General features: G+C 33.0%; 6 protein-coding genes across 9 annotated transcripts; 4 read left to right on the top strand and 2 right to left on the bottom strand.

The window, feature by feature from the left end:
* Positions 1-13: 13 nt before the first annotated feature.
* LOC105126673 (UPF0183 protein At3g51130) lies at positions 14-3,832 on the bottom strand. 3 transcript variants are annotated; one of them, XM_011027606.1, is made up of 15 exons: positions 3,536-3,832; positions 3,380-3,462; positions 3,217-3,291; positions 3,057-3,124; positions 2,875-2,980; positions 2,717-2,777; positions 2,457-2,623; positions 2,167-2,229; positions 1,899-1,946; positions 1,431-1,544; positions 1,232-1,331; positions 1,079-1,131; positions 715-819; positions 538-600; positions 14-184 (listed from the first exon to the last, which is right to left on the bottom strand). In XM_011027606.1, exons 1-14 carry the CDS (start codon positions 3,654-3,656, stop codon positions 553-555), a joined length of 1,212 nt encoding a protein of 403 aa, XP_011025908.1. In that variant the 5' UTR covers positions 3,657-3,832; the 3' UTR covers positions 14-184; positions 538-552. The 3 variants fall into 3 exon arrangements, with proteins under 3 accessions (XP_011025908.1, XP_011025909.1, XP_011025910.1); XM_011027607.1 differs by having other exon boundaries at positions 1,079-1,128; XM_011027608.1 differs by having other exon boundaries at positions 1,079-1,128; positions 1,241-1,331.
* A 7,465-nt stretch (positions 3,833-11,297) lies between these two features.
* Positions 11,298-20,745, top strand: LOC105126672 (zinc finger CCCH domain-containing protein 44). The gene is made up of 10 exons (XM_011027605.1): positions 11,298-11,971; positions 12,219-12,298; positions 13,359-13,546; positions 13,912-14,875; positions 15,005-15,132; positions 16,506-16,565; positions 16,649-16,699; positions 16,853-16,923; positions 17,589-17,743; positions 17,843-20,745. Exons 1-10 carry the CDS (start codon positions 11,550-11,552, stop codon positions 20,545-20,547), a joined length of 4,824 nt encoding a protein of 1,607 aa, XP_011025907.1. The 5' UTR covers positions 11,298-11,549; the 3' UTR covers positions 20,548-20,745.
* Positions 20,746-21,506: 761 nt separating this feature from the next.
* LOC105126671 (transmembrane and coiled-coil domain-containing protein 4-like) lies at positions 21,507-27,009 on the top strand. The gene is made up of 15 exons (XM_011027604.1): positions 21,507-21,916; positions 22,006-22,087; positions 22,592-23,095; positions 23,749-23,914; positions 24,026-24,178; positions 24,284-24,381; positions 24,489-24,580; positions 25,051-25,121; positions 25,231-25,366; positions 25,576-25,635; positions 25,806-25,888; positions 25,969-26,045; positions 26,160-26,230; positions 26,339-26,396; positions 26,488-27,009. Exons 1-15 carry the CDS (start codon positions 21,654-21,656, stop codon positions 26,617-26,619), a joined length of 2,046 nt encoding a protein of 681 aa, XP_011025906.1. The 5' UTR covers positions 21,507-21,653; the 3' UTR covers positions 26,620-27,009.
* Positions 27,010-28,099: 1,090 nt separating this feature from the next.
* LOC105126670 (uncharacterized) lies at positions 28,100-32,472 on the top strand. Its single transcript, XM_011027603.1, has 5 exons — positions 28,100-28,515; positions 29,989-30,152; positions 30,532-30,601; positions 31,758-31,854; positions 31,925-32,472. The coding sequence occupies exons 1-5, from the start codon at positions 28,266-28,268 to the stop codon at positions 32,043-32,045; spliced, it is 702 nt and encodes a 233-aa protein (XP_011025905.1). The 5' UTR covers positions 28,100-28,265; the 3' UTR covers positions 32,046-32,472.
* Positions 32,473-33,662: 1,190 nt separating this feature from the next.
* On the top strand, positions 33,663-36,656 carry LOC105126669 (protein FMP32, mitochondrial). Of its 2 annotated transcripts, none has more exons than XM_011027602.1 (8): positions 33,663-33,867; positions 33,971-34,217; positions 34,657-34,788; positions 34,980-35,039; positions 35,823-35,899; positions 35,981-36,037; positions 36,125-36,191; positions 36,280-36,656. In XM_011027602.1, exons 2-8 carry the CDS (start codon positions 34,017-34,019, stop codon positions 36,397-36,399), a joined length of 714 nt encoding a protein of 237 aa, XP_011025904.1. In that variant the 5' UTR covers positions 33,663-33,867; positions 33,971-34,016; the 3' UTR covers positions 36,400-36,656. The 2 variants fall into 2 exon arrangements, with proteins under 2 accessions (XP_011025904.1, XP_011025902.1); XM_011027600.1 differs by having other exon boundaries at positions 33,958-34,217.
* Positions 36,657-41,138: 4,482 nt separating this feature from the next.
* On the bottom strand, positions 41,139-43,214 carry LOC105126668 (cytochrome P450 84A1-like). The gene is made up of 2 exons (XM_011027599.1): positions 42,188-43,214; positions 41,139-41,928 (listed from the first exon to the last, which is right to left on the bottom strand). Exons 1-2 carry the CDS (start codon positions 43,109-43,111, stop codon positions 41,308-41,310), a joined length of 1,545 nt encoding a protein of 514 aa, XP_011025901.1. The 5' UTR covers positions 43,112-43,214; the 3' UTR covers positions 41,139-41,307.
* Positions 43,215-64,386: the final 21,172 nt, after the last annotated feature.

The following is a 64,386-nucleotide window of genomic DNA, read 5'->3' as shown; positions in this document are numbered from 1 at the left end:
AAACCCAAGTTACCCCCCCCCCCCCCCAGTAGCAGTACTAATCTACTATAATGTACAGATTATATGTACAATTTTCAAATTTAAATTCCCGGGATGATGCTTCCACCAAAAAGAGTATATGCAGCTTTCTGTTCAGTAGACTGTACGGTATCCAGTTGCACCAGGCAACGCCACAGCATCCAGCCTAGGTCAAACAAAAATAGAGCCGAAATAAGGAAAACAAAGATGATGTTATCAAAAGCAATAAAGAGCCTTTGTACAAAATATTGAAGCTGAGATTTCAAGAATTACATTGAGCATTGCTATGCAGCAAGAACTCATAAATAAGCAGTGACAATGGAGTAATTAAGACTAATTCAACAAAAAAACTTGCAAAAAACAATGTCCAAATAATGATTGAGGACAGGATTTTGCACGAGTCAGCCCAGTTGGCTCTCATGCAAAAGCTAATCTTACAGCGAAATGACAACAGACAAATTTCCAGCATAAAAGCACACATTATATTGCCAAAGAAAAGGATTTGTAGGCAAACCATACCAGAGAAGATAAACATCATGACTGGAAGAGAGTTACAGTTGCAAAATAATCATTCTTCATCACCTGGTAACATCAGCATAGTCAGAATTGCACCAATACCAAAATCCAATTTCAAAAGGGGATAAAAAACCTTTGGCAAGTGCACAAAATTGATCAGGAATTTATCTAAAAGCTCACCTCAAAGGCAATGTTCTGATAACCATATACAAAAGTGGATCCAAAAGGATTATTTGTAGAACCCTGTGTTTGAATAGCTGCACGACCACAGTCCCCAAGGATCTCCTAGAATATTGACTTGCTCATTAGTGACAACCATGATTTACTCATGAAGGTCAAATAAAAAAAATCATATCTGATGCTAAGACTGAAATTTACACTAAGGGCATGTACAAGTAATGAATCTAACTACATGCAGATACGAACAGATACCACCATATCTATATGAAGCTGGTTTCATTTATGAACACAGTTAGAGTGCCATTAGATTTTCTAATGTAAATTAGAGAAGAAGAAAAAAAGAAGAATGGTTTTAAAAACTTACCTTCACCTGGTCCCATTTTGTGCTTGGGGTAATACTCTGTTTGGAGTTATCTACTTCATCAAAGCCCCACACACGAGCAACAAGGAGAAAGAGTTCATTAATTTTTACATTAACAACATCAACAAAAACTTTCAAAATCAGAAAAGAACTTACAGTCAGAACCTTGGATGACAAAATTGCACTTTATGTACGAATTAAAATCTGCATGACCAGGATAGTTTGTGTGCAAAACAAACTTCTTGATTCTATGAGTCTGCAAAAAATAAAAAGATTATCTCCACACTTCCAAGCACAAAAATGTTTAACAGAGTCGTGGGTAGATATCCTTTTGAACAGAGAAAGAGATAAATACCTTTCCATCAAATAAGATATCCAGACCACGAGCAAAGTAATTGTAGAAGTAATCTCCACAAACAGTTTTCCTTGGGCGAGGGTCAGAAGCAGAGTGAATGACCATTTGATCAACCTGTACAGCTACCAAAATTAGCATGTGCACCAAGAGTAGTGTGTTTCAGCGAATGACAGCTAAATAACAATGATTTGAAAAAAAAAGGATAAAGGTCCCGCAGTTACGGTGTCCTTTCAATTGAGAAAGGTATCCCGTGTGTGTACACTGCCATGATCCAGCCTTACATGAGTGGAATTTTCCCATCTCCATCCCAAAGTAGTTGCAATCATTGAGTCCAATTCAGAAGCAGTCACTCAATCAAATTCCTATTTTCTCTATTAAGTTATACGAGTCCTATTTCTCTACATTAAACTAGCATTGCTTATAAAAAAGCCTTAAAATTGCAATTCCATGATAGTAACTCTACACCACCTGCTTTTGGTGAATCCCACATGGATGGCCTAATTCTGTCCATACATCCTGCAAATAAAGTGAGAGACACACAGGATAAGTGATTTACAGCATTATAATCCCGCATAAGAGGGCACTCCCTGAGAAAATATTGTGAAAGCCATGCATGGTATCTGTCCTAATTTTTTCCTGCAAAGCCCCTGGGGCATATACTAGCACAAGGCAGCAACAAAATGATTTTGTGCAGAGTATCAAACCCAAGCTAAACAGCATAAAACCCAAAGTTTACCTGTGTTGATGCACCAAAAGGAATATGCTGTCCTCCAATAGAGAAATATAATTCTTCCCCAAGCTGCAGAGATAAACATTGAATTAGAAAAGATACAAGAGACCAAAAAAATTTAACCTCTTAAAGATTAAAAAAAATGATGCTAATTCTCAAATCTGCATGGCATAGTCCTCTAAGGTTGATTCTAATATGTTGAGAGTCGAGCACGTATGATACCCAGAAGTCATAATCAACTAACTGATTGAACAGCTTAATAAAAGAAATGGAGGGGTCAAAGAAAGAAGTCAAACCTTGACATGCACCTCTTCCATATACAGGTTACCAGGAAGTAATGGGGGGGCAGAAGCCTTGTGCATTAAAGATCCAACACCCACTTTTTTGTCTGCAGAACCATCATATATAGAGACTCGGCATGTAACTGGCGTTGTGCCATCTGGAAACTCTAGTGGCAGTTCCGCTGTCAAAAAAATGAAAATAAAAGAAACTAGTTAGGATGCTAAAAAGCTTGATAAAACAGTTACATTCGCCAATCTGAAATGCAATGCATTACCTTCTCTATCATGACAGCAATCTGTATACTGGGGGGGAATCGGAAAAGCAAATGACAAACCCTGAGCAATACAAACGCAAAACAAATCTGATCACGCAAGACAAACATGCATTGCAGGGAAAAAAAATGTTACAGTAATTGCATTCTCATGTACATACGGGGTAAAACAGAGTGTACACGCCTCTATCTTTGTCACAAATGCCAGGAAATGTCGGTCCAAAGAGTGCATAGATAGCAACAAAAGTAGCTAAATTTGACGGTCCCCTATATATCAGAGCAACAATAAAAACATAATCTAACGTAAATATAAACAGAAATCATCAATAAGCCATGAGAATACCCAATAAGAGAGGTCGCGTAGCGCATTTGAAGTCGTTTCACGTCAAAAATCTCAATCAGTCGTAACCTCTAGCACAATCAAAGTTAAAACACAAAACGCATTAAAAAACAATGCAATTAACGGGGGGAAAGTCAAAATTGAAGGAGAAAAAATGTATTACTTGAGACCACGGATCGAATCGAAGGTGAAACCCGTGATCAGGAAAGCTAACAACAATATCGAGTTTTAATGGCTCCTACACATAAAAAAATAAAAATCATAAACGCAAACTAGAAGAATATATATGTGTGAGTGTGTGTACAATTCTAAAAATCAATCAAGACCTCGTCGAAATGCTTCACATGGACGACGTCGTATATGTTGGGTTGTTGTTCAATTTGAGTAAACGCTTCACATATTGGCATCCCTAGCCATCAAAAAAAAATCAATTCATAATTTCTCAAAAACGCTGTCGTTTAGTTAGGGAGTTGATTACTTACCGAGAGAGAAAGGGCCGATGCCGTTACCAGGACGAAGATCGAGAACGATAGCACCCATAGCAGTGCCTTCACAGCGGCGTCGCGGTCTCTGTAGCTGCTGCTGGTGATGGTGGTGTAACATGTTGTTTGCGTGGTTGTTCGGTTTGGCTTGGTTTTTTGCTTTGGCCGGTGGTTCCAAAAGTCCGTTAATTTCGCGAGAGGCTCTATAGTCTGTTCGTTGAACGCTTTTATACCAAGTATTTGTCCACACGCATCGTTCTGCTCTCTATTATTTTCCGACAGTTGTCATTCAATGTATGAGATGACATCATTGTGCTGTAGTTATAAGAAGAGACCCAGGTCGACCCGGCCCAGGACATGATAAAACCCAGGTCATAGGTAACGAGACAGTGAACCCAACCTTTAAATTATTAAAAAAAAAAACCAAACAACTTTATTAAAAAAATATTATTTTAATAAGAAAAGTAGATTTTTTCACCAAATCATGAGTTGACTCATGGAGCCCTCTACCCTTGTTGTGCTATGCAAATTATACAACTTGTATCCAACTCGGTTTTTAAGTGAGACCGTGAAACTGAAAGGTCAACTTGCTCCTCTTCTCTGTATTCACTGTATGTTGGATTTAAATTTAATATTTAATGTTGACGTATAAAATAATAATATATTAATAGGACTATGAACAGGGTTTGCAACTGCATGTTGTATTTTAAACATTTCATGTGTTTTGTCTTGATGTAAGAGAAAAGAGGGGAAATTAATCTCAGGTATTATTTTTTTTATAAAAAAAAGAGTAAAGGATACGACAGAACTGAACGAAATTCAAGCTGTGGATGAGAAATAAGTGCAATTTGAAAGCAATTATCTTCGAGCATACTCTTGATTTCAGTGAAGAAAAGTTAGGCTGGTGGATCCCAGTCTTTAACGAAAATGAAAAAGATTCAACGAGTGAGCGTGTACTTAAAGAACTCTTGTTTAGCTTTTTAAGAATTTTAATCTGGAGGTTGATATTCAGTAGAATTTAGAACTTATTTCACTGAATGTATAAATCTCATATGAAATGTGTGTTCATGTGACGTCAGAGTAATTTAATCTCATTAATTCATATGAAAACCAATTCTTGTTAGATAAAAAGATAGAAAAAAAAAATTAGTGTACGGGTTTTTTAGTTAATATTTTTTTATATTTTTAGATATTTTAATATGTTGATATCAAAAATAATTTTTAAAATATCAAAAATTTTATTTTAATAAAAGAGTATTTTTTTTTTGTTATGTTTTGTTTTTAAAATATTTTTTATTTAAAAATTTATTAAATTAATATTTTTATAGTTTTTAAAATAGTTTTAATATGATAAGGTTGTAAATATACAAATATTTTAATACATATTTAATTAAAAAAATTAAATATATATATTATGTTAAACACATGGTGTTATTTGGCTGTGATTATCGTGATTGGACAGTAATTTGGAAAGGGTTTAACGAGATCACTGAAGGAGATACGAGAAGGATGAATTTGGATAATAATCCGTGAATTAATTGTGATTAGACAATAATTTGAGAAGGGGCGATGAATGAAGAGAAAGATAAGTTGGACACCGATTCATGATTCTGTGATAATTGCCTTGTTTGGTTTGTGTTTGAATCTTGAAGGTAGTAAAAATGATGACTCTTGAATGGAATAAAAGGACATGTATCTCTTTTTTTTTTTTCTTGTTTTGCTGCTTTTTATTATAAAAGTTAAGTTTGAACTCGAAAAGCATGTTTAAAATTAGCGTGGATGTTATTTTTAATATTTTTTTTATATAATATATTAAAATAATATTTTTTATTTTTATACCAGCAAATCAAAACAATACAAAATTAAAAATAAAATAAAAATTTTAAATTAAAAAATACCAAAAAACTTTAAAATCACAATTTAACCACAAAAAATCTATTAATGATAGAAATAACTCTAATATTAGTTAATTACAACTTATTGATAATTTCTTAAGTGTTTAACCCATGATATGATGTTTATATAATGTCTGTTTGTTCTTGTATTTTTAAAATATTTTTTTAAAAAATTAATTTTATTTTTATTTTTTTAGAATAATTTCTTGTATATTTTAAAATTGCTTTGATATATTAAAATTAAAAATATTTTAAAAAATATTTACCACGATCTTAAACATGCTTGCTCTCTTCCCCTTACATGGAGACATTAAAGGCATTGAAATAAAATCACTATATATTTTATATCACATTTAAATTCTAATAGTTTCAATAAAATAAAGTGTTGTGTTTCTGGTATCTTTAAATATGTATTTGATGATATAGTAAAAATTATTAAATAAATATTTTTATTTTTTACACTGAAATTACAACAAATTACCTAAAAATCAGTTTAATATTTTTCCCATGAAAAAAAATCAAAAACAAATTCAAAACAGGTTGGATCACATTTCCAGACACTCCTCATTTCTCTACATCAAGAAGCCAGGTGTGAACATTTTCTTACAGCCACCACCTTTATAACCTCAGTGGATCGACATGATAGTCAAGGAGATATTTTCCTTATACTGACTTTCTAAATTCGAATCTCGAAACTAACGTCCAGAATATTTATTCAATTTCTATGAATGCACTAAGTTAACGTGAAAAGGATATTCATAAGACACCGGAGAGAGAGAAAGCTTCCTCTTCGATCCCGGTTGAATTGAAGGAAATATTTTTCAAATACATTACTACATTACATGTATTGTCCTTTAGCTCGACCGTGTATGTATATACATGTATTGCTTGTTTGCTTATCTTACAAAAGAAATATTGTTCTTTCACTAGAGATCCATTCTGATTTAAAGCATTTTACTTGAAAAGTATTAAATTAATATTTTTATTTTATTTTTAATATAAACAAAAGTCTCAAGATTGGTATAATTAAAGACTGAATGTAATGCTGTGAAGTAAAATCTTAAAAAAGTAAATTTTATTTTTTTAATTCATTGTTTTTTAAAAAACTTTATATTCACAATCTAGAAGGTTTTTATTTTCATTTAATAAGATATGATTCCAACGAATAACTGTTAAAATACCCATAAAGATGGCATGTTAAATCACCTGTCAAAGTATTTTGTTTTATAATTATGGTATCAATAAAAAATATTATACATCATAATATTAAACATGCATTTATAACTTATTTGGTATTGTGAGAGCAGTGTTTTTATTTAAAAGTATATTGAAATAATATTTTTTTTTAAAAAAATTTAGTTTTTATATCCATATATTAAAAAATCCAAAAATATAAAAAAATTAAGAAAAAACTCTTTTAAAGTACAATAACATACGATCACGCTTTGCCGTCAAAGCCGAACAGGGATACTATTCGCTATCCTTAGATAGTCGGCATGCGAACAGAAACATATCAATTCAGGAGAGGAAAGACAGAGAGCATTATCCGTTGCTAGAATTCAAGGAGTAATTCACTTCTCTCTTTCTTTTTTTATATTAACGATAAAAAAAAAATGAATCAAATTTTATATAGGGCGATTTGACCTACACCTCACCACCACGGTTCTCACATGCCTTGTTACTCAAATCGTTGCAATAAACACCACAAGTAGAGAAGGTTTTGTTAAATATAAACTCTCAAAAAAGAGGGGGACCAAATTGTCAGCGAAAACGGACCGCATGTGCCCTATGCCTAGAGCAAGATAGACCAACGTTTTACAGGGACAGCTTGCAAGACATCTTGTAATGTAGTGAGATGGTGACTAAAAAACTGTGCCCTGCCGCTCTGAATACCTCGGCACGAAAAGGACACGGCTAGATCACATGCAATCACTCTCACCGTCCAAGCCGAGTGATCTAGGGCTGTTTTGCAGGTAAAAATGTTAGTTTGTTTAAAATTCATTTTTAATGTAATAATGTTAAAAATAATTTTTAAAAATAAAAAATCATTATTTTAATATATTTTTAAACAAAAAAACGTCATCTTTACTTACACTTACAAACATGTTTACTTGGCAGAAGAGACAAAATTCTCGTGCCTTAATTTTTCAAAATTCTTATAGTTGTTTTTTGTAGTTTCAAGTTTTTATATTTCAGTCTTGAAATTAATTTTCCTCGCATTCCTGTGTGCATATTGGTCCACTGTTCACTGAACTAGCATGCATTACTGGCAATATATATATACATATATATATATGTATATGTATGTATCTTGGTCCATCAATTATTTTCAAAATTTTTATATTTGATTCTTTCTTGTTTCGAGTTCGTACATTGTGGTCCTAAAATTTATTTTACTCACGTTTCCGTCCTGTGAGCTGGCAAAGAAGCGAGAGAGTCATCAAAACAAGGGAGCCGTAAGAAAATTACACAAACAAGCCACATTCTAGCCATAAAAGTTAATTTTGAAGTCAATGTGTTTATTTTAAAGAGAAAAGTTCGGTGCAAGCTGTGATGACTCTTAACTACACTGAAAAAGGGTATTGTGATATAGATTTTTTTTTTTTATTTGTAGACCAATCAAAAGATGTTCTATCGTTGGAGTTCAAATTGAGGTTATTAAAAGTTTATTAGGTCTTTTAAGACAAGATTATTCCTTGCAAAGTTTTTTGTTTTTTTTATATCATCTATGTGGACCTTATTTCACTTTATGTTTAAAAATGTAATTGTAGTTGTTTTTTAAAGTATTTTTAATTTTAAAAATATTAAAATAATATTTTTTATTTTTTAAAAATTATTTTTAATATCTAGGTATCAAAATAAAATAAAAATATTTATTTAAAATAAAAAATATTTTTCAAAGCACAAAAATATTAAAAGAATTAATCATACATCCATGTGCAAAGCTCATATACATTTCCAGGTCCGTCGTCACGGGAGATCCAAGAGAGTGAATTTCATTAATAATAGCCAACACGTGTTAGGACTCTTGTTGAAAAAGATATAAAAAAAGGGAAAAATTAAAACAAGTGCTTGCACATTCATTCAAAAATGCTTTTAGCCTTGTTGTAAAGAAAAAAATAATTTATTTTATTGATTTTTATCAAAGGAAAAAAAGAGTAAAAAAAAGTGATGTTTTCGTCCACACAAACAATAAATAAAAAAACCAAGAAATTCCACGATACAAGAAGTTTTAAAATAGAAGGTTATTCTTGGTTTTTATAAGATTTTTAAAAAATATTAGTGAAATAATATAATTATTTTTTTATATAAAATAACATAATTTATACCTGTGGAGATTAAAAAATATAAATTTTATAATTTATCATTATTTGAAAAAATAAATATTTAATAAAAAATATTAAATAAATAATAAAAACAAAGAAAAATATTAAAACTCTAATTATGACACTGTTATATTTTAAAATATCTTAAGGATTCATATCTAATAACATTAAAAAAATCAATAATAGTAATTTAAGTGGGTCATATTTGTCATCAAATATCTTATTAATGATTTTTTTTTATTATTAAAGTTATATGTTAAAATCTTTCTTGATAATACTAAAAATATTATAATAAAAAATTGGTTACGTTTTCAATATTTATTTTCCCTCTTATCTCAACTTGTTTATTTGCTTATTTATTATTTTTTTAATTGAAAGTCCCTATTTTAAATAGCAAAAAGTGCACGGCCCTTAAAACTCCACTATCTCTCTATTTTTTTTTTTTTTTTTGCTGTGACTGTGCTGTTTAAAAAAAAATCTAAAATAGAAAGGAAAAAATCTGTATCGGTCCATGTTTTTAGCATTGAAACACAGACATGTCCAAAAAGGATGGGTCCCAACCCAACCGAGCCTCCCTTTTCTTTCTAGGTACTCGCCCCCGCTGCCTCTTCCCACGTGGTGCTCGCTCACAAGACCCCCTCACAGTCCAAGAGAACAATTAAAGCGCCGCGTTTGACGCTTCCCTCAATGGCCACGGAACCCTCATTTTCAATATTTGTCTTTCTTTTTTTGGAACTACGGAGCATACATGCATGGACCCGATTCACTCCTTTAAACTCGTATTCCTGTTTTAATAAATACTTGCATGTTTCACGTTGCATTGCTTTTAAATCACAGTTTTTCTTTATTACTGAATAATATTATCTTGTTTGTATTTTTTAATTCTTTAAATTAAAAAAACATGGGATATTACATGCTTTTAACCACAGCTTATTGTGATATTTTTTTAATCAACTCGGTAATTTTTATTCCCGAATTACACGTACCAATGCTGGCATCCATTGGTATTTCAATGGATTCTTTTTTCCTTTTCAAAATCCAAGTAAATTGTACACGTAAATAGAGTATGTTTTTAATAAGTTAATTATTTTTAGATAATGATAATTATAACGGGGTTTGATAACGTTGTCCAACCGGTTTTTTAAAAATTCTTTTGAAACTATTTTTCATTTAAAAAATTAAAAAAATAATGTTTTTTTAGTGAGTTTAATGTGATATTATTTAATACATAATTTTTATTTACAAAATTAAAAATTCCAGGTAAAATACTTTATTTATTAATTGAAAACAAAAATACATGCTTAGAATGAGAAGCAATACAATTTTTATATATACTTTAAAGTAACATAAATAAAAAAGAAAAAGAAAAACACCAAACCAACAACAGCTATACTAATTGCGGTAAAAGCTGGCAATGCTAAACAAGCTATAACTCCAAATATTAAAATTAATTAACTTCTATGATTTAAAAAAATTACTAAAATGTATGATTAGATCATTGTTGCTACGTCTATAAAATACTGTTATGATAATAATTTGTTTTTTTTTTTAAATTAACCCTTCAATGATTTTTTTTTCAATTTCAACTGCTCGGTATTCTCTATACCTAGTGAAATGCTTATTTAATGGAAATCTTGAAGTTTTTCAGCTTATAAGTTACAGCAAAAAAAGTTGGCAGATTTCAAACCAAACCAATGCCTAAATACATGTGTATTTAAAAATATAATAACAATTATTTTTAAAAGTATTTTTTGTTTGAAAATATACTAATATTATATATTTTTTAAAAATTATTTTTAACATTAATATGTTAAAATAATAAAAAAATAAAAAAATATTAATTGAAAATAAAAAAATAAAAAATTTACTTTCAAAACAGTATCAAACAGAATTATAGTATTTGGTGTATATTTTTCCTCTTCAAGGAGTGATAAGACTCCAGTAGAGATCAATCTTGCTAAAAGCTTATACCATGGATTAGATCAGTTGTTTGTAGCAAATCTTTGACTATGTTCAAAGTTTCTCTAAACAATGGTCAAAGTTTCTTTTATTTTATCTAAATAGTTATTTTAAGATTTTTTTTATGTTGTCGGGTGAATTAAAAACATATTTGTTTATTTTCAATACAAATTTAAAATATAAATTTAATATTTTTTAAAATAAAAAATAATTTTAAAAACATTTCAGGTTATTTGTTTCTGTGGCTGCCATGCTTTTCAAAAAATTTGAATTTTTTATTTTAAATTAATATTTTTTGATTTTTAATAATTTTAATATGTTTATACCTATAAATAAATTATAAAAAATAAAAAAATACATATTTTAATATATTTTCAAAATATAAAACACTCTAAAAACCACTTCTAACACGGTACACTACCTGCGAAAACAGTTTATACACGATACCGAACAAGACAGGGCTCTGAGCTGGTATGCTATGCGATACAGGTGAGATAAAATAATAATAAAAAAATTGGGAAAAGAAGTCATCGTCCTTTTACCCAATCCCAAGAGTCCGTCTGAGACAGTTTCGTCCTCCTCTTTAATTACCCTCTCTTTCTCTCTCTTGACACCAAAAAAAAAAAAAAGAAGAGGAAATGCCCTGTCACATCTTCATCCACGTCCTAGAGAGAGACCACCACCCTCTCCCCCCTCCCCTCTCCTCTTCCCCCAACCCGCTCCGAAAATCCCAAAATCAAAACCTAGGGTTTCCATCTTTTCACCACTGACCAACACAACCATCAATCTCTCTCTCTCTCTCTCTCTAGATTTTCTATTGAATTGATTCTCCACATGCGCCAGCAGCAAGAAGACTATAGACCTTCTGTTCCAGATGCGACCGAAGAAGAAGCGCCGCTAGCTTTTGACAATTCGGTACCAACTTCCGATCCCATGAGCACCGATCAATGCCAAACGATTCCAGAAATGGAGGATTCTCAGCTCGTTGGAGCTACAGTCTCGATGGTTACTGCTGACGTGGACTCGTCTAGGAGAGAATCAGTACATATCGTGCCTGCTGTAGAGGTTAGTAATCATGTCAGAATTGCTGAAAACAGTACGGGAAAGCGAAAGCGCGGCCGCCCGCCTAGAACTCAAGGAAAATTAGGGCCACCACAAGCTCCTCCTGCTTCGTCTTCACAGAGGAAGAAGAGAGATGAAGAAGATGTTTGTTTTATTTGTTTTGATGGTGGCAGTCTTGTTCTTTGTGATCGCCGGTGAGCTTGCCAATTTTGATTTTTTTTTCCTTTTTGGTTTTATACAAAATTTGAACTTGAAGTTTTAGTCGAGAAAGGACAAAAAAGTTTGGTTTTGATCTAATGTGTTACGTTTTGTTTTGATTTGGGTGATAAAAATAGAAAGTTTTCGAGGTTTGGGACTAAATGGTGGTTTAGGGTTTTTAATATTTGTGCGGGTTTGGTTCAGTGATTGGCTTGGTTTTACTTGTTTTTGGTTTATACGTAGGGGTTGTCCGAAGGCATACCATCCAGCTTGTATCAAAAGGGACGAGGCATTCTTTCGATCAAAGGCTAAATGGAATTGCGGTATGTTTTAGCAAACGTAGTGAGTTTGTTCTGAATTCATGTCTCTTGTTTTTGAAAGTTTGTTCTTGTGTTAACTCACGTTGCATTAATTTATGGAATTCAATATTATCGAAGTGCAAAGTATGGGGCAGTGTGTGTGGGGGGCTAATCCCCTTTCAGTTAAGGCGGTTTTCTAAGTTTTTGATGTGGTAAGCTTGCTTGCAAGCAAGGTTCTACAATGAAATAACTCTTTTTTTTTAATTGAATCAGCTATCTTAGGTTAGTAAACTTGTTTGGTTTAACCTTTTTTTGGTAAGAAAGTAGTCCTGCCATGAAATTCATACCCTCTTCAAGTAAAGCCATTGCACCAGCCAGTTCACCTTGTAGACAGAGGAGATATAGAAAGTGTGCTGCACGCTATTTAGTGGGATGTGATTTTAGTTCTAGACGTGTACTTAATTTTGCATGTGCATGTGATGGGTGGGTTTTTATTGGCAGGGATGGGGTTTTAGTTTACAAGCAAGAATTTAGGTTTGCCTACACATGCAAAATTATTATTGTAGTTTTAATGTCTGCAGTAACGGCACTATCCAACCCAGCCTCGATGTTTGAAGCCCAAGTTGCTAAAACTGTTAGTTAATGAATGGGCATGTTGATTGGCTCATTGTAGTTGTATATAGTAAGAAATGTGTCAGTAATCATGGTCTGTCTTCCATATTTTTATCAGATTCATATTTTTTCTAAAGTAGTCTTGGTTCATAAACGTGCCAATTGATGCCTTATTTACTTAATATCTGGCTGAATTCTTGTTTTTTCTATAGTAGAAATGGTTAATAAGTGTGTCAATCAATGCCTTATTCAACTCCATATGCAATTGGATCCTCGTGTCTCTAGATCAGTTATGGTTAATGAACGTGCCAGGCATTGTCATATACATAATATATTCACTTGTCTGTCTATAGTGGTCATGATTGCAGTCCATCTTTGACAAAATTACCATTTCTGTTTCCTCTGTTAACCTAGTTCCTGCAATATTGAGCCTTATCAGTTATCTCATGCTTTTGTTATGGCATATTTTCAGGGTGGCATATCTGTAGCAGTTGTCAGAAGGCTTCTCATTATATGTGCTATACGTGTCCATACTCTTTGTGCAAAGGTTGTACAAAAGATGCTGATTATTTGTGTGTAAGAGGGAATAAAGGATTTTGTGGTACATGCATGAGAACTATAATGCTGATTGAAAATATGGCAACAGCGAATCAGGAGAAGGTATGCTAATTGTTAGATACTACATCTTATTCTAGTTTAACTAGCTTTCTTGGCTGAATTACATCGTGAAAGAGCATTGATGATAAGATTATTGGACTCTCCAGTGTCTTTTGGCACCTCGCTTTCCTTTGTTTTGGGTCGATACCGTTTCCTTTGTGTAGCTTTTATATTGTCTATGGCTTCAGTTCAGGTTTACATTCTGCTGCAAAGCTGTCAATGAAATCTCTTAATTCACTTCTGTGCTGTTAAAGTTTGGTTGTCGATGCCTCTGGGGCAGGGAGAGACATGTGTCATTAGCTTATAGTTTTTCCTTTTCTGTTTGATTCTGTCAATTTCAGATATTTTCTCTTGTGTAACCTGTGCAGGTTCAAGTGGATTTTGATGACACAACTAGCTGGGAGTATCTCTTCAAGGTCTACTGGATTTACTTGAAAGCAAAGCTATCTTTAACAATAGACGAGCTAACTAAAGCTAAAAATCCTTGGAAAGGAGATGACCTAACCAAAGTTAAAAGTGCTTGGAAAGGAGCTGGTGTGATGGCTCCTAAGCAGGAGCCTTCAGGTGAATTTTGTCATAGCAATGATAATAATGGCTCCTTTTCAGACAGCTTCTGTGGAAACCTGGAAATACATGCTAAGAGAAGAAAAATGGAGGACCAACGAAAATTGCACATCGAGGAGCACTCTCTTGTTATGGAAAAATCACGCATTGACCAACTTACACAGCTCCCTTACAGCACGTTGTGGGCAACAAAGGAGCTCTTGGATTTTGTTTCACACATGAAAAATGGGGATATGTCTGCTCTATCACAGTTTGATGTTCAGAGTCTTCTGCTAGAATACATAAAAAGAAACGATCTTCGTGATCCTCACCAGAAAAGTCATATTTTTTGTGATTCAAGGCTTATAAAGCTCTTTGGAAAAGAACATGTGGGTCATTTTGAAATGCTGAAGCTTCTTGAATATCACTTTCTTGTAAAAGAAAAATCTCCAGTGGATGAAACCACTTTAATGGGAGTTTCTAATGCTGGTGGTGGCCAGGTTGAGGCGGCTGGAAATAGTGACAGTCAGTTGGTGACAGGTAGTGATCGAAGGCGTAAAACACGTAAAAAAATGGATGATAGAGGACCACAGATTAATGGTAATCCAGAGGACTATGCAGCAATTGATGTTCACAATATTAGGTTGCTCTACTTAAAGCGTAGTTTGATGGAGAACTTAATGGATGATGCCGGAAAGTTTCATGAAAAGGTTGTTGGCTCATTTGTGCGAATCAGGATTTCTGGTGGCGATCAAAAACAAGATATGTATAGGCTTGTCCAAGTTGTAGGTATTATTCACATCACTAGTGCCCCAAATTATATATCAAGAGTAGGAAAAAGAAACGCCTCAGTGTTTTCTTCCAACACTATATTATATGTTTAACAGATCAGCAAGTTACTGTTGATTTCTTCTGCAGGTATTGGCAAGGCCGCTGCATCATATAAAGTTGGCACAAAAACAACTGATGACATGCTTGAAATATTAAATTTAGATAAGAAAGAGGTCATTTCAATTGATGGGATTTCAAACCAGGACTTCTCAGAGGTGACCAAGACACCATCCTAAATACATGTTTCCTTTCCTTTGTCCAAATATTCATTTTCCTTTTTTTTAATTTTTACAGTTTGTAGAAACTTTCTTAACCATTTCAAGTTTTTTCTTGATATGTTATGCTTGATGATGAGATTGTTATAATGAATTTTATGGATGATACAATTCTAAGTTTGACACCAGAATTTTGAATTTACATAACTAAGGATCTAATTCTTCAGTGTTATTTCAACATATTAGAAACGGGTATTTTTGGAAACATGGCACAGATGCCTGGGGGCATAACAAATTGTGGGAGGACGGTTGGTGCAGAAAAGCTTATGAAGTTGTGTTTAGGGCTGTGAACAGTAAAGTGGATTGCTGTAGGTGTGTGTGGAGTTTTTGATAGTCAATGCTGTAGAATTGGCTGATTATGAACGCGGGGATTGTTAAGAGGTCAGTGATGATTAGTTAAAGGCTAGAATAATGAAGTTTAATTGCTGGAATTTGCGAGTAAGGTGCAAGGAAGGGTTTCTAGGAATCACATCTGGGAGGAGGAAAGACTAAGCATCTGATCTAGAGTAGAAGTTACAAATGTAATCATAAAACTTTTTAGGTTTCTCTAAAATCTTGATTTGAATAATGGAAAGACTACTTAAGACTTATCTTTGTAGTGTTCCTAATCCTATTAAAACTTAGTACTCCTAGCAAGAAAGCATAATTAAATTTTACTTAGAATAGGAAAAACCCCATCAAACTCAATTATTTTAGGACTACTAAGATAAGAAATATAAAATGAAACCCAAATTTATAAATTTTCAGCTAACTTGGAAATTTGGAATATCCCTGAAGATTTTAGAATACAGAAATGCTCCTAAATTCTAGAACTGAATAAAATACATAAGAACCAATCATTTTCTGGTCGTTGCATTCATTTGTTCTTCAAGCATGGACAGATATGTCAAGGCCTAGCTTCATGCTTGTGTTGCCTGGGTTATCTTGTGATCTGTGAAGAATGGTTCTTTCTGATCTTCACCTGTCATGAATGGTGCATCATTTACATTCCTCTTTTGATTTTCAATGACATGGTAAATGCCAGTTTAATCAGACAAGATATTTGTTTCGGTTGATAAAGTGTGTTTTTGGAACTGAGTTGTGGAAACCATGGTCTGAAACAATAATTGTGTGCTTTTATTGTTCATATAAATCTAAAAGTTTGATTAGAAAAGGTACCCAAACATGCTTTTTAATTTTTGGACCTGCTTTTGTTGACTTTACCACAGACACAGCTACAGCCAATTAAAGGTATCAGGTGAAGGTTTAGCAATTTGAACCAAAGGAAATGTACAAGTTTTCCTTCATTTTTGACGTGTTAACTATGTTTCCAGGGTGAATGCAAACGTTTGCGGCAGAGTATAAAATGTGGGCTTATCAAACGACTAACGGTGGTGAGTGTTTCTGTCATTTTCACTTCTATATCTCAGCTTAAGCATATGTGCCCCTTTGTCACAAACTACTCTATTGGTTATAGGGTGAGATACAGAAGAGAGCAATGGCGATCCAGGATGCCAAAGTTAGGGATGTAAGTATTATCCTGATAGTCGTGCGTATAAATATAACGCAGATTTCATTTTTTGTTTAGTGTCATATGGTTTTACGTTGTTTTTCTTGCTACTGCAAGTGTAATTACTGATCCTGATCATCTCTTGTATATGGCTGTACTCTTTTGACCCAGCGTTTGGAAGAAGAGATATTAAGGCTTAATCATCTTCGTGACCGAGCAAGTGAAAAAGGACATGGGAAAGAATATCCTTTGCTGTATGAAACTCTGGTTCCTTTCGGGGTTCTAGTTTTTACCATGCTTGCTCATCTTATTAGCTGGTTTTCATCAACCATATTCTGTCTCAATGCTAATGCTACATATGAAAATACACTCGAGCAAAATCTTTTGCTCGTATTTCATGGATGATGAGAATATTGCAACTAGGTGTGAGGGTGATGAGCACCATTAGTGGGTATGTACGTGATGCCAAGATGGACAACAAAGGACCAGTCACATTTTCCTGAAAATTCAACGGGCTTATTCTTTACTCTTTTTTTTTGGAAAGATCATCTATCTCAACGTTTCAGATGTTGCTAGTCTTGTTCATGAAGTTTGCTGCTTGGCCTGGTTGTTTGATATGATTTTCCCTGAATACTTAGTTTGATTGTTAGAGGTTCTTAGGGAGAAATAGAATTTCTACTGTTGTTGGTGTTGCATTAATTTTAACCAAAGCCTTCCCCACTTATTGCCCCTTTTCTTTTCTACTGTCTCCTTGGTGATTGAACAGAGAACTGGATAGCATATTCAACATTAGCAACTTAAGAGTGTTGTAGAAGGTTTCAATTGATTGCCAGTGCACCATTTTCTAGATATTTCATATATATAATAGAACTTAATTAAGCATTGCTGTTCCTTGACTATGTTGCACGCTTAGAGAATGCGTGGAGAAATTAGAGCTTCTCAAGTCACCTGAAGAACGTCAGCGCAGGCTGCTTGAGATTCCCGATGTACATGCTGATCCAAATATGAATCCAAGTTATGATTCTGAAGAAGATTCTGGAGAATCACACAAAAAGAAACAAGGTTCCTAGCTATGATTTTGAACAATTTGTGATCAGTAGTTATGCTTGAAGTGGTCTGTAGAAAGTTTAGTTGGTGATAACTTTAGTGGCATATATGCAGGTGACCATGCAAGACCAAGAAATTCTAGCGCTGCTAGAAATGGGGCAGTACTCAACTCTTCAATGGGAGGAGGGGATGTCTTGAGTGATAGAGGAAACATGGGACAGAATTTAGCTACTGCTTCTGAGCAGGGTAGAGATACGTACACAACATCTTATGTGGATAGAGATGGTACTAATGTGGTTCATGTGAGAGTGAGTGAGTCAATGCAGACCCAGGGAGGAGAACAAGTGCCAAATAGTCAGAATGCACCAAAGAACTGGGTAGCTTCTACCGGTTCAATGACTGATGATTGGAAAAGTCAATCAATTGTACAATGTGGATCGTATTCCGGGGTTGTATCACCGAATTTACCACCACCACTTTCTATAGGAAGAGAGCAATTGGTTGATGATATGGAGATGGACAAACTGTGGCACTATCAGGATCCAACTGGAAAAACTCAAGGGCCATTTGCTATGGCCGATCTGCGTAAATGGAGTACAAGGGGGCTTTTCCCTCGAGGTTTGAGAGTGTGGAAGATAAATGAGAAGCCTGATGACTCTATTCCTTTGACGGATGCATTGTTTGGGCGATTCCATAAAGGGCCTGCATTGCCTGACAACAGCTACTTGTTGGCTCAAGAAGCAATAGTTGCTTCTGATAAAGATAAAAGGCATGAATTTGATATGCATCAAAGTACTGATGCCTCTCTGGTAGACAAGAAAAATATGGATCACTGGAAGTCGGTGCAAAACAATGCAAGTGTCAATTGCAATGATAATGATGCACTTCTAAAAAGCAATGCACTGAGCATCCATTCTTCAAGTTGGACTACAGGTGCGGATGCCATCATTCCTAACAATGGACCGGCTCAACTTGCTCTACAACTCTTGGAATTGTCCAAGGGCTGCAAGTCTTGGTCTGATCAATCCCAGATATGCAGTTCACTTTCCTCACTTCCAACTTCTGGAAAGATTGGTGAAATTCCACTACCTCAGGCAAAGGAAGAACATGAAGATGAAAAACGGAGTTATGATCCGAGTTATGTAAATGGGAATTCACTCAAGACACCTGAAGGTAAAAATAACATTGGCAAAAGTGAGGATAAACAGGCTGATAGTGAGAGTTATTCAAACCAATCTTCTGGACAGAACTGGAGACCACCCATTAAAAGTTCAAGTGGATGGGATTCCAAGCCGGCTTTTGTTTCTGGGGATAAGTCTGTTGAAACATCTCAGAAGAATGAGGAAATTGATTTCTTTGATTTGCCCAGTCCAACACCAAAGCAGCACCTCAAGGACTTGAAAGGTCATACTGCTGAAAACAAACACTCCATTTCTTCGAAGCTTCCTGTTCTGGATTCAGGATGTAGCTGGAGTACTGCTTCCAGTTTAGTGGTTGGTGGAGCAACGCTAGCTCGAGTAGCTGGTGAATGGGGTGGCTATTCCCCTGCTCCTGTCAAACCTGTTGAGGAATGGGACTCCAACCATGTGTCTGCCTCTTCACTGAAACCTACAGATGGGGGCAGTGATCATGCTTCTACACAGACTCCAGATAGTGGCCCATTGACACACTCTCCCTCCACTCACCCGGTGATTGATGCATCTGATTGGCAACCCATCATTCCTGAACCTACTGAGTTCTGCTCTTTAGTTGATGAATCTGTTTCAGACCTGTTGGCAGAAGTTGAAGCAATGGAGTCTCTTGGTGGTTTGCCTTCTCCTACTTCAAAACTGCAGTCTGCTGAGGAATTGACCCGAGGTTATGATGATGATTGCTTCAGTCCTGTTGATGAGTTTAACCCAGCACCTGATCCAGGCAAAAGTGATGCATTCAGTTCGACTGCTGATATACAAATACCTTCTCACTTGACTGTAGTGAGCGAAGCACTGGTGCCATGTCACATGCCTTCTGAGCCCACTGTCATGGATAAACAACTTGCTGTATCTCCAATGCCTTCTCAGATGACTGCAGTCAATGAATCACTTGGGATATCTTGCACGCCTTCTCAGTCCACTATCACGGACGAACCACTAGAGAGATCCCAAAAGCCTTCTCAGTCAACTTTGATAGATGAGCCACTTGGTTTATCGCAGATTGATGTTCCAAACCCTCAAAAGAGCTTCAGTGAACATTCTTCCACAAGTCCTGAAGTGGAAGGTAATACTAAGCCCAATGATGTTCCAGTTAACGAATGGGAAAAAGGTTCAGAAATACAGCCTCTTGCGCCATTAGCTGGTAACCAGGGAGAATCAGGTGCAGACATCCAATCCACAACTCCATCCACGGCCAGTCAATTGGAAGCAGGTTCCAATGCTCAACAACCCACACCATCCCACGAAGATGCTGGTCAGGGAACCACAAAGGAAAGGGAAGCACAAGGAAACACGAACATGGTTTGGGGAAACGGTCATGGCACAGGTCAGCAACATGCTAGGACGAATGGAGCCAATTCTGCAGGGAACCCAGGCGGTTGGGGAAGCCAACCAAGGTATGGCGGGGACAGATTTTCTGGTCCAAGAGACCACCGTAACAATTTTCAAGGCAGAGATAGAGATTCTGGTTTTGGTAGGGATAGGTCATCATGGAACAAGCAGCCGTTACATGGTGGTGGAAATGGAGCTAGTACATATAGACCTCCGCCCAAAGGGCAGCGAGTATGTAAATTTTACGAAAGCGGATACTGCAAGAAGGGGGCATCATGTAGTTTTTGGCACCCATGATATTTAGGTTCCACTTTTCCATAGGAAAATTGTGTGCATTTAATTCTGTAATCATTATTTGTATCAGCAATTCTGCCCCCTTGTCAATGTTCTAATTTAACTCGTGTATTGAGGTGGCATGAATACATATATATTCTTTGGATAGTCCAGCACAGAGCTGCTTGTTCAACGAACTCAAAAGATTCCCCATTTCCATAATCTTACCATGGGTATTGCTGGAGCTCTACTCACGGAAGAGGGTTTTCTTTGGCTCATGTATAAGGCAAATTTGCGGTGTGTAAGATCATTGACGACAAATGCACGTACAGGATCTTCAAGAGACTCAAGCCAGGTTTAGCATCCTTTCTAATCTAGTGTGGTGTTTCTCTGAATGTTGTTGCATTTTGAATCAATCCATTTATTCTGACCACAAAGCAATCGACTAGCCTTCATGGTCACTGGAGATGTAACCATCATTCAAGTCAATGGCTAGGTGAGAACCGATCGGAGTATACCTTACCGTTTAGAAAAGAATAAAATTTAAACAAGAATCTTGTGCAATGTACATCCTTGTAAGAAGAGAGGAACAATTAATATTTGTTTTTAAAGATTTAACACACACACACACACACACACAACATCAATCCGACATCAACCCAATGAGTCACATGGGTTGACTTACTGGTTAACAAATCAACCGAATCTTTTTTTTTTTAAATTATCAAAGCAATATTGTTTTAGAACAATTATAAGATCTGATTTTGACATGGTTTAAAACCTAAATCATAGGTTGCACTAAATTTAAGCCCTCGAATCTTCTGAAACCCACCAAGACAACAATGATTTATAATGTTTTTTCTTTTATTTTTATAAAAACCGAAAAACAATGTCGTTATGGTAAAAAACAGCTTCTTACGCTGACCCGGCTTGGGTTCGCTAGTCACCTGTGACTAAAGTATAAATAACAGAATCAGCTATCCGTGTTTGGATACGTAAGCTTCAACTTCAACACGAAAAGAGGAAGGGGAGACCGTTTCAAATTATCACCGTTTTAAACCATTACTGATCGCTCAAAAAATGCTTTCTGCGACGATACGGATCCTTTAAAACGACAACAAAATCCAGTCATGTCAACCACAAGCTCAACCACGGCGACGTCGTTTTTATCAGCGACGCAGAGATACGCAGCCGGAGCATTATTTGCAATCGCTCTTCACCAAGCACAGATCCATCAAACCCGTCCGCTTGGCTTATCCCACGATGATTCGGAACAAGAGGAACGAACCAGTTGCAGCAGTAGTCATAGTAATGGCAGCAGCAGTGATTCAGTTTCTGAAGACCCTGACCTTTGGATCCACGAAAATTCGGGCCTCCTCCGACCCGTATTCAGGTACAATTCTTCTGTTATTGATGAAATTGTGACCTTTTTTAAAAAAATTTAAATCAGAATTGATTTTTTCCTCTTTTAACGTGGATTAGGTTTTTAGAGGTTGAGTCAGTAGCATGGACTGGACTTGAAGAGACAGCTGGTGGTTCTCCTGCTAAGCATCATGTTGGAGCTGTATGTCATTTTTCTTTATTTTTTCCTTTTTTTGTAAGCTAATTATTCATGTGTTTGATTTTGATAGAAATCAGGAAAATTTTACCATTCTTTACCTTGGTTGCTTATTTAACATGTAAAGCTCATGAGTTGTTACTTCATTGAAATGTTGTTTTCCCGGTTTCTGATTCGTAGGAAAATTGAAAAAAAAAAGAAGGAAAGATAGAGTGAGGAGAAATTGTGTTAACTTCACCATATTTTCTCTCACTTGCCTTTTTATTTCCTTTTTGAAAAGAAATGGAAAATCTGTGAAAATACTGTTACATTTTCCTGTCAGGTTTCGGCATTTGTGTTCCCATGTGGATTCTAAATGATGGATTCACAAATGCTGAAATTCGAATGACAAGATGTGTGTACAACAGGAGTAGAAAAATTCATATTTGACTTGGTGCTGGTGGATTTATGATGTTATCTGATTTGTTGTTACTATATTTGTAACTGCGTTGTGTTTTGATTATGTCTTAGTTCTTGAGGTTATTATCAGAAGAAAGTGGCAATGCGTCTTCTTCTTCTTCTCAGAGTTCGGATCAAGAAGTTGCTTTATCAAAGGCTGTTGATGTTATGGAAGAAACCATGGGAGCGAATCCTGTGTCTTCCCAGTCTAAGAAGGAGAAGCATAAGGAGTATGAGACTCAATGTCGTGAAAAGTTATCTGCTGGCAGTGAGGTGAAATCAACCTCTGAGGTGGAAAATGATCCACCAAAAACTGCAAAGGATGACCATTCTGCTGATGTTAGTGATGCACCTCGAGACTCTGGACATAATGATGATGAGGAACCCGTTGAAGAGGAGAAGATGCTAAGTAATCAGAGGAAAGTGACAGTGCTGTATGAAATTCTTTCAGCTTGTCTGGCTGATAGACGAGAAGAAAATAAAAAATGCACCCGAAAAAGAAATGGCTATGATGCTCGACATCGTGTGGCTCTGAGATTGCTAGCAACTTGGCTTGATATTAAGTGGACGAAAATGGTTTGTGCACTCCTTTGGTCATTCTTATTAGCAGCTTTCGTGGTTGTTCTTCCGTGTTTTTATAGCTAAACAGATTAAATTGTTCCATACACTAGATGGTTGGTGTGCTATCTCCCCTGCTTTCCATGGCTTTGTACTTGGGAAAATTCCAAGGGATTTTTTATTTAGCTTTTGTTTGGTATGAGGTGAAAAATCAGGAGGTAAAATGTTAAGGTGTTAGTAAGATTTAATGATAAAGTATTAAGGGTGTAAAATGTGTGAAGGGTGTTATTAGGAATACAAAGGTTTGTGGGTATTGGAGGTGCCACCAGTAGTGAAACCAAATTTCAAATTAAATGTGATTATAAATAAAATTAAGATTTTATACATTTATGGTTTCCAAATGCAAGGTGTATGCAAAAGAGAAAAAGTATGGGTGAAAAAGCATAAAAGACATACAAATTTTTCCCTTGAAACAACCCTGTCCCCACCCCCCAAAACCCCAAATGGGGTTAGATGTTAAACCCCTTGACACTCCCCTCTCCTAGTTTACCCATCACAATCAAGGATGGGAGTTGTAATCCTCATAACAAACACAACCTAGTGAATTTAATAAGTCTTGTAGTAATTTATATCTTATGTGTTGGTGGGGTTAAAAAATATTTTCTTTGCAGGAAGCCATTGAGTTGATGGTTGCGTGCTCTGCCATGGCTGTAGCAAAAGAGGAAGCATCCAAGGAAGAAACCAAATCGCCTAAAAGCAAATGGGCTAAATGGAAGCGTGGTGGCATCATTGGTGCGGCTGCAATAACTGGAGGAACCTTATTGGCCATTACTGGTGGTATGAAACTCTAGTCGTGTTTCCTTTCTTGGGATTAATTTTATCAGATATTGAAATTGAAATGAGAATGTTATCGCTCTGGTTTTTTACTTTGTAATTCACATTTTACAGGATTAGCTGCCCCTGCAATTGCTGCAGGATTTGGTGCTCTAGCTCCAACATTGGGCACTATTATCCCTGTAATTGGAGCCAGCGGATTTGCAGCTGCTGCAAGTGCTGCAGGAACTGTTGCCGGCTCTGTTGCTGTTGCTGCATCATTTGGAGGTGAACACCCCTTCAGGTTCAAAAGGAACCTGCCCTAAAGTTTTATATGATTGCTTGGTAATGGATAATTCATTTGTCTTCCTTTTGATGTCTTTGTTCAATCAGCTGCTGGAGCTGGACTTGCGGGGACCAAGATGGCTAGGAGAACCGGAAGTGTTGATGAATTTGAATTCAAAGCTATAGGAGATAACCATAACCAAGGCGTAAGTTTATACTTCATCCGTTTTTCTCACTTAGCTCACCCTCTCTGTAGGCTTTCTTCATAATGTACAAGGCCAACCTTATATTTCTATTTGAAATTTTCCATCAGCGACTAGCAGTTGGGATTATGGTCTCAGGATGCGTGTTTGATGAGGAAGATTTTATAAAGCCCTGGGAAGGACAAAATGACAACTTGGAGAGGTAAGAAATCTGTATGCTCCAAGTTTCTCTTTGTTGCACCTCTTCTCCGTCTGAATTTATCATTGTTTGATTCTTTTATAAATTAAATAGCAAATGCTCATGTACTTAAGTTGCAATTCTTGTTACTTCCTAGGATGTATCTTCAAAAAATGATTCTTTAGAAAAATCTGAATCAGAACAATGCTTTTTATTCGTGTACCATATACCCAAAGTAATTATTCGTTGCTATAATGACTTTGTCAATATTGCAATTTCCCTTCTGTTTGTTCTGCTTTTATTGACTGGAGTTTTGCAAAATCTTCATTGAACATGCATCCAAAACATTTTCTTACATTTTCCTCTGTTTGCTATGATCTGATCTTATGTTGAATGTTTTTTGTAATTTTTGTTCCAAAACAAAACCAAATTTCTCCTGTTTTCATTCTAAAAATGGATCACAAGTCACATCTCTTGACTAATGATTTTTTTAGGTATGCGCTGCACTGGGAATCTAAGAATCTAATTGCAGTGAGCACTGCCATTCAGGACTGGCTTACTTCAAGTAATTGGTTTGCCCCTGTTGGGAGCCCTTTGTTTTTCAAACTAGTATTTATATCTAATGTAATGATTACAGTTTTGTCTGCTGTTGACATTGGTGATGCCTGCTGTAGGAATTGCAATGGAGTTTATGAGGCAAGGTGCAATGCTGACCGTGTTAAGCACACTTTTGGTAGCATTGGCCTGGCCAGCAACATTACTTGCCGCTACTGATTTTATAGACAGCAAATGGACAATTGCTATTGACAGGTCAGCTTTCCTTCATTAACTGTAGTCGAGATACTTTGATGAAAATGGAAAAACAACACCTTTACGTTGCATCAACTCTCTTTATCACAAATCTGGCACCTTAATTAAAGTCTTCAGGGGAAATTGGTAATTATTAATATAGAGTAACTGGCTTCCATAGAATCTTTCAATGTGATTTTTCAACTATTGAATTTTCTGCCATTTTCAAGGGCTGACAAAGCTGGGAAGTTGTTGGCAGAAGTGTTACTAAAAGGACTGCAAGGGAACAGGTAGGTGAAATTTGATTGAAACCATAGGCATCATTTTTAGTTAACAACGTTACCTGTAGTGTTGTATTCTCGATTAATTTCTATCTTGAAGTCCTTTCTTAGTTAACAGTGTCATCTCTAGTGATTTATTTTCTATTAATTCCTATCTTGGGCTTTACATGACCATTCAGGCCTGTAACCCTTGTGGGCTACTCACTCGGTGCACGTTTAATTTTCAAGTGTCTTGAGACCTTGGCCGAGACAGAGCATAGTGGTAAATATCACCTATCATTTTTAAAGCGAGTTTTTTGGAATTTTTGACTGATCTTCAATGCGGTCCTTCTGAACTGACAGCTGAAGTTGTAGAAAGAGTCGTTCTTCTTGGAGCACCCATCTCTATCAAGGATCAGAAGTGGGACGCTGCAAGAAAGGTGAACTGAAGATCTTTCCTTGAAAGCGTTTTCTCTGCTGTTCCTTGGTCAATATTTGTTCTAGCTACATGCTTTGCTGTCCAGGAAACTCTTCTTATATCGTACTTTTTGCAGATGGTGGCTGGAAGATTTGTGAATGCTTACTCCACCGGTGATTGGACCCTTGGAGTTGCTTTTCGTGCAAGGTATGCCTGTTGCGCTATGCTCATGGGCGGACATTACTTGATGCTTTTGATCTGCCTAGACAAATAATTATCCGACTTCGAAAACTAATATCTAGTTTTTACTAATAGCCTACTCACTCAAGGATTAGCTGGAATTCAACCGGTAGATGTTCCAGGGATTGAGAATGTAAGCTTCTATTTACTTTCCCTCCTCCTCTTCCATCACAATCTTGATTCTCGTTACAATCTTAGTTTATCCATGATGGAACATTTTGCAGGTAGACGTAACCGATCTTGTTGAGGGCCACTCTTCCTACCTATGGGCAACACAACAGATATTAGAACAGCTTGAACTTGATGCTTATTATCATGTTTTCAGGGGCCCTAATCCTCCTGAACACACAGACTGACTTTTCCTCTCGTGGAGCTAATGCTATGGCATCAAGCTCATTCACCCCATAGTTTCATGTCTTGATTTTTGTTATTCTTCCTATATATATATATATGTATGTATGTATGTATGTTACCACCCCGAAGAAACATTAAAATATGGGGTTGAATTTTTGTCAGATGATCAAAAGAAAAGCGGCCGTTCCTGGAAGAAAAGGGAAAAAAGAAGAAAGAAATACTGGACAAGGCTCTGTATTCACTAACATTACTGATGGCCCAGTTTACGTTAAGGTAGGGAGAGGCCCCAAGTTACCAATCCAAAGTGAACCAAACGTGGCGTGTATGTTTAATTGCTTTATTTGTATTGTAAATGCTTTCTATTTATAAAATCCTAACACTATTATTTTCTATGCTAATCCATTCTTTGGATGATAAAAGTTCTAGTAGTAGGAGTAGAGGTAAGCTAAAAAATCATAAAATTAATTAAATTGAAAAAATCAGAAAAAAAATTAGAAGAATGGAAACTGTAAAAATAATAATTAAGTTGATTAAAATTTTAAAAAACTCAATGAGTCTGGTGGTTTTTATCTTGTAAGTCTAAATTTAATAAAACCGAATCAAAACTTTAAAAAATTAAAAAGAAAAACCAAGTTAAACTAGAAAAATTAAGTTAATAAAAAAAAGTTAAACTAAAAAAATATAAATTAAATTGAGCTAGAAACTAATTTGAACTGATTTTTATTTAAAAAAACCTAACTAAACCAAACCAGTTTTAATTTCTTTTTTAAATTTCCGTTTAATTACTTTCTTTTAATAAAAAATAAATCGAATTAAAAATCATCCCCCTACACGCTTTCTTTTAATAAAAAATAAATCGAATTAAAAATCATCACCCTACACAGTACCACAGTACCATAGAACAGTTGCTTCTGCTATTAGTACCATTGCTCCAGCTCATGTCCACCACAAAGAAGGCACGCAAATTGTTATGCCGTATCTTATTACCGCACCACAAACGTTAGTAAACAAATTCATCAAAAGAAAAAAACAATACCTTAATCCATTGTTATTAAACACAGCCCCCGCTCGGGCTGGGTTCTTAATAAAATAGAGGTGATAATTGATCTGTATGATTAAATTGACATAACAGATCAATTTACTTGATAGATTAATTTAATCTAACTTTAATTTTTTAAACAATTATTTCATTTTAATTAATTTGAGTTAATTTATCTAACTCATAATCTAGATATTTAATTGAATCATAAACGTTTAATAATTTTTTTCTTAATGTAATGTTTGATAAAATAATAATAATAATACCTATCATTGTAAGAATCCATTTTTCCTTGGGATTGTGGTAAAACAAAAAAAAGAGAATCTTAAGACACCTAAATAACAAACTAGCTTATATAATTATAAAAACGACGTCACTCTAGATCGTTTAATTTCTATGACCATATCCACTTTCTTATTTCTTCCTCGTCTTGTAAATATCACGAATAGAGACACAAAACAAAGACCCTAAACGTTCATTCAATTACCAATGGTGCCATCTTCGTGCTGCAAATTTCGTTATGCATTAGCGTAATTCCGATAATAATGACCGACACACATCGCAAGGCGAACAAATAAGAGAGATGGGCGAACAAATAAGAGAGACGGCATGACAGAAACAGTAAAACACAAAGAAGAGAGAGAGGCGGCCCTAGGCGTAGGCATGGAGGGTAATAAAGTAGACGGAGAAGAGAAAAAGCGAGAAAACGAGAAACTAAAACAAATCCAAAATCAAGGTGGTGGTGGTGGTTCTAATTTGAAAGGGAAATCATGCAAAGGGTATCTTTATTATTCTTCAACTCTCAAATCTAACGTCACTAATCCTCGCTGTATTGGCATCCCCCGTACTCTCCGCCAAAGTTAGTCTCTCAATTCCAATTCCAATTTCCAATCTTTATTCAAGATTTTTTTGTGATTTATAGAGGGGAAGCGATGTTTAGGTCTGGATTTTTTTTGGTTCTTGAAAAGAATGAGAGAAAAGGGAAGGCGGGTTCTTTTTTGTAAGGCTAGATTTCAGGTTCAAAATTTGAGGGATGTAGTTTCTGTCTGTCCGTATCTCTGTACATTTGAAGAAATTAGGGGAAAGAAACTTGCCTTTTTTGCCAGTGATTATGGCATAAAGTTAAACAAAGAAAATGCTTTGCTTAGATTAGCTTCTTTCTTTTGAAAGATGTATGGTCTTTGTTACTTGAATGAATAAGGTTTAGGAATAGCAATGCACAATTTCTTGATTAGCTTGAGTGTAAAGATTGATCCAGTTGTAGGAAGGCAAATAACTAATATGATAGCTGTCCATTCAATTTGATAAATAGTGGCTGGAAACAGAGACACTGGAAATTGATCGTCGAAAAAGCGGTGTAGGAAAGAATATTGTTGCTGAGCTTATTTACTGGTTTTCATCAACCGTATTGAGCCTCGATACTACATTATTGCCAACATTTGTTTCACTAGGGATTTGGGAATAGGATCTCGATTCTGTTCCAAATGGAAACACGCTTTGATTTTATCTGAATTCATATCAACTTGTACTGCAGTTTTAATATTATTACTAAAGAAAGGGAGTGATTTATCCCATTTGCAATACAATTTCCTGTCCCTTGTGAAATCTTAATCCTTGTTTTTGGTTAAAACAAACAAAGTTGTTGAGGGATTCCCATTCAATTCCTGATCCAAAGTGACCAAATGTGGCCTCTATGCTTAATGCTTCAATTGTGGTGCATTGCTTTATCTGTCCTGTTTTATGTTCTGCGCTCGTTATGAAATTCTGAGCGCTGGGAGAGGTAATTGTTTGGGGGATTTTCGAGAAAATAATTTCATGTTGATGGTTTCTAATTACATCTATACATGGCAGGAATTCCTACACTGCCATTGCCATTTATGTTGAAAACTGAGTGTTGTGTGGTTGTGATCTTTGTTTGACGCAACATAAAGTAACACGTTTTCTGGTTTGGATTTACAATGTAACTTCTGTTCTTGATTAGCCGAGTGTAAAATTTAATTCAGTTGTAGAAAGGCATGTAATGAACATGATGGGGGTCGGGTTATGCAAGAGACTATATGCTTAATGCATGGAATGTGGTGCATTGTTTTATATCTAGTGTAGATGGCCACTGTTTCTCAGTTGTTCACCATGACATACTGAGTGTTAGGAGATCTATTTGTTTCCAAGTGCAACTGTGTATGGCAGGAATTCCTACACTGCCATTGCTAATTATGTAGCTTTTACTTTGTTGATTTCCGAGATGTTTGATAATTTCTGTAGTTATATGCATGTTGTTGCTGTTGATATTGTTGCCTTTTGATAAGTGCTGATATCTGAGTTGTATGGCCAGTCCCTAATTATGTTGGACAATCTGACATAGAAGCTTCAAAAGATGGAAGGGTTCTTACAGATTTTTATTATGGTTGTGCTGGGTACTCTCTTTATTCCAATAAAGACCACTCAACTGATAAGCAAGTGGCAAAAAAAGAACTTCCAGTCTGTGTGGGTCTTGAGGTATACTCCCTCACTCTCTTTCTCTGTGTGTGTGCCTGTGCTTGATTTTGTTTAAATTATCAGTGGCTTATGCCTTTTAACTTTCATGTCTGTTATTGTTTTAATATAATTTTGAAGTGGTATAGCAGTTTTTATGATCATACTTCCCCAATAACTTAGTGCAAATAATTAGTAACTGCACTCTCGCAGTAACTTTCGTTATGATTACCATTACCTATTGTATATGGGTTTTTTCATTTGTGAACCTTTAATGTGACTTGCTCCTTTGGATTTGTCTGTCCAAGTGACAAGTTGTTTGAATGGGCAAAGAATAATAAAGCCGCTACCTCTCGTGTTTTATTCTTTCTTTTGGTGATCTGACTAACACAAGTTTTTTCAGCTTTTGGTGGATAGAAGAGTTGCTACTGCAGAAAGTGCTTCTGCTCCGGCTCATATCCACCATAAAGAAGGTAAGCAAATAGTTGTGGTTATGCTGCATGTTACTGCATGCTCATTTTAGGGAAGTCAAGTTCTCCAGGCACATTTCCTGACATGCAAATTGCAGGGTCTAACTGTTTGATTCTGTCCCAAGTTATTTCAGACATAGAAATCTGATTTTTCAGTTCTCGTGTAAGGTCAAAACAAGGGCTATTCTTGTCATTGGCTTCTTATTATATATTGAAGCAGATTGTTCCCACCATCATTGAAACTCTATCAGAGGATCCCATTCTCTCTTTATTGCAGGAATCTTCATAGATGTTACATTCTGATAAAGTTATTTATTTTTGTTTTAATTTTTTTTAGACTACTTGTCTTTACAACAAGATATTGAAGCACAAAAATGCAACATGCTTCAGTAAGCTCTTGATCCCAACAATGAATAAGTTTCCACACTACTCATTGGCCTGGACCCTGCCAGTTGTCTTTGGTTTGGGATCAAGTCTTCATGGATGTTACATTCTGATAAAGTTATTTATTTTTGTTTTAATTTTTTTTAGACTACTTGTCTTTACAACAAGATATTGAAGCACGAAAATGCAACATGCTTCAGTAAGCTCTTGATCCCAACAATGAATAAGATTCCATACTACTCATTGGCCTGGACCCTGCCATTGGTCTTTGGTTTGGGATCAAGTCCTCATAGATGTTACATTCTGATAAAGTTACTTATTTTTGTTTTAATTTTTTTTAGACTACTTGTCTTTACAACAAGATATTGAAGCACAAAAATGCAACATGCTTCAGTAAGCTCTTGATCCCAACAATGAATAAGTTTCCATACTACTCATTGGCCTGGACCCTGCCAGTGGTCTTTGGTTTGGGATCAAGATTTGTCAAATCCCAGTCTTGAACAGCAGTGCTTCATGCAAAATTGTCTAAGATTCTTCTTAGGAACCATTTTGGTGGAATTGTAATTGTATAAGGGCCTTTTTGATGGTAAACACGGACAATGAAAAATGAAAGAGAATCCTCCAAGCAAAATCCCAAATGGTCTCAACATTGGTGCATTCTTTGATATTTCCTAAAGACATCAATTACATTCTTGTAGTACAAGCATTTTCTGGAATGTTAAATCACTTCACTGTTCATATCTATCCCATAACGTTGGCAATTGTTTTCTTGAAGATGGCCGTGAATTGCCTCAGCCTCAGCCTACACGTGAATTGCCTCAACCCCGAGCACAGAAACCAGCGAGTTCCCCAGCAGATGACTTCTTCAGCAGGCAAGCAAACAGTGTTGATTGTTTGTGAAGAATGATTGTCAATATACTAATGACACTTACAAAACTGCAGGTATATGAGGAATTCAGGCCTGGTTGCATCAGGGGTGGCCAGGAACATGCGAAGAGTGGGGATTTACATAAAAGACAGCGTGGATGATATTTTGTACCCTTACAGAAGGCGACCAAAGTAGGTCATACACACTTGAATTGATGCATGGATGAGGAGAGTTGGCCTGGTGATGTAGAAACATGCTTTATCCTAACCTGTGCAGTCCGCTTTCTGATCAGCGCTCACTTCTACTCCTTTTAAAACCCCTCAGCACCCTTCCCTCGTATCAATAAAACAGTGTTGCAGGTAGTCGATGAAGATGCTGTTATCCATTCACCTGGACACGATTTTTATAGTTAATGTCATCTATTGTATTTAAAGCCCGGGCTGGGGTAGGTGAGGGTCACAAAAAGCTCTTTTTGTGTGATACAGTGAGCTGATCTTAAAATTCTTGGTGATAATGTTGTTCATTTCCTAATGACTGTACTACACGTTCCTATGCCTGTAATTTAAAAAACAAATGGTTTCATTTTGAATTACTTGACATGGTGAATAAAGATAAGATTGCATCATTTGCAAGAATGCTAGCAGTAGGGTGAGGTTGGTTTGCGTGCCAAATATTTTCTAGCATCAGAGTAGCGGCACAGGTTAATGCAGTGCAGGCTGTCTGGGCCTTCAGGATTTTTTGAATTTTTTCTTTAATATTTTAAATTATTTTAATACAATGGTATAAAAAATATTTTTTAAAAAATAAAAAATAATATTATACAGAGACCCATAGTGACCGAGTCGGAAGCCCGAGCATGGCGAATAAGTTAATATCCGCATGGTAGATGAAAGCTGCAATGTTTTCTTCTGAGCTTTTTCTTCACACGCAAATTCTGTCTACCAAAAAAACAAGTTAACAATGCTTACCTTAAAGAACTTTTGAGTTTTGAAGATGACAACCTCGGCTTGCAGAGGTTGGTTAAGCTTTCAACTCAAAGCTCAGACGAAGCCCATTCAAACTTTCAACCATAAAGAAGGCTTATCGTGTTATCCTTTCAACCTTTTGCTCTTCATTGTTTAGAACGTGGATCCTTCTCTTTTAAACAACGTGCCTATAATTGAAGGATCTGTTTGTTTACTATATTACTTTTTCCATATTTCAGTTTCACACCGTCACGAGACTCGGTCCAGAAGCTGATCCTATATGGGGCTTGAATTACTTAGGTTACGAGGTCAACTGTCATGTAGATTAACTGTTTTATTTCATTTTTTTTTAGGAAAATATTTTCTTTTTCATTTTAATCTGGTCCGGTTTGAAATAGATTTAACTAGATCATAAACAAAAATTAATATATATTCTGGTTCGATTAAAACCAGACCAAAATCGATCAAAATTGCACCGAAAACGATGGAATTCTACAAGTATGGTATCACACATTCCATTAATTCTTTTTTTTGATATATTGATAATGTTGTCTCTTCATTGGGTACTTCAATGACAAATCATAGTTGTCTTTGTTACCAAATGTTAGCTGTCTTAAAATTCTGACATAGTTGGCAATTGTTATCTATTGCAAGCTAAATCCCTACAATTTCCAGTGATTTTACTCAAATTAAATATTTCAAGAAGCTAGATATTTGTACATCAAAAGAAAAGAAAAGAAAAGAAGCTTAGGATAGGACTTTCCTTAATTTAGAAAATAGAAACTACTATAATTAATTAATAAAATAAAATAAAATAAAATTCTTGAAGCACAAATTCTTTAGTTAAGGAAATGGACGTTGGAAGGAAAGCAAGCAATTAGTAACATTTAAAAAACTAAACTTCCCTTCCCATCCCTTCTCTTTCTCCGTTCCTTGAAAGAACCAACCGCCAACTCTCTCCCTCTCTGCCTTCTATTATCAACAACAAAGAAAAAAAAAGTTCTATAATAATTCTGTCTCTTTGCAATTTTATTTCGGTCTTGCACAAGCAGGTAAAGTAAAAGATATTTTTCTGAATATAATTAGCGCTTGAAGTATTTTGTTTTATCTTTTTGACTAATTTTCTTCGATCCCTCTTGAAGAGGAATTTTATAGAGCCTGGAAGACCAAGTTTTTAAGGATTTGGTTTTCAAATATTCGAATGGCTGCTGCTGCTTCTGCTGCTTGTAGGCGTGTTGTGGGTTATCAATTTGGAAGCAATTCAGGAGGTATTGGTTTTGGCAGGGGAGGATCTGTTGCTGTTTCTTCTTCAAATTTGGGTTTGATTTCTCAAAATAGGAATATTTCTCAGCTTGTCAACTCTAATGGCAGGAGATTATTTCTTGTTGATACATTAGCCCTTGTAAGTTGTTATTTACAACAAAACCTTTTCCTTTTTCTTATTTACATTAATGGGTTGCATTTGTTTCCATGTTAATTTCTTATTTGCTTATAAAATTGCAGCAAGGAAATTTAATAGTAATATAACTCAAGAAACAACATTGCTGAATTTATTATTGAACTAGGAAAAAAAAAAATCTGCAGGGAGTGTTAATTTCTATAATTTGTTTCATATTATAAATAATTCGCGTGCATATTTCTTGGTTGGTGGGTTGGTACAACGTGGGGCCTACGAGATGATTGATCGAAGAATACTAAAATTTGAGTACTGGAGAGATGAATGGTAAAATGAGAAAACTGAAAGTTTAATGCTTGGAAGCCGAATGTGGTTTTGTAAGGTTTTTTTTTGTGATGAAAGTTTGAATGTCTGACAAATGATGTGGTGTGTTTTTTGGGTTTAGGTTAGAAGATTGGAGTCGCAGGGTGTGCCTTTGAAGCAAGCTGAGGCGATAACAGCTGCTATAACTGGAGTTTTGAATGATAGCTTGGAGAATGTGTCTCATTCAGTTGTCTCAAAGGAAGAGATGCAGAAGGTAGGTTCTTTACGTGGTAGTTTTACGTTTGCTCTTTTCTGTTATGTTGACATGGATCAATTGATATTTAATGTAGCTCGATTTCAAATGAGCTATTTGTGCAAGGAGTTTGTTTATGCTATAACTGTATTTTCATTTCATTTTTGTTGTTGAACCCTGTGCAATTATTTTATGTCTGGTTTTGTTGGTAGAATGCATTGATTCAAGAAACCAGCTTATCAAAATTCAAATCTGAAGTCCAAAGCTCGCAGGTACTCACTAGCTTTTTAATGTTGTTTTCAGATGTGAATTTGTTGAGATCTTAGCTGTATATGAAATTTGTTGGGTTCAATTGAGCAATTGCAAGTCTGGCATTGTTTTGTTAATGTTCTGCAGCTGGACTATATAAATATTGCTGATTGATGCTAATAGTGTCAGCATTAAGAGTAGTTTGCTTATATGAAGACCGTGGAAAATTCAATGAGTGCTCAAGTATGTTAATTCAGTTGCTCAATCTTTGGCATTCTTGTTCTCATGTATAATCGGCCCTTCTGTATCTTTGAAACATTGGTAAAATGTAACTAGGAGTTGATCTCTTCCCCATTATAGTAGTTATGCTTATTTTCTTCATGAAGAATGAGTGCTAGAAGAATTTCATTTGGATTCTGATACCTTCTAATACAATTGATTAATTCCATGTTGAACAGGATAGCCCTTCTTTGTGCATTCAATCAATTGGGTGTCCCTAAAAATTGAACTGCGCTGTTATGGTAAAAGAAAAAAAAATCCAAAGAGCATTGAGAATCTTTTTTTCCATTCCTCTTAAAATGCAATGATTACGTTTGAAAGATAACTTTTTGACACTCCCTAAAGTGGAGGTATGTTTGGTGTTAACCTTATTTTCTTGCTAGTTGTCTGGTCCAATCTTTGAGGAAAAATTAAAAAATATCCTAACATCAGTTCCTGGTGCTTGCTTTTGAATGTTGGGGGGGCTGCAATCTAACTAGAGTTTCCATGCCTTTTTGTTTATGTTATCTGAACAATATTTATTGCAGGAACACCATTTTTCTTTGTTGCAACATGAGACTGAAAAACTACGGCATGATATCGAGAAGATGCGCAGTGAATTGAGGTCAGGTTTATGTATTTACCCTGCATGCAGGATTCGCTTGTTACCAATCTTCTTCATGCTAAGTCATTGATTATGATTCAGGCATGAAATTGACAAGCTCAATGCTGGTCAACGGTTGGATCTGAATCTTGAAAGAGGGTAAGAAATGTACTGCAGAAATTTCTTTTCTCCAACAACTAAATTACCGACATGAGTTATTTTCTCGTGGTTGTACAACCTTTCCAGGCGGATAAGGGAGGAGCTAGCAAACCAGAATGCTGAAACCGCTAACCTCACCAACAAACTTGATGGCGTGAGTACTCCGACTGAAATTGATATAGATAATGCGGTTTGGTCAATTTGCAACCTTAACATGTTCCCTTTCTATGTCATAATTTCAGGAAATTCATGGTTTAAGGGCCCAATTGGAAGCAGGAAAATATGAAGTGATAAAGTATTGCCTGGGTACTCTTGTTTCCATCTCTGCTGTTGGTCTTGCCGCAGTCCGCATCTTGATGTAAACATTTATAACTCAAAGCAGTTGCTGCATAACAAGAAGGGGGCAAGTAATAGCTTGTTTTTTGAAAGCTGTTATTTGCATGAAAAACATGAAAACAAAGTTCAATTAACAATTGTTTTTTTCCTTGTTTGTATCTGTATAATAAAAACAAGAACAAAGCCTTCGTTTTCCAGCAACCTCAGAATCCACAGTGGTTTCATGTAAGAGAAGTGGTGTTGGTGGATGGAGTCTTTAAGTTTTCTTTCAGGGTGCTTTTTATTCATTCTCTTCGTGCGCCGCTCTAGATCCACCACATCGGACTCATTAAATCCACCGATGTCCACTCAATAGCTGATTCCCCCATTTTCTCCGTTCCACCGAACATCACATCCTGCCATGTATACGCGTGCCAATTCATTATAAATTCTTTTATTGCAACAACGAAAATGTATGCAAAATTGGATTTCAAGAATATAATCTGCGCTTCAAATTTCTCAAACAATACACCTTCAAATCTTTAGCTTCAAGACGGAGAGCTTACGCATCTGGCGCTAAAATGGACCACAGTAGGCAAAGGCAATGTCAGAATGATCATAGGTTAAATATTTGGTAGCTATGTTGGCTGGTCTATTAGAGAAAATCTTTTCTCGGAGATGCAAAATTTGACGAACTATATATCTCCGGCGATGGAAACAGCCACCAGATGCAAGTACCCCATTCGGAGAAGAAACATTGCACCATATTGTCGCTAGTTTAGCTAGACCATGTTGAGTTAATTGGTCCATCAAGAGCATGTTACCTATGGTTGGTACCCTCTGCAGATGGATATGGTACCCTTCGGTAAAGGCTGCAAACTAGTAGGAAAAGAAGTGAAGGGACTGCAGTGAGGAGGAAGAGACTGGTGTTAATTCTGGTGGGTGAAGGGTGGCATCCAGCATAGTCATTACCTATTAATGTTTCCTTGAGTTTTTCATATGATCACTAACAACACACGCGTCAAATATCTACCCCAAAAAGATAACATGAATCAATAGATTTAACCCGTCTTCCATTTTTTCAAGTCATGCGCACATTAGCTTTTGACACGGCATGCGTCAAATAAATTCTAGTTTCAAAAAGAATTTGAGACCTCTCAAACAATTTTTCTGTCAAAAATAATTTATATCTTTTTATCAAATAATTAAATTAAAATGAAATTTTATTAGAATATTTTTAAGATTTTATTTTTATAAAAAATTTGTTAGAAAGGTTAGTATTGGCTGATCAAAAAGAATTTGAGACAACTTTTTATCAAATAATTAAATTGAGATGAAATTTTACTAGAATATTCTAAAGATTTTATTTTTATAAAAAACTTGTTTAAAATACTGATAATAATTGAATTAAGATAAAATTTTACTAGAATATTCTAAAGACTTTACTTTTATAAAAAACTTGTTTGAAATGCTAGTGTTAGTTGATAAAAAAGAATTTGAGATGTCTCAAACAATTTTTCTGACAAAAATAATTCATAACTTTTTATCAAATAATTAAATTGAGATGAAGTTTTATTAGAATATTCTAAAGACTTTACTTTTATAAAAAAAACTTGTTTGAAATGCTAGTGTTGGTTAAGCATTTTCTTTTTTATATTAAAAAAATTGATCCAATTAAAGATATAACACGAGCCACCAATCTAATTATTAACTAAAATATTAAAGATTTGGGTTTTTCTCATATGAATAGTGAAGCAATTGCCTTTATTTTTTTTATTTTCATCCTTGTTCTTAATTTTTTTCCTTAGATATTTTTTTTCCTTTTGATTTAATCCTTATACGATCTAATTTAATGAGATAAAATTTTAAATTGTAGTAGAAAGATAAAATTTAAAGTGAAAGGACTACAATGTAAAACATGAAGATCTCAAAATTCTTAGAATTTTCATGTGAGTTTGAAAGTTTTTTTTTTTAGTCATTATGTGTGAGAGAGAAGAGAGAAACTCATCAAAAAATAATAAAGTTGCTAGTTGGCCACAATTAGATCATAAGAAATGATGAGTTTTGTATTAATGAATTCATTTTTTCGATAAGAGTTCAATAAAAATGGTTTTACCTCTAAACATCATGAAAAAAGTAGTAAAGAGGTCTGTTTGGTTTGTTTTAATTCAATTGATTTTTGTTTTTAAGAGTGATTGTTGAGTATTTTGGTTTTTAAATGTGTATTTAGGTTTAGATAATCTTCCCAAGATATTTTCAAATAAAAACAAATTGAATTATGAAGTTTAAAGGTTAAAAAACATACATGGCCCCAATTTCCATCTACATGTTGTCTTTCATTGCTTGCGACATGTCTCTAGCCTTTAAAAAATATTGGAGCAGATGAAAAAAATAAAATAAAAAGCCAAGCACACTTATGTTTTTTCTTTATCAAGAACAAGCACGTGGGCATTAAGAACATGCTATTTGGGATCTTTAAATTCTAGCCATTGGGAATCTGCCCTCCTTGTCTTAGCCTTGCACCAAATGCCAGCAAAGATATCAAAACGCGTAGCTAATAAAAGCTGATGTGACTTTCAATTCCTCAAATAGCTTGAAGCATTTTGAAGGAAGTGGGAGCATGGCCCCTTAAATATATCAGACCTAGGCATGGATATGGCTAAACATTAATTACTAGAGCATAGATCATTTAAAGCTGCAAGCGAGGTCCTGGGCTTATTGCAACGACCTCAAGAAATGAAAGGATCGAGCTCCCAAGTCAATTCACAAATCAATGTTCATCGGTGTTGCAAGCTGTAACATTCCTATGTCGGCATTCAATCCCTTTTGTTTGTAGTGTGAACACTAAAGCAACGTTTTCACCATTGTAATACGATTCCACCATGCAAACCCTTCTACTTTTCTTACCCTCGTCACCAGACCAATTCAAAGCATTTTGTCTTGCATTGCAGGTTGAGTAAGCAGTTGAAATCTTGTCCGAACTTTCTATCATGGACCAAGTTGATGGAGTACGTTTTTTAAACTTGTTTTTTAATGGAAAATATATTAAAATAATATTATTTTTATATTAATATTATTAGAAATAAAAAAATCAATTTAATACTTTTTTCAAGACAAAAAATAATTAAGAAGCACTAATTAGATCCCACGAGTCTTTCCATCCTTTTGGGTAAAATCACATGATTAAAAACACATTAGGGTAATCAAAACCATGCTCATTCTTGTTCTGGAATTTCAATTAAAGAGAGACGAGGAGGAATAAAGACCTCTTGCTTTGAAGGGGTGGAGGGTTTGCTACACTCTAAATGAACAAATCATTTATTGAAAGGTTACAGGAACCTCAAATTTCATCGTACAAACAGATTTCTCGATCCCAAGTTATTTTCAAATCCATTAATGAGCTTGATTGGAGGACTTGAAACTTGAAATGGGCATGCATAACACCCGACCGAACATGGTTTTCTTGGACAGCATGCTTGGGAGATAGGCAAGGTAGATAATTCAGGTGTGTGACTGAGAGGTGCTATCAAATGAAGAGGAAAGGGAAGTGAGTGGCAAGCCCTTGGAGGCGTAGGAAATGAGAATATCCATGCCATAATCTGTTTGGAACACATTGTGCTTGATTAAGCAACATCACCTCTAATTTCATCAAGCTCACTGTCCCCATTAATTAATTAAGAGAGACAAATACAGGCGATGTGCAGTTATACTAGATCTATACATGTATTGATAATGACACTAACGCCTAAACTTACTGTCTTTAAAATGGTTAAGTTACAATTCTCTTTTCTCCAATTGGTTTCTTTCCGAAATCATACATAAATTTACTTGAGATGACACCACATATAGGGTTTCGTATTAATTTATTCTGATATTTATTAACATAGGTTAATTAAAATTAAATTTGTTTTAAAACATTTCACACATCATCAGTCACATTTCAAACTATGATATCATGCAAATTACATTAAAAAAAAAAACAATGCTTCTTTTCAACTCACCACAATTTCAAACATGTATAGTTAATTCATCTATTTTTAAGTAATGCCTTTTAAAAATATATTTGATTTTAAAAAATATTAAATTACTACTTTTTTAGTATTTGTTAATGTATTAATATTAAAAATCTAAAAAAATTATTTTAATAAATCTAAAAAAAACCTATTAAAAAAAAACATTCTCTACCATGCATCAACATCAATATCATTAAACTATTATTTTAATAAATCTAAAAAAAAAACCCTATTACAACAAAAACATTCTCCACCACGTATCAACATCAATATCATTTAACTAAGCACCTCTCGTTTATTTTATTAATGCTGGAGTTGTTTTCGACCTTTTCTTTTAACATGTACAAGAAAGGAATCGTTCGCTTGCTTGGAGGCACCCATACATGTCTTTTCAATATTAAAATAAAATAGTTGTAGTTTAACTTATTAAGTTTCAGATATTTTTATAAAAAATACTAGTTCAAACTTTATAAATTTTAAAATTATTAAAAATTTAAATAATTATTAATTTCAAGAAATTAAATCACATTTAAACTAAGCGAAACAACCATATTAATAATATAAATATATAAGTAACTGGGATAGTAAGATCATCTCCTTTCTTTAATATCTTTTGACTGGATCGTGTCATAACCCAGCATAATTTCTCATGGACAAGAAGAGGTGGGAAAGACCAAAGGATAAACAGGCATAAAACACTTTCTCATTTGGAAACTATTCTTCTTCTTTCAGTTGATCAAAATAAAATTTCTTTTACAAGCTTTATTTGAATGGTACAAATTAAAAAGTAAAGATAATCTTTTTAACCCAATTATATATAAAAAAAGTAAAAAAAAAAAAAAACCTGCAAATTGACCCTGTGTCACCATGGCCTCAATTATGTATAGAATCCACGAATGAAGGGAATCCCGTTCGTTTCCATCCCTTACCTTTTTCCCTTCCTTAGAGAGGACAGAGCACACGCTTGCTCGGAACGGCAACGAGTCGAGTTGCTCTTGGCGCGGTGAGTCCAAACATATCAGTCATGTCAAGTTCACTTGGTTTCATGCCATCAGGCAATTCCCATGTAAAACAATGAAGCAAGTGAGCAACAGCCAAATCAAGTGTGTATAACCCAAGCTGCATACCGGGGCAAGACCTCCGACCAGAACCGAAAGGAATAAATTCGAAGTGATTCCCTTTAAAATCAGGCACCCCTGGTTTCAAAAACCTTGAAGGCTTAAAAACATCTGGATCTTCCCATGAATTCTTGTCTCTCCCAATGGCATAAGCATTGATCATCACCCTTGTTTGCTTTGGAATGAAATAACCCGCAACCTCAGCATCTTCAGATGTTTCATGTAAGAGAAGTGGGATTGGTGGGTGCATCCTTAAGGTTTCTTTGAGGGCGCATTTCAAGAATGTTAGTTTGTCAAAATCACTTTCCTCCACGCGCCGCTCTAAACCCACGACGTCTGCAAGCTCTTGCTGGACTCTTTTTTGATCCTCTGGACTCTTCATTAGCTCCGCCATGGCCCACTCTATTGCCGACGCCACCGTCTCTGTCCCACCAAACATCACATCCTGCCAGAATCAACTTAGATTGATGAGTAATTCCTTCAATTTCATCTACCCACAAATGAGAGGTATGTGTGGATTTGCACGTTATTGATTTTTAGTTTCATTGGAATTGAAACGACAAAAAACTGGACTGCAATATTGAGATCTTATATTAAATAAGAAGTTTTATAGGTATGTGTGAGTACCTTACGCCTATATTTATATATAAAATGTTATTTTGTGGGATGATTGGATATTTTAAGAAAAGATTATCGGTACTTACCATGATTATGGCTTTGATGTTGTCTTTAGTAAGGCTGATGGCTTTTTGTAAATCATCTGATTCATCTACTTGCCTTGCTTCTTCACTATAAAAGGCTAGCATGTCATCGACCATATCGGTTTCAGCATCTTCAGAGAAGTTATTCTGTTTTCTTTTTTGGATATGATCATCGATGATAGAGTCGATGAATTTATCAAGAGCCTTGCGAGCCTTGACAAGTCTAGCGCTGAGCCCTTGTGGGTCAATCCAGCCTAGCCAGGGAATGAAATCAGACATGTTGAATGCTCCAAAAAGCTTAGAGAACTCCTGCAAAATCTTGATGAACTCACCCTGCCCTTCATTTTTAGCCCCGAAAGCTGCTCTGTAAGTGATATTCATGGTCAAGGTAAAAATCAATTCTCCAAGATTCACAGGCTTGCCTATATTGGCTTCAACTGTCTTAAGCATTGAGTCCACCTCATCCCTCACAGACTCCCATGATTCAGCCCTTTTCCGGCTAAATAGCTTCATGACGCAGAGCTTACGCATCTGGCGCCAGAACGGGCCATAGTGGGCAAAGGCCATATCGGCACGATCATAGGTTAAGTAACTTATGGCTATGTTGGCTGGTCTATTGGAGAAAATGTTATCCTGGACTTGCAAAACTTGGCGAGCTATTTCAGGAGACGAAACAGTTACCATATGCAAGTACCCCATACGCATATGAAATAGCCCACCATATTGCTTAGCTAGTTTAGCTAACCCACGGTGAGTTATTTGGTCCATCATGTGCATGCTACCAACAAGTGGCAACCCTTTTGGCCCTGGTGGATATGGCAATCTTCGGCGAAGGCGAGAGAGTAGACCTAAGAAAAAAAGTGAAGTGACAGCGATCAAGAAGAAAGACATGGGTGAAGCTTGCAAAGATTGGACAAGAGAATCCATGGATGGTTTATGTGTTGGTGCCTATGGATGTTTTCAGTCTGTGTTTTGTGTAATCCACAAGACTTTTACTCCTCGCAACTTTCCGATGTTGCTAAGTTGAGAAGGATATCATGGGGCTTTATATAGATTTTTTTCGTGGCCTGTCTCGAACATTTCACAAGTTGGCCACTTTTAATTTATTTAATTACCTTAAATAATATTGGAAGGTTTCGTCTCCAATTTGTAAAAAAAATTGTTTACTTATTCAATGTTGAAATCAATTAAGTTTATATTTTCGCTTGTGAAAGGTTGAAAAGAAGTGTAGACTTTTTATAAATAAGTAGAGAAGGCCGGCCCATATTTAATAAATGACTTTCCCTTCCTTTTTTTCGAATTTTTTGGATTAGGCACATGGAGGACATCCAAATATACCTCCTATCGAATTGAATCAGCATAATTCTAATTGCCATATTAAAAAAAACACATGTATGATTTTTATTACAAAATAGCAACTATGATTTAATATAAGCTCATACAAAATCTAGATAATGATGAAATGATAACAAGATAGAACAATTTCATTTAAATATACTGAATAAGCTCACATGTTGATATCAAAATAACCACCACCGACCATATTTTCTATCATTATTTATACTTTTAGTACATTGATATGAATGGATAAAAATATTTTATATAAAAAAACTCTTATTAATGATTTGTGGTTTGTCGGTGGGTTTGTTAGTAATAATTTTACTGATGGATTTACTAGCTATGAAAGCTCGTTAAATTTTTTTTACTTGTTTCATTTCGTTGGTATTTTCATCAATGAATATAACATTTTATCAACAAAAAAATTGTATATGATTCCATTGATGATTTGTTTTTCATTGTTGGTATTTTCATTGGTGAATCTAACATTTAACTTACAAAAAGATCAAATGCAATTATGTAGATGATTAAATAGTGGGAGTAACATTTGCATTAATTATTTTCAACTCTCTAGAATATACTAATAAACTTAATCATTTGGTAACACCATCAATAATATATATATATAAGTTCAAATACAATTAATTTTGAATAGAGACGCTAGAGAACGAGAAGGGTCTTCACTAGAACCGTAGGGCCAAAAGCGAACACATATACCATCTATCTGTGATTTCATCTTCATTACCAATCAGTAGAGTTCGACCATCTCAATATTGAGTTGCTCATTATCAAAAGCAAGATAAGTCGTTTAAGCTTAAACTTGTTGGTCCAAGATCGTCTTGAACTCTAAAGTTTGAACGCTTCAAATTGATTACTAGCATTTAACAACTGAAACATTACAGGTTGTATGTAAGTCCTCAACTATAGTGTTAGAGAGACCGTACACCTGATTTCTATCAGGTCCATCGAACGCACCTGCCTTCAGTCATAAATTCATATCGAGATCCGGATAGTTCGAAGAAGTGTTGATTAGTACTTAAAAGTGCATTTTTATCATAGTTTTATATCATCATTTTGCACTTGAAGTATCAATAACTCCTTAACCAAAGCATGTTTTATAATAATATATCTAATAATATAAGATACCTTTAATTTGTGGTAAATGTCTATTTTTAATGCAGGCCTATCACATAAATGAAAGGATTGATTGATGACTTGAAGAACTTAAATTGCAAGGATAAAGAGATGGCCAAACTTAGAAAAGAGATGTCGGTGCAATCCAAACCGGAACACTGTTCGGTAATTGGGTCATATCTGGAGCTACAGATCTCAGATTTAGGTCCAATTTACATGGATGGAAAGGTAAGAGATAGGCCTACAACTTTCATATGGAGTCCAAGATCTAAAAAGGCCATTATCAAGTCCAAATTGTAGCAACAACAAAGAAGCCCGAATCTGTCTTCCAGCCCGAGCACTGTTCGGTATTTTGGCCATATCTGAAGTTCTAGAAGTCCAAATGAGCTGAATTTTTTACACAAGAAAGCTGAGACAATTTCCTACAACTTTCATGTTTGCAACTGGCTCCAATTTTGACGTTATCAATGACGTTTTGGGAAGACAAGAGAAGATAAGGATTGTCACCAAGTCAAAAGTTGGCCACCCACTTATCAATTAGTCATCAAATCAATAGTTCCCAATTTTGGCCTATAAAAGGAGGCATTTGCCATGCATTTAGGCATCTTGGTTTTCAGATCAAGATCATGCTCTTCTTTTCTCTCTTTGTATTTTTTGTAATGTTTATGCTTTACTTTCATTAATATCAAGTTTATGCCTTTCATTTCCTTTCCTTTACTTAGTTAACTTTTATGTTCTTATTTTGTTTATTTGTTTTCCTTTCTTTCATTATGTCTAGCTAAGTTAATTATGTCAAGGTGAAAAGGTTACACTAATGGTGTGAGAATAAGTATAATGTAAACTTAATATGGACTTTAATGTTTGGTACTAACATGTTTTATATTTGTTATCTTGTTCACTCTTTAATACTTTGCTTGTTAAATGACTAATCTTGATTTATGTTATATAACACTTGGTACAACAAATGCTTGGCATTTTCATAGCCCATAATGTATGGTATAACCGACACCTGAGCTATGAAAGGAACTTGATTTGTTGTTAACATAAGTTATAATCATGAATGCTTGACGAGATTTACAAGTATTAGCATTAATTGAATAAGATGATTAATGTAATCATGTTAACAATATATAATATGATTGGAACCTCCTTTGTGTGTGGTTTCCAATTCAATAATAAGAGTTTATACTATACTTGTTTGATATACCATTAGTGGAACCTCTAACCTTGACATTTGTTATTATTATTGTTTAATCTTTACATTAATTTTCCATCTCCAAGTTCTCATCGTCATCTTCTTCTTCTCTTTCTTTATTATTATTATTATTATTATTATTACTACTACTACTATTATTACTACTATTACTACTACTACTACTACTACTACTTCTACTACTATTATTATTATTATTATTATTATTATTATTATTATTATTATTAGTATTATTATTAGTATTATTAGTTTTATTATTAGTATTATTAGTATTATTATTATTATTATTATTATTATTATTGTTGTTGTTGTTGTTGTTGTTGTTGTTGTTGTTGTTATTATAGTTCTTGTTGTTATTGCTCTTATTGTTGTTTATAATTGTTGTTTATAATTTGTACAATTAACCTCCTTGTGGTTCGACCCCGGTCTTGCCGGGTTATTTATTACTTCGACACTCCTGCACTTGGGAGAAGACATCAATCTTTTAGTCGTGTCAAGTGTCCTTATATCTCTCCTTTAATCAGGTATTATATGCATCCTGAGAAAAAATTAGCAAATTCAAAAAAATAATAACTTAAAAAATGACAAAAGACCAATATACCACAAAATATTGAGCTTGACTATCCACAAGCTATTGCACCTAGTTTTGGAGGTCATCACTTCGCAGGTGCATTTTCATAAAAAGCTTCATCAAGCTTGATTCACGTCCAATAACTGTAGTCAACAAGAGAAAATTATTGTAAGTTAAATATATTTATAAAAAAATAAAAAATAGATGTTATTAAAAATAATCTTAACATTCACTTCGCATGCGAAACGAACGGAGCCGTCGATGTACGTGGCAACAAAATTATGTTTCCTCAATACATCATAAGTCAAAGTCTCGAATAACCAAAAATACTTCCACTCATCAATCAACAGTTAAAGACAATCATCTATATTCCGCCTTGAAGTCATAGGACTGAGTATGACCATAGATAAAAACATGAACTTCAACCTCATACACATCATCGGTGACAAGTTATTAATCATGAGTATCACTGGGTAACAAGAATAAGGAGTAACAAATAACCCGAATGGATTGAATCCGTCTGTATATAATCCAAGATGAACGTTCCTTGATTCTATTAAAAATTAAAGATGCACTCTATTAAAATGTTTTCAGGCCTCACCATTAGAATAATGCACTATCATACTTCATCCACCATATCATGTAAATGATATCATGTCATGGGCTCAACAGTCTTTGGTGATATGAATATTATTTGAAGTTCAGGTGTGATTGAGAAGTATTTAAGTTTTCTATATGTGAAAAAGAGTTTTTTCCCTACTAATTTTGGGTTTATAACGAGCATGCTTAGATGTTCTACATTTGATCAAATATATATTTTAAAGGTAGTACAACATGTATAAGTTTAGACATATCAATTTTCTGTATCCTAGGCCGGGGGTTTCATTTTGGATTTAATAGCATAAAAGTTTTTTTTATCTTATTTGCTTAAGATAAAATGCTTCTCGCCCATTTGATAATTTTTTCATAATCATTCTCACTCAACTCATGATCTGCCTTGATGATGGATACTTGTGCAAGGATCGATAATTTACTATAATTTATACACCCATTCTATAATGGTTCATTAGAGTTTTCTAAAAGATCAAAAAGCTTGGTCGTATCTGGATTAAGTTCTTCATTTATAATTGAATATTGACTAGTATAATGCATCTTACTCACATTGCATCCATGTAACAATATTCCTATAAGAATTACTATTATCATCTATAACTTCATACACGTTGCTAGAACTCGAAGTTGACCTAACCATCATTTCTACTACAGTCTCGTGAGGAACATATGATTTTCTATGTGTAAACTAACACATGTATCTCTTCATGAACCCTTTTTGTAAAAGATACATTATTACAATATATGTATTGAGAAATTTTTTATTTTTACATCTCTTACATCTAATACTACCTTCATTAATATTTCTCGGATTAAATAGTGTGTAATTAATAAAACCCCAAACGACATTATAATAATCCATCATACACAACTCTTTGGGAGAATCTTGATATATTCATAAATGATTATCCATTATTTATATCAAACTCATATAGAATATTGATGACAACGTGCATTAATTAATTACAGAAACTAAGTAAATTTGAAAATATTGGTTTAACTCAAACTTATTCAATCTATTTTAATAGTATTATTAATTCATTATCAATTATCTATATAAATTCAAATTTCTATATATTTACCAAAAATCTTAACTCAATAATAAAATTTACAAAATATAAAATAGGCTCATTAACCAAGTCATTAATTCAAAATAAATTTCATCAATTTATAAAAAAAATACAATTTTACAAAATCTCAAACAAACATTAACATGTAGAAATCATATATTCATACAACAAATTTTTATGGGAAAAGTTATAAAACAAGAAAATATCTAAACAAAATATATATACAACAAAATTATACAACAAAAATTAATATTTTAAAATTGAGTTAAAATAAAAAAAAATAGACAGTTTTCCTTACTTGAAATGGAGGAATCTTCAATAAAATTTGAATTAGAAAATGGATGTTGATAAACCAAGTGTTGAGGTGGTGGTGGTTTGGGAGGGGGGGTTATTGTTTGTTGTAGAGAAAAATAGAGAAAGAATAAGAAATGAGGGAAGGAGAGATAATGGTTGGTCGTTAGGTCATAAATTTTTTAATTACAGACAGTCTTATCGATGAATTTAAATTTACGGTAATTTTATTTGTAAAAATGACTTGTCATTATAGTTTTTGCGTTTTTTTCATCATTTATTTTTGTACTATAATTCTCTCGGTATATATCAAAAGAATATTTATGTCAATGCTTACCGATGGATACAATGAGTAAATATTCTATTAATAAAATTCACTTTGTTTGTAAAAATAAGTCATCATTATACTTTTTGTTTTTTCTGTAATTCTCTCGAAATATACCAAGAGGATATTTCTATCGGTGTTTACCAATGAGTGCAATGAGGGAATACTTTGTTGATAAAATTCAATTTACTGATTAAAAAATTCTATTAGTATTTTTGTTAATATTTATTAATTTTCTAGTAATAAACTACAATATTTTTTTTTTCATAAATAAGGCGTATAGAATGTAAAACAAGAATATTGAATATTATTTTAGAATATATATATAGAGGAAACAAGGACTTGTCTTCCTGTACCTTTTATTTTAAAATATAAAAATGTATTTTAAAATTATCCAAAAATTAAATTATTATATTCTTGTGTTCTTATTTCTTTAACCAAATATATTTCTGTTCCATTATTACTATTTTTTTATTTCAAAATAATAACCAAATACTACTGTAAATGTTCGGATATACAAAGAAGGGTATCATTCTTTTTCAAATCTTTAAATCCACCCCTCATTTTTCCCAATATTTAAATCTAAATTCTGTTAGTTAAAATCCCAAGTACTAACACCACAGGCATTAAATCACGAAACTAAATGATCCACGATTCATATTCTCTCCTAGCTCCATTCCTCTATGTAATTTATAAAATGAATGATATGGAAGAGTCTATACACAAATCTTGAACTCAATTATAAAAGCTAGTTTACATCATAATTAAGAGATAAGATACAAAAATGGATGATTAATTAATAGACAAATATCTCATAATTGTGTTGAATTCATTAACCAGTTTTTAAAAACTACAATACCCATATCAAATATAATAACAGCTCATTGAAAAATTCCCAAGTGTTTCTGATCTGTTTCTCAAAGATAAGGATAGACTAAACTCTTTATATTATATCTCAACTTGAGCACGTAGCATATAATATCACCGTCCAGACATGCATAATTATATGGATTTGGATATTAATTTGAATACATATTCAAACCCTATTAAAAAAAATAATGCATTCTATATATTTCAATCCCTATCTGTATATTAGCGTGCACATAATAATTGCAGTGACATGTTTTCTATATATAAAAAAAAAGTATAGTAAATGCAGAAAATAATGACTTTCATTAAACGCAAAAAGAAATATATAGTGCTAATAATTAATTCGAACTTATTTGACCTTAATTAATACTATTTATTCATTATTATTGCTGATGGAAAGGACGCGCTTTGCCTGTATTGAAGCACTAATTCACACTTGTGAACTATGGATTGAATTGGTCAGCTAATAGAGCATATTACAATTTGAAGGGTAAAATGTGATAAAAATACAGCTTAAATAGGTATTGAATTCCTAATTAAAATACTGCTTGTGGATTGTATGTGAATCTAATTTCTTCATTTCATAATTGCCATGAAGACCCACTGTGATATTACTCATATTGGTTTAGTCCACCAGAGCTCAATCCCCCCCCACCCCCAAACTAACACATTCTAATTAACCAAAAAAAACCCAATTAAATACTGTTGAAACGAGCCATGCATATTCTGAACCTTGAACAAGCTTGATTTGCAAGATAACAACTTCGATTGGTACTGACCCGAACATCTCTTTTGTTGTTTATTCTAAATATTCGCGTGTCTAATTAGGAAATCTACAGTTAAGGACATCAAGACCGTCGTCATGTTAGAACGAGACCTCCTCAGCCAGTTTATTCTGTCTAAGCATACACATTTTAATAGGACAAGGTCTCGGTTGCTAAAAACTTCACAAAGATTATGATCTTCTTAAAGTTGTTTTTCAAGATGTGCTTCAATGCGTAAAAGACTGGACTTAAACATTGAAAATGCTTTTTGGGGTTTGAAAAAAACCTTCCACACTTAGGTTAACACTAGTGATTGAGAAAACGAGCTTTAGATGGTTGTATTATGTCTAGTTATAGAGTAAAGTTAACTTAAAGAGCGAACTTTGAAAGGAAGACGAAGTTTTTCTATGAAGATTAAGATTTTGAAAGAGAGGAAGATGCACTACCTTGATGTTCAAAGCTATTTATATAACCTTGAACTCCTGTAAGTGTGTCAATAAAAATAACATAGGATGATTAATGTGTTTATTTTCTATTTTACACTACATGGAGAAAAAATCCGAGTGTGACACCAAGCTCTACCAAAGCTTTCCTCGCTATGGGTTTTGTTGAATTTTATGTACACATTGGGTCCAATATAATGGTGAGCGTGTTGGATTTGTTAGGCTAGCATAGCTTTCAGATTCCTAAATCAACAATCTCCATTCTAGAAAAGCATTGAGCCACGTGATATGCTCGTATTCCAAAAAACATATGAACTCTTTTTAAACCATGAATATCTAAGTGAGTTTAATGACCTATTATAATTTTATGATCATGTCTCCAACAAACAATTAATATTCCGAGCACTATGCATTATTATTGGTGAAAACAACATGCAAGTTTCCTTCTCATAAAAAGAAGAAGAGAATTAGTTGAAGCATGGTAGGCCAAGGTATATAAATTGTCAAGTTTCTTAAGAATTAATAATAATAATAATAATAATAATAGATAATAGATAATTACCATAATTAACCAAGTAGTTGTCATATGTGCTATCGTTCATTTTCTTAAATGCTTGCAATTAAATTTCTTACCTAGTGTAATTAATATGGTCGCAATGGAGCCAACCACCTCCTTCAACAAATTTCCAAATACCTAGTAATGCGTAAATTAATTTTGTTGTTTACTCGGTGTTATCCTTCATAATTATAGCATAATTAATTAATATCTAAATCGGCCACGCACTCATGCAATGTGACTCTTGCTTATGTATACATGAGGTCCCATGCAAGAACTAGCTAGTGATCTTTGAGAGATTTTGATGCCCGACCTTATTATTATTGCTTGATAACCCTGGTATAATTATAACCTTTACAAGTCATTTTCGTGGTAAGACATTGGAACCATTGATGGTTTCATTCTACCATTCAATATGGTAAAGATATATATCTCCATGAAAATCATATGAAAGTTAATTAAATTATTTTTCTTAATTATAAGATTTAATTAAATTTAAGATATATTATTAATTTTAATAAAGCATGAGATTTATAGATTTCAACGCCAAACTTTCACAACAAACTAGAAAAGGAGCCTGTGAAACATTTCATGAAAGTAAGTTTAGTTAATAGTAAGAGATAAAGATAGTGAAAAACAGTAAATTTCTTCATAAATAATATTCTAATAAAGTTTGAATTGTTTATCTTTGATTGTATTAATCATAGATGATAACTTGATTAGTTTTGATACGAGAAAATTAACCTAAAAACCAGGAAAAAAGAGATAAAAGATTTCAATATTAATGAGATTTCTACATTATATGATCTGTGCCAGGATATTCAGTACTGAAAGATCGATAATTATACTCATTATCCGTGATATATATATAATATATACATTGGCATCATAGTAACGTCATGTTGTACGTAGGGTGTGATATCTCAACACTCGTCTCTGTTTACAGCGAAATATGTATACATCAATGTGAAAGCCACCTTGATCAAAGCTTCAAGGCACATCATTACACAATGGAAGTGAATTTTAATATTGATTACAGGAATGAATTGTTGTAAGAACTCCTTGAGATTTCATTGGACCAGCAGAAGCTACTGAACAACCCAGCGGTTGCCCTATCACATCACAAAATGATGATTTTTCCCTAGTTGATCGATCGATCCTTGTTGGTATTCATGGCAGCTTTGCTAAACCTATCAGATGCAGTGGAAAATGAGATCAGGAGAGGAGGAATCCCCGTCCATAATGTAATTAAGTGAAGTAGACAATAATCAACATATAGAGGGCTGCAGTCAAGGTCTTCAACCGAAACCTTTCATTTCAACTAATTTTTATCCTGTTCTTCACAAGAAGTTACAACTTTTGCCTTTTCGACTGCCCATTTAAGAGATGATGTCTGTGTAACCTGGACTATCACATGCTACAATTCATCAATCCACCTTTTTCAGCGGTATAACAAGAGATTGTGTATAATTTTCATTCCAATACCAGCACTGTTTCCGAGCTTTACATACATTTTCAATTATGTTATTGGTGCCATTTCCTTCCAAGACTGGCAAATGGGAAGTTGAAAGAGAAATAACGAGGGCCAATAAATAATTAATCATGAAAATTAATTACGAACATAGCGATTGATTACAGTATCTTAAGGACCATGGTTGGTGGTCATGTTTGAGAGAGACAAAGAAGGCAGTGGTAGGTTAATTAATCTAGAAAGACGCAACAGACAAAACCATTCGAGATGAAGAACGTGACCTTGCCTTGTGCTCATTCCAGTGGCCACCAAACACAAAGCCAAGACATGACTGAATCTCTAAAGCATTGCTAAGACGCTTTTAGCCCTTTGATTACATGCTGCTCGGTTCTTTCTCTCGATTGAATTCTACAAATCTTTTGTACGTTATAATCTTATTTTTCTATCTTTTAATTAAGTGTCACTGTTTAGATATATAGTTAGAGAACAATCACGAGAGAATTCATTTAAATTGATTCAGTTTCACAACATCTTTAATTTATTCCAATTGCATTCTCTGAAGCTACAGCTAAAAGAAACGTTGATAGCATGGAAAATATAAATCAGCTTTACATTGCGATATATAGTGGCGGTTCTTATAGGTCACGATTTGCCACAATGATGATTTGGGACCCTATACATCGTACTCAAAGCAAGTTTGGCACTAAGAAACCATGGAGGATTGATCGAGGCATGCATCTTCCTACCCATGCAGTCTCTTTACATGTGCTTTCCAGATCGATAGGGTTTCCACAGGCAAATTCGTGCACGTAAAAAATTGAATGTTGTTCAACAGTTATAATTACTCTTTCATCCACATTTTATTCTACGTAATAGATTTCGTGCCAATAAGCTGTGGTTTGTATTATTTCTTCTAAGAAAAAACAATCGGGCCAATTTTCTAGTGTAAAAATTAAATATTACCCTTAGCATAATATTTCAGATAAATAATCATCACCAAATCAATTAATACTACAATTAATCCTATTGTGTGCTAGCTAGGAATGCTGACTGCTGAGCACCAAAAACTCCTAAAATAAAATCGTTTAGAAAAGGAAAATGAGATGACAAAAAATTAAATATTTTTAATGTTAACATATTAAAAAAATGGCCACATCGCTAAAACAAATGAAAAGAAAATGAGAAAAATGAGAAATCTCAACATAGATGTCATTATATATGCTCTCTCATCTTCTGACTTCTACCTATTTCCATCGGTCAATTTCCAATCAAGAGGTTGGTGGGTTGGACGCTAAAATAAAAAAATAAATCAAATCTTTACTATTTGATTCACTTAACTATTATACTTCATAAATTATTTTTTTAATGTAATTGCTTTAAAGAGAAGGGGAAACCCATAGCATTAGCCTCTAGATTTCAAAAAAATGTTTAATTAAGACAAATTGATTTTTCAACTTAATTTTGGGTATTAGTTTTTCATTAAAAAAAAAAGATTGTTCTTTAATGCTGAATTAAATATTTATATATATAAAAAATATTAATTTGTGGTGTAAGGACACAAAGAACAGGCTTTTTATTACCAGGTGTTTCTTTTGTGATATCGGTTTGGGGAGACATAAGAAGGAAGCAAAAAAAAAACAGCGACACCATCATATTGCTGCTCTGCTTGTTAGGTGAACGTGTGTTCTTTCAACATTTTAGAAGTTGCAGAAAACTAAATAAAGTAAAAGCTGTAACACTAATGTGAAATCGCGGCACTCAGAATTCTTGATCGGTGGTACTGACGTTCGGTCATTGCCATGAATAAACAGACTCTTCAACTCCCACTTTGCTGGATCGTGACTCGAACACCGTACACGGATGCTCCATGTCCAGTTGTGGTTGCAGTGAAGGTACCGGCATTTATTCAAGGGCCGATGATCATGACAGATCCACTGGTGTGCAAGTTAAATATATTTGGTTACTAAATTTGGACGGAAAGTTTGATCGTTGAAAAGAGGCCATATTGACCGGTTCCACATCTTCAAAGAATAATTTGAATCTGATCTCCATTGATATCTGCGGTGGTAGTACTGACGTTAAATGTTTTTGGTAAATTAACATGTTTTTTAAAAAAATAATTAGAAAATAGCAGAGTTAGAGAGAATGCGTTCCTCCAAGAGAGAAGAGATGAGGGAAAAAAAACAAAAAGGTGGAGAATTCTTTTATGGAGGATACCCTTTAGATTTTGTACCGGGAGCACAACCTCTTAAACAAAATGTTAAATGCATCTGCGACTCGGATTAGTTCAATGCATTCTACATAATATATTGACTATTTTATTTGTTTAGGGATTTGAATGAAAGATTATTCAAAAAATCCCTTGTTATTTGGGTAGCGAATTTTACAGCCTGTTTTTTAAAGTGTTTGTTTTAAAAGAAATTATTAAATTAATTTATTTTTAGATGATTTTAATGTGTTAAGAATTAACAAAATATTTTTTATTAAAAACGTTTTAAAAAAATCACTTTCTTAAAAACACAATTATTAGCTCTTATCCTATTTGTAGGAACTGTTGAATTAATTACAAGTTGAGTGAAAGGTCGCCGGTCCACTTAATTTAATCTGTTGGGGAAACACGTTGTTTTGACTTCGAAATTTCACCAAAGGTGTAATTTATAGGAGTGTTTAGGGTGTGATAATCTTTATTTTTTAAAGTATTTTTATTTTAAAATATATTAAAATAATATTTTTTATTTTTAAAAAATTATTTTTTATATAAACACATCAAAATAATATGAAAATATTAAAAAAATATTAATTTAAAATAAATAAATAAAAAATTTTCAAATTTTTTTCAAAATGCAACGTTAATCACACCCTAACAATTTAATATTTCCATGACTAGTACTCTTCGTTTACAAGCATGCAACCTCATCAAGATATAATCTTAAAGAAATGAAACTCATGATTTGATTAAAGATCTTCCATCCACATGCAATCTCTCAGATGGAAATTGTCAAAAACGAAAAAATAAAGAAAGAAAAATGACACTATTTCAATATTTCATATCTAGTCGAGCTAGAAATCAAATTGGTAATAGGGGAAGCATGATTAAGTTGAGGAATATCATGTCTTTGATGGAATATGTTGTCCATAAGATTTTTTAAAAAATATATTTAAATTGACTTTTTAGGTTTGATAATTGATTTTGAATTTCAAATTAAAATTTAAGTAACTAGTTTTTATTCTTAAATTTATTTAGTTTTTTTCAACAATATTCCACTCAATTGATCTACCTTCTTTAATTTATATATATATTTTTAAAATAGTTCATCCTATGTGTAGAACTATGAAATAAAACGATCACGTATTTTTTTAGTTTGGAATATAATTGTAGTTATTTTTAAAATAATTTTTTGTATCAAAATATATGCTAATAATATTTTTTATTTTTTTAAAATTATTTTTAATATCAACTCATCAAAATGATTCAAAAATATGATAAATATATTAATGTGAAGTAAATAAAAAAAAATTAAAATTTAAAATATTTTTAAAATACTTTTAAAATATAAAAATAAATAATAAAGAAAAAAGTAGAAGGTTTCAATATTGAATTTCTTGAAAGAAAGAAAAATATTATAGATAAAATATATTTTTTTAAATTAACTATTATCAATTTATCACTACATAACCACGATTAAAAAAAAAAACTATTAACGCCATAATTTTTTTTTTGGGTATGTAATTGATATATATAAACCACCATTAATTTATGTAAAGATCTAGCTATTTTATTTTTATTCAAACAGAGTGACGAGTCTTACCTACCTACTTCTTTATATAATCTTGCTTACCTGAATCTTCAAGGGGCCCAGATGATGTTACTAGCATATTAACAGTCAAGCAAACCATCTCAGCAAAGACATCAAGAACAAGACAGTAAACACTCACCTACCACCCTTCCTCAGCCACAATTTTAAATCAAAATAAAGAAATTGAGGTAAATTGTAGAAAGGAACGGCTACATTTCTTTTACGATTCTATCATTTTCATGTCGGTAGTTTATAAGTGAATAAAAAAAATTATCTCACAGTAAAATAAAATGTTTTCTCCTGAATATTTATATTTATAAGTGTAAGTTTTTATTATATAATAAAGTAAATGAAAATCATGATAAATTTAAGTGGGTTTCTTAATATTATTATATAAACATTTATAATATATAAAAAATACTTTCAATTCAATATGCCAATAAGGTTATTTTTTTAATTTTCATAATTAATTTTGAAATTTATAACTATAGAAATAAATTTAAATAACAACTATTCATTTTAATTCAAAATATAATCATTTAATTAGTTATGATATTTTAAATCTATATAAATATGTTACTAAACAAAGGAAAACATATATAAGAAAAACATCATTTTTTTTCTATTTTTTTTTATTCTTTTATAGATTTAGATGATTTAGTTGTATTTTAAAAATATTATATTTTTATGAAATAAATTAACACTTTTAAAATAATATTTTTAAACCTCTTAACCAACTCTTTATTTGTTTACTTGCCCAAGCAGTTTATCTAACAACTCAAACATGATTCCATTGTCTTATTACTATATCTCAATTTATTTATAGCCATGATAAATCATAAATATTTAAAGATATCTTATAATAAAAGACATTGAGCAAGTCTAAGTTAACATATATGTTATTACATAAATAAAAATATAAAATATATTTTATTTATTTATTTATTAATATATTTAGATGAGTTAGTTATACCTTGTACGTGTTGTCTTTCCATAAAATAAATAAACATCTTGAAAAATAATATTTTCCCGTCTCTAAACAACAAATTTTTTATTTGTTTTCTTACCCGAATAGTTTATCTAACATCTCATGCATGATTCCATCATCTTTATCACTGTATCTCAATTTTTTAATACCCATGATAAATCATAAATATTTAAGATTATCTCTGTAATAAAGACATTGACGAGGCGTAAGTTAATCTATAACAACTAGCTTATATTCTTTATTAACTAACTTCAATATACTGACATAGATACATGTGCCAAAGTAAAAGTGATAGCAAGACAGATTTACCTACTACTTGCATTCACGTACGAGACAGGGACTCGCAACAATATTAATTTCTGCATTTGAAGCTATGAATCCCGAGTGGTCAGTCTGGAGTTTAATGTGTAGATATTTTCTCAGAGGAGGTATCCAAATGGTTGCCAGGCGACTCGTTCTCCAGAAAGAAAATAAGTTGCTGTTGACTATAGATCTGTTCTATAACTATAAAATTAAAATCTTCGAGATTCCTGTTGACTTAAATTGTTAACGTTAAACTAAAATTATAGAAACTAAAGCCTTCATTTTCACATTTTTTTCTTTCATATATGATTTCATTAACTCCCTTGGCAACTCGCATTTTATTTATTCGCAGATAATAACCGGAGGCATTGACTTTGATTAATTTTGTCCATAACAAGAACTCTCTCCCTCTCCTGCCCCGCCACTATTTTAGATTTATTGCATTTAAATGTATAAATATTTAAATTTATAATAAATATTATATATATATATATATATTATTTTAATTATTTTTCTAATTTTTTTCAATAAATTTTTAAAAATATATATATATATATATATATATATTTAAAAATTTATTGAAAAAAATTAGAAAAATAATTAAAATAATATATATATATATATATAATATTTATTATAAATTTAAATATTTATACATTTAAATGCAATAAATCTAAAATAGTGGCGGCGCTGGAGGAGGAGGCAGCCAATCATTGCCTTCTCCGTGAGGCCAATCAGAGGGTGCGCATGTACCACTCATTTATGATCTCATCTTTATTATCAATTGATAAAGTTCTTCATTATTAGCAGTGATTCGTTCACTTTTTTTATTAAGATGGGTTGTCTGAGTTTGTACTCGTTGATCTAATAACATTATAAACTCTGGAGTGTAAGTACTCATAATCAATTATGAACATTCAACGGACGAAACACTACAAGCCTTCTGCAAGTTCTTAGTCGCAGTGTTAGAGAGTTTGTACATACGAATTTTATCGAGTCGGTCGGAAAATCCTGTCTCCAACCACAAATTTGAATTGAGATTTGGATGGACCGAAGGATTGTCCCCTTATCTTTTCTTCAACTGACTAATATATGTATACTGGAAGGAAAAAATAAATTTATCAAATTCCAGGAAACAATAACTTCAGGAAAAAAAATGGTTGAAAACCAACATACCACAAAGTGTTAAGCTCGATCATCCACGAATTGTTGCACCCCTTTTTAGCAGTCATCACCTCGCAAATGCGTTTAAAAAAAAAGCTCAATCGGGCTTGGTTCGCATCCAAGAATCATAGCCTATAAAATAAAAATATTGTAAATTAAATATATTTATAAAAAGACAACATATAAAAATGGATGTAATAAAAAATATTCATATATGCTTCACATATGTAACGAAGGGAACGGAGCCATGAATATGTTTGGTAATAAAACCGTGAACACGCCAATTTTGATTTTTTACACTAGACTATGATCTTCGCATGAAATTCACGCACATCACATGTTTAATCTATTTCGCCCACACAACCTATGAGATGTATGATGGTCTAAAATCCTTCCAAATTACCAAGTCATTCCACTTGGAAACTCTCTTTTTTCACCTATGTTTTTGCTTTTTTTTGTGTCTCGTACCAAAAATCACACAATCTAAATGATACAAATTAATTATCTGCTAGTAAATAAAAATAAATTTTAATATTTGGAATAAAAAATCTTGAATTCAATCCTACCTAATTTCATGTTGATTCTTTCAAACCCTCATCATAACATTATTATTAGCTCTCTTCCAATCAAATTTTTCTTTGAAGTAAAAATTTATAAAAGAAAATCTTGAGTAATTCTAATAAACTAACAAATTAACAAAAAACAATATTTACGTCAATACTAACCTTGAAAACCATGCATTGACCTGCGATTTTCATTCAGGATGTTTGGAAACTTGGCTCTATTGAAACAACAAAAATTTTCATTGACAATTTAAAGGTTGATAATATTATTCTCGCAGTCTCAATGTTTGTAAACATTAAATTGTATTCATTTAAAGAAATTATTTTTTGAAAATTTATTAAACATGTCGTCGTCAAAGCAAAACAAACTTAAATTTAAAGGTCATCCTTTCACTAGGCCTTATACTTGCAGGTAAATAGTTTCCACTGTGAAGGGGCCTCCTCTTGACATTGCAACATCACACTTGATGAGCTTACGTCGTGAGTTGATGTATTTTTCTCGAGTGCCTATTCTTAGCCAGCACCTAATAACTCATGATTGTCAACATTGTTGTAGAAGAACACGCAACGATTATGTCCTCGTGGCATGTAATAGATTTTTTTCTAGGTATCTACATAAATTAATGGATAAAAAAACTTAAACAATTCCTATCTTTTAAGAAAAATTGGAAGCACTTCTTCTATAACTTCTTCTATAAGGTGGCAGCACTTCTTCTATAACTTCTTCTATAACTTCTTCTATAAGGTGGACTATTCAAAATGTTTAAACCTATGAATCCATAACATAAATGCCACAAAAGAGTTGATTTTATTCAATTTTTTCTAATAATTAAGCATGATTTAATTTTATAGAAAATTTTTATTTTTTACGTGATAATATTTTTATTCCTAAATTTACAAAAAAAAAATTCAAAATTTATAAAAATTCAAATTAATAATTAAAACTAAGTCTGCATATTTAATTGAAATTAAACAACAAAAATTAAAAAAAAACAACTAAAATTCAACATAATTATTTCTATGTGATATTTAATCCTAAATTTACAAACAAATTCTAAATGGAATAAATACAAAATAATAATTAAAGTTAATCTAGCATATTTAATTGAAATTGAGAAAACAATTGAAAAAAAACTAAAATAATACAAAAAATATTTCAGTAACAACTAAAATTCAACACATTTATTAATTCATAAAATTATTAACAACACAAAATTGAACAAAAATTATTACATAAAAACAAAAATAATGAAAAAAAAGACACAAAAAAGGAAGAAAAGAGAATGAAAAATTCTTACCTTAATGGCATGCTTAATTTTGGCTAATAATTAAAATAAAATAAAATAAAAGAGAGGAGATTGTTAATAAACCAAGAAAAATAAAGAAAGATAACATACCCAAGAATGAGAATAGAAGAGAATGCTTAATTTCGATTGAGAAGGAGAGAGAGGGGGAGAGAGAGAGATGACTTTGTGAGAGAAGAAAAGAGAAGAAAATAGAAAAAGATGAAGCCCCGTTTGTTCTGGTTTTAGTCTTTTAATTTAGTTTTATTGACGGAATAACCAAAGAAATATTAAATATTAATATTTTTTAATATTTTCATTGGTGATTCCGTTTGTAAAGTCAAATTTAAATTTAATGATTTTGGTATCTTATAGCTTTTTACCAACAAAATCATAAATAAAAATTTAAATATTAATATTTTTAATATTTTCTTTGGTGATTCCTTCTATAAAGTTAAATGAAGATTTTTAACCTACACAAAACTTTTCAGAATTCTCTTTAAATATTACCGACGACTTTTTATTCTATTAGTGATGTCATTGAGAAAAAATAAACAATCAAAAAAATATTAATTATCAATGCATAGAGAAGTGAACAGTTTTCATAATCACGGGAATATATCAATGAATACATTATGTTGACATACCCATATGTAATGAAAACCATAAACAGTGCTAGGGAGAAGGAAAATAATTCTCATAGTCACTAGAATATACTTACGGACACATTTTATCACTATATCCATATGTAATGCATAGTCTTTTGTATTTCCATCATTGTAAAACAATGTTTGATGCTAAATTATATATGTATTCTTTTATATCCATTCTGCAAATACTTAATTCATAGTTGCACACACAACACAATAACATCAAATCATATCACAATAAAAAAATAAATATTTTCTTATCATTCAATAATAAATTAACATTATTTTCATTACATTGAAGTGAATTTTATCCATAAATGTTATATTATAATTTATGGCACTACACATTCATGTTGTGCAAATTAACAAGAATTGTCTTTTTTTATCAATTGACTCATTTTCATTACAATCTTCTACGTTGATTTTATCGCTATTATTTTTATCAACTTATGTATGTCCACTAGAGTTTAAAATATTATTTAACTCATCAGTATCAACATCAACAAAAATAGTATTAACGATGAAAAATTTTGAATATCTTTTTAGTCATTAGACAAAGCAATTTGATATGGATCAACTAACTCACAAAGTTGAAAGACATCATCTTTCATAATTAATTTACCGTTTCCATCCTGAACAACCTCAACACGACCTTTAAGTTTTATTTTCACTATGAATAATCAATCAACTATTAAATAATCCTTTTTAAAGCAAGGAGTGTATGTATAATAAACTTGACAACTTCAAACTCATTAAAGGTTGATCATTTAACACAAACTCCATTGTTATATGTCTTCCTACCCTTCCTATATTTTTTAGTATGAAATACATGCCTATTGATGAAATACTCATTGTACCTCTTCACATTTCTTTTAAAACCCAAGCTTAGTAAAGATAAGTCACTTTGACATTTCCTCCTAATTGATGAAACTGTTACTTGAAGTATAACCATTAATAGTTAATGAGAAATGTAAAACGAAATCAAGTATCCAGAGAGATAAGAATAATTAAACAGTAGTTACATGTGTTTTGAACAACGTAAAAAATTGTTCATCGTGTAATCGAAAGATTTAGGATTCAGTTAATTACGAGTTTTGAAACAGTAAAAATTAACTATGTTGCTTATGGGGAATTCAATAATATATCATTTTATGATATTATAAGAGATGAATTATTTAAAAATAACAATATGTTAAGTAATATACTGAATAAAATGATTTAGTTCATCGCAGTTAAATAACACATAATTATATGCTTGTCTGAATTTTATTTTTAACAAATATCTTTCCCTTATAATATTTTTTGGTACGGGTCATCCAAGATTAGAGAATTTTTACAAGTCTCTTCTTAAAGACACTTCCTTATCATTTTCATGTCTTGGAACGCGGTTGATTTTTATTCTTAATTAAGACTCGAAATAATATGAAATAAATATTGAGATATCTTCAATAATGTTGGCATCAAATATTGAAACCTCAATATGCGCCTTGTTTATTTCATCATTTGTAATATCCAACATAATTATTCTACCAGTAACTTTATCTGTCATTCTGTTAGTAAAAATATCTGTCATCGTATAATTTATCTTTTTTGAAGCCCTCTGTAGTACCCTTCATAATTCCCTTGATGTTTACCGATGGATTTTTTTGATTTTTTTTAATTTTATTGTCGATATTTACCGACGAATACAGGGTTGAAAAATTACATTGATAAAGGTCATTGCAATATATTCACAGAAAGATTTTGTTGGTGTTTCCATTTATATTTGCTAATTTTTTGGTAGTGTTCTAAACCTAATTCGAATAAGTTAAGAAATTTTCTTAAGAAATATAAACATAACTATTTTTAATTTAATCGTTGTTGAATCAGATTGAGATTGAGTATATTTTACATGTCTAGTTCTATAAGAGATCAACTTGTTGTAACCAATTGGAGTTGTTGTCATCCCCGAATTAGAATCAAAGTCTGTAAGTTGGAGATTGATATTTTATTTTTTTATTTATTTTCTCTGTTATTTTTTTTATTTTTTTTCTAATTTTATTTGAAATATTTATTTAATTTGAGTTTTATTAGTTAGGTTGGTTTATATTACTATTTAAAATAATCTTGTATATTATTGGTGTTCAATTATTGACATTCAAAGTTTATAAAATCAGAGTTTTTTTATATATAATTAAAATATAATTTAAGAGTTTATTTAATTATTAAAAAATTTTATTTTATGACTATTTTTTATTTTAATATTTTATTATAATAATAATAATAACAGTAATAATAGGAGGAGGAGGAGGAGGTTGTTGATTCATATGCGCCTTTGTTAATCCGCCGCCTCGCTCTGATTCTCCTTGCTTCGTGTGGGCCAGTTGCTCTTTTCCAGGCCTTGGGTGCGTGTGAGATCGTCATCAACCTGTGCTGCTCATGCCATGCCCTTTCCGTCATAATTCTTTGCCGCTCTCCTTTCTAATTTTGTCAATGAGAAAATTGTTTTCTCGTGGGTAGCCTTGCGGTATTCCTTGATTTACGAAGCTTTCATATTTATTATGAATCTATTCATATTTACGAATCTTTCATTTTCGTGATTTCCAATCAATGTAGAAATTTCATACACATGCCACTCCTAACAAACACTTGCAAGTTATGAAATTATGATTTGTACTATTTTCTTTTTGGTATTTAACGAGTAGTAGTTGCTTGGATGATTGAAAAGACAACAAAAACATATTTCTTTCATGACTCTGAAGCTAGTTAAATGAAACAAACAAGTGTAAAATCAATTAAAATAAGTAATTAATTCAA

The sequence above is a fragment of the Populus euphratica genome, unplaced genomic scaffold (genome assembly GCF_000495115.2).
Source record: "Populus euphratica unplaced genomic scaffold, PopEup_1.0 scaffold41.1, whole genome shotgun sequence".
Lineage (NCBI taxonomy): Eukaryota > Viridiplantae > Streptophyta > Magnoliopsida > Malpighiales > Salicaceae > Populus > Populus euphratica.
Note: the sequence above shows the minus strand (reverse complement) of the source record. Positions and strands in the feature narration are given on the sequence as shown.

What these genes read in the sequence shown, in the direction of transcription:
- LOC105126672 (XM_011027605.1), top strand. Translation starts at nt 11,550, where the DNA reads ATGCGCCAGCAGCAAGAAGACTATAGACCTTCTGTTCCAGATGCGACC. An exon ending in TAGGCTTGTCCAAGTTGTAG is followed by an intron (nt 14,876 to 15,004) that starts GTATTATTCACA and finishes TTTCTTCTGCAG; the next exon opens with GTATTGGCAAGGCCGCTGCA. An exon ending in GAAAAAGGACATGGGAAAGA is followed by an intron (nt 16,924 to 17,588) that starts ATATCCTTTGCT and finishes ACTATGTTGCAC; the next exon opens with GCTTAGAGAATGCGTGGAGA.
- LOC105126669 (XM_011027602.1), top strand. Translation starts at nt 34,017, where the DNA reads ATGGCTGCTGCTGCTTCTGCTGCTTGTAGGCGTGTTGTGGGTTATCAA. An exon ending in CAAAGGAAGAGATGCAGAAG is followed by an intron (nt 34,789 to 34,979) that starts GTAGGTTCTTTA and finishes TTTTGTTGGTAG; the next exon opens with AATGCATTGATTCAAGAAAC. An exon ending in CTGAAGTCCAAAGCTCGCAG is followed by an intron (nt 35,040 to 35,822) that starts GTACTCACTAGC and finishes TATTTATTGCAG; the next exon opens with GAACACCATTTTTCTTTGTT.
- LOC105126670 (XM_011027603.1), top strand. Translation starts at nt 28,266, where the DNA reads ATGACAGAAACAGTAAAACACAAAGAAGAGAGAGAGGCGGCCCTAGGC. An exon ending in CCCCCGTACTCTCCGCCAAA is followed by an intron (nt 28,516 to 29,988) that starts GTTAGTCTCTCA and finishes TTGTATGGCCAG; the next exon opens with TCCCTAATTATGTTGGACAA. An exon ending in CAGTCTGTGTGGGTCTTGAG is followed by an intron (nt 30,153 to 30,531) that starts GTATACTCCCTC and finishes AAGTTTTTTCAG; the next exon opens with CTTTTGGTGGATAGAAGAGT.
- LOC105126671 (XM_011027604.1), top strand. Translation starts at nt 21,654, where the DNA reads ATGTCAACCACAAGCTCAACCACGGCGACGTCGTTTTTATCAGCGACG. An exon ending in TGGACAATTGCTATTGACAG is followed by an intron (nt 25,367 to 25,575) that starts GTCAGCTTTCCT and finishes GCCATTTTCAAG; the next exon opens with GGCTGACAAAGCTGGGAAGT. An exon ending in GGCCGAGACAGAGCATAGTG is followed by an intron (nt 25,889 to 25,968) that starts GTAAATATCACC and finishes CTGAACTGACAG; the next exon opens with CTGAAGTTGTAGAAAGAGTC.
- LOC105126668 (XM_011027599.1), bottom strand. Translation starts at nt 43,111, where the DNA reads ATGGATTCTCTTGTCCAATCTTTGCAAGCTTCACCCATGTCTTTCTTC. An exon ending in ACATCAAAGCCATAATCATG is followed by an intron (nt 41,929 to 42,187) that starts GTAAGTACCGAT and finishes TGATTCTGGCAG; the next exon opens with GATGTGATGTTTGGTGGGAC.
- LOC105126673 (XM_011027606.1), bottom strand. Translation starts at nt 3,656, where the DNA reads ATGTTACACCACCATCACCAGCAGCAGCTACAGAGACCGCGACGCCGC. An exon ending in ATGTGAAGCATTTCGACGAG is followed by an intron (nt 3,292 to 3,379) that starts GTCTTGATTGAT and finishes TTTTATGTGTAG; the next exon opens with GAGCCATTAAAACTCGATAT. An exon ending in GTGGGATTCACCAAAAGCAG is followed by an intron (nt 1,545 to 1,898) that starts GTGGTGTAGAGT and finishes GTAGCTGTACAG; the next exon opens with GTTGATCAAATGGTCATTCA.